The 72089-nt window shown below is 43.1% G+C and overlaps 2 protein-coding genes, 1 long non-coding RNA gene and 1 pseudogene across 11 annotated transcripts; 3 read left to right on the plus strand and 1 right to left on the minus strand.

Annotated features, from left to right (window-relative positions):
• The first annotated feature begins 16815 nt into the window (after positions 1-16815).
• On the plus strand, positions 16816-19771 carry LOC125545396 (uncharacterized). 3 transcript variants are annotated; one of them, XR_007300010.2, is made up of 5 exons: positions 16817-17332; positions 17555-17909; positions 17995-18732; positions 18979-19409; positions 19478-19771. It is a non-coding gene; the product is annotated as an uncharacterized LOC125545396 (long non-coding RNA). The 3 variants fall into 3 exon arrangements; XR_007300011.2 differs by having other exon boundaries at positions 17995-18182; positions 18632-19409; XR_007300009.2 differs by having other exon boundaries at positions 16816-17332; positions 17995-19409.
• A 1792-nt stretch (positions 19772-21563) lies between these two features.
• On the plus strand, positions 21564-22713 carry LOC125545397 (pectinesterase inhibitor 28-like). The gene has a single exon (XM_048709318.2). It carries the CDS (start codon positions 21696-21698, stop codon positions 22374-22376), a length of 681 nt encoding a protein of 226 aa, XP_048565275.1. The 5' UTR covers positions 21564-21695; the 3' UTR covers positions 22377-22713.
• A 16137-nt stretch (positions 22714-38850) lies between these two features.
• XRCC2 (homolog of X-ray repair cross complementing 2 (XRCC2)) lies at positions 38851-45744 on the plus strand. Of its 7 annotated transcripts, none has more exons than XM_087513574.1 (13): positions 38853-39263; positions 39776-39923; positions 40271-40413; positions 41046-41116; positions 41343-41399; positions 42255-42395; positions 43556-43661; positions 43859-43895; positions 44037-44146; positions 44244-44437; positions 44628-44723; positions 44845-44932; positions 45563-45744. In XM_087513574.1, exons 1-10 carry the CDS (start codon positions 39063-39065, stop codon positions 44265-44267), a joined length of 1038 nt encoding a protein of 345 aa, XP_087369700.1. In that variant the 5' UTR covers positions 38853-39062; the 3' UTR covers positions 44268-44437; positions 44628-44723; positions 44845-44932; positions 45563-45744. The 7 variants fall into 7 exon arrangements, with proteins under 7 accessions (XP_087369704.1, XP_087369705.1, XP_087369700.1 ...); XM_087513575.1 differs by having other exon boundaries at positions 45568-45744; XM_087513578.1 differs by lacking the exon at positions 45563-45744 and having other exon boundaries at positions 38851-39263; positions 39776-39920; positions 44845-45259.
• A 1215-nt stretch (positions 45745-46959) lies between these two features.
• On the minus strand, positions 46960-49063 carry LOC125548866 (ammonium transporter 3 member 1 pseudogene; annotated as a pseudogene).
• Positions 49064-72089: the final 23026 nt, after the last annotated feature.

Raw genomic sequence — 72089 nt, forward strand, 5'->3', positions numbered from 1 at the left:
TTGTTATTTGATTAACGGGATCACATCATTAGGAGAATGATGTGATTGACATGACCCATTCCATTAGCTTAGCACCCGATCGTTTAGTATGTTGCTATTGCTTTCTTCATGACTTATACATGTTCCTATGACTATGAGATTATGCAACTCCCGTTTGCCGGAGGAACACTTTGTGTGCTACCAAACGTCACAACGTAACTGGGTGATTATAAAGGAGCTCTACAGGTGTCTCCAATGGTAGATGTTGGGTTGGCGTATTTCGAGAATAGGATTTGTCACTCCGATTGTCGGAGAGGTATCTCTGGGCCCTCTCGGTAATGCACATCACATAAGCCTTGCAAGCATTGCAACTAATGAGTTAGTTGTGGGATGATGTATTACGGAACGAGTAAAGAGACTTGCCAGTAACGAGATTGAACTAGGTATTGGATACCGATGATCGAATCTCGGGCAAGTAACATACCGATGACAAAGGGAACAACGTATGTTGTTATGCGGTCTGACCGATAAAGATCTTCATAGAATATGTAGGAGCCAATATGGGCATCCAGGTCCCGCTATTGGTTATTGACCGGAGACGTGTCTCGGTCATGTCTACATTGTTCTCGAACCGTAGGGTCCGCACGCTTAACATTACGATGATAGTTATTATGAGTTTATGCATTTTGATGTACCGAAGATTGTTCGGAGTCCCGGATGTGATCATGGACATGACGAGGAGTCTCGAAATGGTCGAGACATAAAGATTGATATATTGGAAGCCTATGTTTGGATATCGGAAGTGTTCCGGGTGAAATTGGGATTTTACCGGAGTGCCGGGAGGTTACCGGAACCCCCCGGGAGCTCTATGGGCCTTAGTGGGCTTTAGTGGAAAGGAGAAAGGGGCAGCCCAAGGTGGGCCACGCGCCTCCCCCCTCCCCTAGTCCTATTAGGACAAGGAGAGGTGGCCAGCCCCCTCTCTCTCTTTCCCCCCTCAAGGAATCCTATTCCAACTAGGATTGGGGGGGGGAATCCTACTCCCGGAGGGAGTAGGACTCCCTTGGCGCGCCCTCCTTGGCCGGCCGCCCCCTCCCCCTTGGCTCCTTTATATACGGAGGCAGGGGGCACCCTAGGACACACAAGTTGATCCTTGAGATCGTTCCTTAGCCGTGTGCGGTGCCCCCTGCCACCATATTCCACCTCGATCATATTGTAGCGGTGCTTAGGCGAAGCCCTGCGACGGTAGAACATCAAGATCGTCACCACGCCGTCGTGCTGACGGAACTCCTCCCCGACACTTTGCTGGATCGGAGCCCGGGGATTGTCATCGAGCTGTACGTGTGCTAAGAACTCGGAGGTGCCGGAGTAACGGTGCTTGGATCGGTCGGATCGGGAAGACGTACGACTACTTCCTCTACGTTGTGTCAACGCTTCCGCAGTCGGTCTACGTGGGTACGTAGACAACACTCTCCCCTCTCGTTGCTGTGCATCATCATGATCTTGCGTGTGCGTAGGAATTTTTTTGAAATTACTACGAAACCCAACATATCACACAAATATCTCTCGTCTTTGTTTCAAGCTGTTTTTCTGACAGATCTAGGTTGTCATGTCATCTTCAAGTGCCCCCAAGGACAAGTTCTTTGAAAAGGTCATCAACCCCTACCTCGCGAAGGTGCTGCAACATCCTCAAACCATTGATATGCGTGAATGGTTGTTGCACATCCGCGATGTTGATGGACCAAGGAAGACTGGAAGCACGGAGGCAAAGCTCGAGGCATTGGAGCAACAAGTTTTCAAGTGTCAGGAGATGGTGGAGCGTGGACTCGACTCCAATCACATTATGATCACAGAGTTCACCAACAACCACAAGCTGGACGTCAAGGACATTGGGGTGGCCATCTTCAAGCTTCATGAGAAAATCGAGCACCTCCAAGCCCAGATCTATGACCTGCAAAATCAAAACTGTGAGTATGAATATGGATTCAAAAGGATGATTTTGGCTGCGGATTTGAGGACTCAGGAGACTCGATCATCCTTCTATGATGGTGAGCATATGCCTTGGAAGAGGGAGGACAAGCCTACATCATCAACAAATCCAACTCCTTCACCGGCAAAAGAGATATAATCACATGGGTATGGGCACTCCCGTTGGCAGGTGCCCCAGTATCGTATCACCATCACTTTTATCTTTACCATTTTTCTTAGTTCGATCCTTTTGATAATATTTTGATCTAGTAGAATAAGGTTTTTGGTATGATCTAAGTTTTGAGTTTTGCTTTATGATCCCTCTATGTAATCGAGTCCGTGAGCTATATAATAAAGAGTAGTGTTGAGTCAAGGGTTTGATTATTTTGCCATGATCTTGAGTGAACAAAAGAAAAGAGAAAGAATAAAAGAAATAAAAGAGAACATATGGATCTTATGGGGAGTAATGAGCTCACATATAAAGAGTATGATGATTAAAAGTTGTTGAGAGTTGACAAACATAGTTTTGGTCATCGTTGAAATTAATAGGAAGTAATAAAGAAAGAGAGGTCTTCACATATAAATACACTATCTTGGACATCTTTTATGATTGTGAGCACTCATTAAAATATGACATGCTAAAGAGTTGACGTTGGACAAGGAAGACAATGTAATGGGTTATGTTTTCTTACATCTGAGATAAATTATATTGTCATGGATCATCCAATATGATTGAGCTTGTCTTTCCCCTCATGCCAACCAAATTCTTTGCACCAAGTAGAGATACTACTTGTGCCTCCAAATACCCTTAAACCCAGTTTTACCATGAGAGTCCACCATATCTACCTATGGATTGAGTAAGATCCTTCAAGTAAGTTGTCATCAGTGCAAGCAATAAAAATTGCTCTCTAAATATGTATGACTGATTGGTGTGGAGGAAATAAGGTTTATACGATCTTGTGATGTGGAAGAAATAAAAGCGGCGGACTACATAATAAAGGTCTGATACGTCTCCAACGTATCTACAACTTTTGATTGCTCCATGCTATATTATCTACTGTTTTGGACATTATTGGGCTTTATTATCCACTTTATATTATTTTTGGGACTAACCTATTAACCGGAGGCCCAGCCTAGAATTGTTGTTGTTTGCCTGTTTTAGGGTTTCGAAGAAAAGGAATATCAAACGGAATCCAAACGGAATGAAACCTTCGGGAACGTGATTTTATCAACGAATAAGATCAGGGAGACTTGGACCCTACATCAAGAAATAAAACAGGAGGCCACGGGGTAGGGGGACACGCCCACCCCCACCAGGCACGCCCTCCACCCTCGTGGGGCCCATGTTGCTCCACCGACGTACTCCTTCCTCCTATATATATCCACGTACCCACAAACGATCAGAAACGGAGCCAAAACCATAATTCCACCGCTGTAACTTTTTGTATCCACGAGATCCCATCTTAGGGCCTGTTCCGTAGCTCCGCTGGAGGGGGCATCGATCACGGAGGGCTTCTACATCAACACCATAGCCCCTCCGATGAAGTGTGAGTAGTTCACCTCAGACCTACGGGTCCATATTAGTAGCTAGATGGCTTCTTCTCTCTTTTTGGATCTCAATACAATGTTCTCCCCCTCTCTTGTGGAGATCTATTCGATGTAATCTTCTTTTTACGGTGTGTTTGTTGAGACCGATGAATTGTGGGTTTATGATCAAGTCTATCTATGAATAATATTTGAATCTTCTCTGAATTCTTTTATGTATGATTGGTTATCTTTGCAAGTCTCTTCGAATTATCAGTTTGGTTTAGCCTACTAGATTGATCTTTCTTGCAATGGGAGAAGTGCTTAGCTTTGAGTTCAATCTTGCGGTGTCCTTTCCCGGTGACAGTAAGGGCAGCAAGGCACATATTGTATTGTTGCCATCGAGGATAACAAGATGGGGTTTTCTTCATATTGCACAAGTCTATCCCTCTACATCATGTCATCTTGCTTAAGGTGTTACTCTGTTTTTAACTTAATACTCTAGATGCATGCTGGATAGCAGTCGATGAGTGGAGTAATAGTAGTAGATGCAGGCAGGAGTCGGTCTACTTGTCTCGGACGTGATGCCTATATACATGATCATACCTAGATATTCTCACAACTATGCTCAATTCTATCAATTGCTCAAGAGTAATTTGTTCACCCACCGTATAATACTTTTGCTCTTGAGAGAAGCCACTAGTGAAACCTATGGCCCCCGGGTCTATCTTTATCATATTGATCTCCTACTACTTAGTTATTTCCTTTGCTATTTAATTTGCCTTTATTTTACTTTGCATCTTTTATCATAAAAATAGCAAATATATTATCTTATCATATCTATCAGATCTCACTCTCGTAAGTGGACCTATAGAGATTGACAACCCCTATTTGCATTGGTTGCGAGGATTTATTTGTTTTGTGTAGGTGCGAGGGACTCGCGCGTAGCCTCCTACTGGATTGATGCTTTGGTTCTCAAAAACTGAGGGAAATACTTATGCTACTTTGCTGCATCATCCCTTCCTCTTCGGGGAAAACCAACGCAGTGCTCAAGAAGTAGCAAGAAGGATTTCTAGCGCTGTTGCCGGGGAGGTCTACGCAAAAGTCATCATACCAGGTACCCATCACATACCCTTATGTCCCGCATTACATTATTTGCCATTTGCCTCTCGTTTTCCTCTCCCCCACTTCACCCTTGCCGTTTTATTCGCCCTCTATCTCTCTCTATCCTCCCTCTCTTTCTCTATTTGCCTCTTTTTGCCCGCTTGCTTTCTATTTGCTTGTGTGTTAGTCTGTTTGCTTGTCGTTATGGCTAGTTCCTTATCTTCTCCCTTGTCTCCCGAGAATGAAATTCTAAATTTTAAGCAAAGGGAGGGTGAAAATCTAAAAGATGCTTGGTATAGAATTTGCAATGCTCAAAATAAATCTACTAGGAAGCAATCTACTACCATTCTCCTTCGCAATTTTTATGTAGGCATTACTCCTTGGCACCGTTATGTTCTTGATACTATTACCGGAGGGAACTTTTTATTCTTATAATGCTATGTTAGATTTATTTGGCTCACCCCCTCTCTTGGTTAATGGAACTATATTAACTTTGGAGCATGTAATGCAAAGGCTTGAGATTATTGAAAATAAGGTTGCTACCGTAGAGTTAATAGAAAATTTGGATAAAAAGATCCACAGCCAAATCTCTCAATATGGATCTAAAGTAGGAGTTACTTTGAAAGATATTAAAGAAAAGGAACCCATAGTTAATGAGTGAATAAATCACGATTCCGTTAGGATCGATAAACTTGAGAATATTATTACCAACTTGGGAACCGCTTTTTCTTTCGTAAAGAATACTCCAAGTCCTTCCACTAAAGTTGCCAAGCGTATGTACGTTCCTAAAAATAAGGGTGAATCATCTAGTAAGGAAAATGCGGATCTCAAATCTATAAGTGTTCATCCCAATCTTTTTGCAATCATTAAGGAACCATTTGTTACAAATGAATTTTTCGATCTTGTGCCTAAAAGTTTGATAATTAATAAAAATAAAGAAATTCCTAAATATGTTAGATGCCTCATCGAAGAATTGCCTACCAAAGATGGCAATACCTAGATCTATTCTTGCTTGTTATGCCTAGCTAGGGGCGCGAAACGATAGCGCTTGTTGGGAGGCAACCTAATTTTATTTTTATTCCTTGCCTTTTGCTCCTGTTTATTAATAAATAATTTGTCTAGAATCTGTTTTGGTTGTGTTTAATTAGTGTTTATGCCAAGTAGAACCGTTGGGAAGACTTGGGGAAAGTCTTGTTGAACTTGCTGTAAAAAACAGAAACTTTAGTGCTCACAAGAACTGCTGTCATTTTTATTTGGAAAGTGATATTTAGTTAATTATTTTTGAAGATTATTAATAGATAAATTCCTCACGTCCAGAAATTTATTTTAGAATTTTTGGGGTTCCAGATCTTGCGCTAGCTACAGATTACTACAGACTGTTCTGTTTTTGACAGATTCTGTTTTTCGTGTGTTGTTTGGTTATTTTGATGAATCTATGGCTAGTAAAATAGTTTATGAACCATAGAGAAGTTGGAATACAGTAGGTATAACACCGATATAAATAAATAATGAGTTCATTACAGTACCTTGAAGTGATCTTTTGTTTTCTTTCGCTAACGCAGCTCACGAGATTTTCTACTTTAAGTTTTGTGTTGTGAAGTTTTCAAGTTTTGGGTAAAGATTTGATGGATTATGGAACAAGGAGTGGCAAGAGCCTAAGCTTGGGGATGCCCATGGCACCCCCAAGATAATCTAAGGATACCTAAAAGCCAAAGCTTGGGGATGCCCCGGAAGGCATCCCCTCTTTCGTCTACTTCATCGGTAACTTTACTTGGAGCTATATTTTTATTCGCCACATGATATGTGTTTTGCTTGGAGCGTCTTGTATTATTTGAGTCTTTGCTTTTTAGTCTACCACAATAATCCTTGCTGTACACACATTTTGAGAGAGCCATACATTATTTGGAATTTGTTAGAATGCTCTATGTGCTTCGCTTATATCTTTTGAGTTATATAATTTTGCTCTAGTACTTCACTTATATCTTTTAGAGTACGGTGGTGGATTTGTTTTATAGAAACTATTGATCTCTCATGCTTCACTTAGATTATTTTGAGAGTCTTAATAGCATGGTAATTTTCTTAAAATCCTAATATGCTAGGTATTCAAAGTTAGTAAAATTTTCTTAAGAGTGTTCTGAATACTAAGAGAAGTTTGATGCTTGATGATTGTTTTGAGATATGGAGGTAATAATATGAAAGTCGTGCTAGTTGAGTAGTTGTGAAATTGAGAAATACTTGTGTTGAAGTTTGCAAGTCCTGTAGCATGCACGTATGGTAAACGTTATGCAACAAATTTGAAACATGAGGTGTTATTTGATTGTCTTCCTTATGAGTGGCGGTCGGGGACGAGCGATGGTCTTTTCCTACCAATCTATCCCCCTAGGAGCATGCGCGTAGTACCGAGGTTTTTGATGACTTGTAGATTTTTGCAATAAGTATGTGAATTCTTTATGACTAATGTTGAGTCCATGGATTATACGCACTCTCACCCTTCCATCCTTGCTAGCCTCTTCGGTATCGTGCATTGCCCTTTCTCACATTGAGAGTTGGCGCAAACTTCGCCGGTGCATCCAAACCCCGTGATATGATACGCTCTTTCACACATAAACCTCCTTATATCTTCCTCAAAATAGCCACCATACCTACCTATTATGGCATTTCCATAGCCATTCCGAGATATATTGCCATGCAACTTTCCATCATTCCGTTCATCATGACACATTCATCATTGTCATATTGCTTAGCATCATCATGTAGTTGACATAGTATTTGTGGCAAAGCCACCGTTCATAATTCTTTCATACATGTCACTCTTGGTCCATTGCATATCTCGGTACACCGCCGGAGGCATTCATATAGAGTCATCTTTTGTTCTAGTATCAAGTTGTAATCATTGAGTTGTAAATAAATAGAAGTGTGATGATCATCATTTTCTAGAGCATTGTCCCAAGTGAGGAATAAAAAAGATAAAGGCCATAAAAAAAGGGAGAAGGCCCAAAAAAGAGAAAGGCCATAAAAAATAGAAAAGGCCCAAAAAAAGAAAAAAATGAGAGAAAAAGAGAAAAGGGACAATGTTACTATCCTTTGCCACACTTGTGCTTCAAAGTAGCACCTTGATCTTCATGTTAGAGAGTATCTTGTTTTGGCACTTTCATATACTAGTGGGAATTTTTTTTCATTATAGAACTTGGCTTGTATATTCCAACAATGGGCCTCCTCAAGTGCCCTAGGTCTTCGTGAGCAAGCAAGTTGGATGCACACCCACTAGTTTCTTTTGTTGAGCTTTCATACATTTATAGCTCTAGTGCATCCGTTGCATGGCAATCCCTACTCCTTGCATTAACATCAATCGGTGGGCATCTCCATAGCCCATTGATTAGCCTCGTTGATGTGAGACTTTCTCCTCTTTTGTCTTCTCCACATAACCCCCCTCATTATATTCTATTCCACCCATAGTGCTATGTCCATGGCTCGCGCTCATATATTGCGTGAAAGTTTATGGGTTTGAGATTACTAAAGTATGAAACAATTTCTTGGCTTGTCATCGGGGTTGTGCATGATGAGAGCATTCTTGTGTGACGAAATGAAACATGACTAAACCATATGATTTTGTAGGGATGAACTTTCTTTGGCCATGTTATTTTGAGAAGACATAATTGCTTAGTTAGTATGCTTGAAGCATTATTATTTTTATGTCAATATGAACTTTTGTCTTGAATCTTTCGGATCTGAATATTCATACCACAATTAAGAAGAATTACATTAAAATTATGCCAAGTAGCACTCCGCATCAAAAATTCTGTTTTTATCATTTACCTACTCGAGGACGAGCAGGAGTTAAGCTTGGGGATGATTGATACGTCTCCAACGTATCTATAACTTTTGATTGCTCCATGCTATATTATCTATTGTTTTGGACATTATTGGGCTTTATTATCCAATTTTATATTATTTTTGGGACTAACCTATTAACCGGAGGCCCAGCTCAGAATTGCTGTTGTTTGCCTGTTTTAGGGTTTCGAAGAAAAGGAATATCAAATGGAGTCCAAACGGAATGAAACATTCGGGAACGTGATTTTCTCAACGAATAAGATCAGGGAGACTTGGACCCTACGTCAAGAAATAAAACAGGAGGCCACGAGGTAGGGGGGCACGCCCACCCCCACCAGGCGCGCCCTCCACCCTCGTGGGCCCCCTGTTGCTCCACCGACATACTCCTTCCTCCTATATATATATCCATGTACCCCCAAACGATCATAAACGGAGCCAAAACCCTAATTCCACCGCCGTAACTTTCTGTATCCACGAGATCCCATCTTAGGGCCTGTTCCGGAGCTCCGCCAGAGGGGGCATCGATCACGGAGGGCTTCTACATCAACACCATAGCCCCTCCGATGAAGTGTGAGTAGTTCACCTCAGACCTACGGGTCCATAGTTAGTAGCTAGATGACTTCTTCTCTCTTTTTGGATCTCAATATAATGTTCTCCCTTGTGGAGATCTATTCAATGTAATCTTATTTTTGCGGCGTGTTTGTTGAGATCGATGAATTGTGGGTTTATGATCAAGTCTATCTATGAATAATATTTGAATCTTCTCTGAATTCTTTTATGTATGATTGGTTATCTTTGCAAGTCTCTTCGAATTATCAGTTTGGTTTGGCCTACTAGATTGATCTTTCTTGCAATGGGAGAAGTGCTTAGCTTTGGGTTCAATCTTGCGGTGTCCTTTCCCGGTGACAGTAAGGGCGGCAAGGCACGTATTGTATTGTTGCCATCGAGGATAACAAGATGGGGTTTTCTTCATATTGCATGAGTCTATCCCTCTACATCATGTCATCTTGCTTAAGGCATTACTCTGTTTTTAACTTAATACTCTAGATGCATGCTGGATAGCGGTCGATGAGTGGAGTAATAGTAGTAGATGCAGGCAGGAGTCGGTCTACTTTTCTCAGACGTGATGCCTATATAAATGATCATACCTAGATATTCTCATAACTATGCTCAATTCTGTCAATTGCTCAACAGTAATTTGTTCACCCACCGTAGAATACTTTTGCTCTTGAGAGAAGCCACTAGTGAAACCTATGGCCCCGGGGTCTATCTTTATCATATTGATCTCCTACTACTTAGTTATTTCCTTTACTATTTACTTTGCCTTTATTTTACTTTGCATCTTTTATCATAAAAATACCAAAAATATTATCTTATCATATCTATCAGATCTCACTCTCGTAAGTGGCCCTATAGGGATTGACAACCCCTATTTGCGTTGGTTGCGAGGATTTATTTGTTTTGTGCAGGTGCGAGGGACTCGCACTTAACCTCCTACTGGATTGATACCTTGGTTCTCAAAAACTGAGGGAAATACTTACGCTACTTTGCTGCATCATCCCTTCCTCTTCGGGGAAAACCAACGCAGTGCTCAAGAGGTAGCAAGGTCTATATCACAAGTGGCAATATAAAGTGATGTTCTTTCGCATTAAGATTTTGTGCATCCAACCATAAAAATGCAAGACAACCTCTGCTTCCCTCTACGAAGGGCCTATCTTTTACTTTTATCTCGTACCTTAGATAAGAGTCATGGTGATCTTCACCTTTCCTTTTTACATTTTATGTTTTGGCAAGCACAATATGTTGGAAAGATCCTAGTATATATGGCTAATTGGATGTGAGTTTTCATGAACTATTATTGTTGACATTACCCTTGAGGTAAAACGTTGGGAGGCAAAACTATAAGCCCCTATCTTTCTGTGTGTCCGATTAAAACTCCATACCCATAAGTATTGTGTGAGTGTTAGCAATTGTGAAAGGCTACATGATGGTTGAGTATGTGGACTTGCTGAAAAGCTCTTATATTGACTCTTTCCTATGTTATGATAAATTGCAATTGCTTCAATGACTGATATTATAGTTTGTTAGTTTTCAATGAAGTTTATGATTCATACTTGAAATTGTGATTGAATTGTTACTCTAGCATAAGAGATCATATGACAATAATTATATAAGTTGATGTTCTAAGAATGATCATGATGCCCTCATGTCCGTATTTTATTTTTATCGACACCTCTATCTCTAAACATGTGGACATATTTTTCGATTTCGGCTTTCGCTTGAGGTCAAGCGAGATCTAAGCTTGGGGGGGGGGTTATACGTCCATTTTGCATCATGCTTTTATATCGATATTTATTGCATTATGGGTTGTTATTACACATTATGTCACAATATGTATGCCTGTTCTCTCTTATTTTACAAGGTTTACATAAAGAGGGAGAATGCCGGCAGCTGGGATTCTGGGCTGGAAAAGGAGCAAATATTAGAGACCTATTCTGCACAGCTCCAAAAGTCCTGAAACTTCACGGAAGCTATTTTCAGAATATATAAAAAATACTGAGCGCAAGAAGTTCCATAGGGGGCCCACACCCAGGCCACGAGGGTGGGGTGCGCCCTACCCCCCTAGGCGTGCCCCCTGCCTCATGGGCCCCCTGGTGGCCCTCTGATGCCCATCTTCTGCTATATGGAGTCTTTCGTTGAGGAAAAAATCATAAGCAAGCTTTCGGGACGAGACTCCGCTGCCACGAGGCGGAACCTTGGCGGAACCAATCTAGGGCTCTGGCGGAGCTGTTCTGCCGGGGAAACTTCCCTCCGGGAGGGGAAAATCGTCACCATCGTCATCACCAATGATCCTCTCATCCGGAGGGGGTCAATATCCATCAACATCTTCACCAACACCATCTCCTCTCAAACCCTAGTTCATCTCTTGTATCCAATCTTTGTATCCAAACCTCAGATTGGTACCTGTGGGTTGCTAGTAGTGTTGATTACTCCTTGTAGTTAATGCTAGTTGGTTTACTTGGTGGAAGATCATATGTTCAGATCCATTATGCATATTAATACCCCTCTGATTATGAACATGAATATGCTTTGTGAGTAGTTACGTTTGTTCCTGAGGACATGGGAGAAGTCTTGCTATTAGTAGTCATGTGAATTTGGTATTCGTTCGATATTTTGATGAGATGTATGTTGTCTCTCCTCTAGTGGTGTTATGTGAACGTCGACTACATGACACTTCACCATTATTTGGGCCTAGAGGAAGGCATTGGGAAGTAATAAGTAGATGGTGGGTTGCTAGAGTGACAGAAGCTTAAACCCTAGTTTATGCGCTGTTTCGTAAGGGGCTGATTTGGATCCATATGTTTCATGCTATGGTTAGGTTTACCTTAATACTTTTGTTGTAGTTGCGGATGCTTGCAATGGGGGTTAATCATAAGTGGGATGCTTGTCCAAGTAAGGGCAGCACCCAATCACTGGTCCACCCACATATCAAATTATCAAAGTACCGAACGCGAATCATATGAACGTGATGAAAACTAGCTTGACGATATTCCCATGTGTCCTCGGGAGCACTTTCTTATATATAAGAGTTTGTCCAGGCTTGTCCTTTGCTACAAAAAGGATTGGGCCACCTTGCTGCACTTTATTTACTTTTGTTACTTGTTGCTCGTTACAAATTATCCTATCACAAAACTATCTGTTACCTATAATTTCAGTGCTTGCAGAGAATACCTTGCTGAAAACCGCTTATCATTTCCTTCTGCTCCTTGTTGGGTTCGACACTCTTACTTATCGAAAGGACTATGATAGATCCCCTATACTTGTGGGTCATCATGGCATAGATGACAATCCACTTCGTTTCACATAATAGGGGTTAGGGTAAGCATAAGAGTAAGCAGAGAAATTCTTCGAGGATTTATGAACATAATGATTTGAAGAATAATGCACATATCCACAATCCTTAGATCTTCCCTGCGAAACAGACGGGTTAGCACGATGATGCTCATATGAGGACTTTGATCCTTTTGAGGAATTTGATCCTCATGAGGAGTTTGGTCCGTATGAGGACTTGGATCCATATGAAGAATTTGATCTGGGGTTCTTATTCTTCACAGGTGGTGTCATGATGACATTCACCTAAAGATTTTCAAGGTACCTTTTGGAAACCCAGATTTTCTTCATAGGAGAACCGTTCCTACAGTTAGTGCCAACATATCTAGCAAATACTTCACCATTCTGATTTTTGAACAGTTTATAATTGGAGTCAAATGACTCATCAGACGAATATGAAGATTCACATGTAAAGCCAGATAATGTAGATGGATCCACTGAAGGTCCCTTTGTAGCAACCCATGAAGTTTTGGGATACTGCTCAGGTTTCCAGTAGGTCCCATCAGCATTAAGTTTCTTCTCAAAGGCAATACCCTCTTTCCTAGGGTTCCTGTTGAGGATCTGCCTTTTAAGCATGTCACAAAGAGCCTGATGCCCTTTGAGGCTTTTGTACATGCCTGTCATATACAATTCCTTCAGCCCTGCATCATCAGTGATACTAGAAATGTCCTTAGATGATGAATTAGTGATAGCAGATGCAGTTGAAGAATTTGCAGCAATGGAAGTATTTGAGCATTCAGGTGAAGAATTAACAGTTTCACGTTCAATGCACTTCAAACATGGAGGGACAAATTTATCCTGAGTAGCGCTGATTTGTTGAGCAAGTAATGAATCACGCTCCTTCTGAAGATCTTCATAACTCACTCTTAACTGCTCAAGGTTTTGCTTTCTTTGAAGAAATTCGTAAGAAAACTTCTCATGATCAGATAGGAGAGTGTTATGATGACCTTGAAGATTGTCAAACTTGGACTGAAGTCTCTGAAGATTTTCAGTCAAAATTTTAGTGTGATCCATTTCCTCGCCCAACATATCATTGCTTTTATCTAGCATATTTTGAACCTTTTCCAGAGCCTTTTGCAATTTTACAGCAATCTTAGCAAGTTTAGAATAGCTGGGTTTGAGGTTTTCATCAGATTCATCCTCACTAGATTCAGAGGAGGGATATTTGAGTACCTTTGAGCCTTTTGTCATGAAGCAATAGGTGGGAGTGTAGTCCTCATCGCCGTCATCAGTAGTGTTGGGGAGGTCCTTTTCCTCAAAGTTGAAGATGGACTTGCTGACGAACGCGGTAGCGAGGGCTAGGCTCGCCACACCAGAGTCTGACTCCTTAGATTCCTCCTCTTCCTCATTTTCCTCATATTCAGCCTCAGAGTCCATTTCCTTGCCAATGAATGTCCGAGCCTTCTTGGAGCTGCTCTTCTTGTGAGATGAGGACCTTGAAGGTTTTGATGAAGAGGACTTTGAAGATTTCTTCTTCTTTGAATCATCAGAACTGTAATCCTTATACTTCTTCTTCTTTGATTCCTTTTCCCATTGAGGACAGTCTTGAATGTAATGTCCGGGTTTCTTGCATTTGTGACAGAGTCTCTTCTTGTAATCATGGGATGAGGAATCTGATCTCAAGTCACCACTTCTTGAGGATTTTCCAAAGCGACCACGTCTTGAGAACTTCTGGAATTTCCTCGCGAGCATTGCTAGCTCCTAGCTCAGTTCTTCAGGGTCACCAAGGCTGCTACCAGAATCTTCACCTTCAGATTCAGACACTGCCTTGGCCTTCAGAGCCCATGATCTGCCATAACTTGGTCCATCAAGATCTCTCTTCTCAGCAAGATGGAACTCATGAGTGTTTAGTCTCTCGAGAATATCAGCGGGATCAAGTGACTTATAGTCTCCACGTTCTTGTATCATCAATGCCAAGGTATCAAATGAGGAATCAAGCGATCTCAGCAATTTATTCACCACCTCATGATCGGTGATATCAGTGGCACCAAGTGCTTGAAGCTCATTTGAGATGTCAGTGAGGCGATCGAAGGTTTGCTGAACATTTTCATTGTCGAGTCTTTTGAAGCGGTTGAAGAGATTGCAAAGAACGTCAACTCGAGAGTCACGCTGTGTTGAGACTCCCTCATTGACCTTGGACAGCCTGTCCTAGATAGGCTTTGCTGTCTCCAAAGCACTCACTCTGCCATACTGCCCTTTACTCAGATGGACACATATGATTTTCTTCGCTTGAGAGTCGAGTTGCTTGAATCTCTTCACATCAGCAGCGTTGATGGTGGGAGTGACAGAGGGAACACCATTCTCCACAACGCACCAGAGATCGTTATCAATTGCCTCAAGATGCATGCGCGTCTTGTTTTTCGAGTAGGGGTAGATCGTCCCATCGAAGGTAGGACACCTAGCAGAAACCTTAATCATACCTGCGGTCGACATAACTAAAACTCCAGGTGGTTAAACCAAAATCACACAGAATAAGGGAGTACCTTACTCTGATACCAATTGAAAGTGCGTTAAGTCGACTAGAGGGGGGTGAATAGGCGAATTTTATGAATTCTTCACTGAGGAATTTCAGGGTGAGGAAATTCCTGAGTGAAGAACTACTTGCAGCAGAATAAGTACTCAGATGTAAACATAACAGAACATAAGCATGGTCTTCATGATGAAATGAAAACAAGCACAGAGTACAGAAAGCGTAAACACAGGATAAATAGAATGAAGACGAACAAACTGAAGAAATTGAGCTGAGGAAATAGAGAAAGTTTTCAATCAAAGTCTTCAAACAGATATGAACAAGCACATAACACAGAAATGAGGAAATGGAAGGGATGAGGAAATGGAACCAGTTAGCTCGGTGAAGACAATGATTTGGTAGACCAGTTCCAACTGTTGTGACAATTGTACGTCTGGTTAGGGCGGCTAGGTATTTAAACCTGAGGACACACAGTCCCGGACACACAGTCCTGAACACGCAGCTCAGGACACTTAGTCCTCACTGTATTCCCTTGAGCTAAGGTCACACAGACCTCGCCCAATCACTCATGGTAAGTCTTCAGGTGACTTCCAAACCTTCACAGACTTGGTCACTCGGTGATCCACAATTTCCTCTTGGATGCTCTAGACTATGACGCCTAACCGTCTGGAAGATGCACGGTCTTCAAAGGTAACAAGCGTCGGATCCACGCAGGATCAATCTCTTCAGTGATGCTCAATCACTTTGGGTTTGTAAGTGTTTGGGTTTGGGTTTTCCTCACTTGATGATTTTCACTCAAAGTCCTCGGAGGATGGAATGCTCTCAAATGACAAATGTCAGTTTCTCTCGGAGCAGCCAGCCAGCTAGTGGTTGTAGGGGGCGGCTATTTATAGCCTAGGGAGCAGCCCGACATGATAAGACATAAATGCCCTTCAATGATATGACCGTTAGGTGGGTAGATATTTTGGAACAGCTGGCGCATAGCACAGCAACGGTCGGAATTTTGAGTATCAAATTCCTCAGTGTTATCATGTTCCTCACTGTGTAGGCAATCTGCACTGGCGAATTCCTAACTCCTCAGTCAGAACAAATGCCTCAGAGACCAGAAGAACTTCATCTCTGTCACTAAAGAAATTGACTGAGCTGTATGAGATTTCCAATGGCTTTACTCGAAGGAATTGATAGGTGTAGGATTTGAGTTGAGTATCACTTGAAAAATTTTCCTTAGTATTTCCTCGATCCCCTTTAACAGTACGGTGTTTCCTATGATTCAAGAAAGAGAAAATGAAACTACGAAAACAAAAGTATTCGCGCTTCATGTTCCTCGAATGAATATCAAGTCTTCAGGATCACATCAATTTCTTCACTTTTAAAGTCTTCAGAAAGTCTTTAAAAATACAAAGTATTCAGTCGAAGAACTTCATTTTTAGGGGTCGACTTTCTCTATAAATATCAAACTCCTCATAGACTTATAGACCTGTGTACACTCACAAACGCATCAGTCCCTTAACCTATAAGTCTCCAATACACTAAAATCATTAAGGTGCGCTAGATGCACTTACAACCTTGAGTTGCGACCTATACAAAAAAGACAAATTCATGGCCTGAGAAAATGAATAGTATCATGTGTTAAATAACCTCAGATTTGTCTTTTTTGCACAGCCCCCATTCCAATGTATTTTGAACTGAAAATTTATACACATGTGTGTTAACCTTCATGTATATCTATATTTTTCTTTAGAATTTTTTAAAATGTAAAAATATGAATTTTAATGAAATTGCAATTTTGAATTTGGAGGCCTCACTGGAGGCCGAGCTCCAAAAGGAATTTCCGCGTATGTAGTCCATATTAAAATCTCTAAAATGGATTATCTACTACTCCTATAAAAGGACGAGAGGGCGGAGAACCAAATCATCTCATCCGTCGAATCATAGAATCGGATGGACTAAACCACCCCAACAACATCAAACACGTTTTACACTTTAATTACCCACCCTGCCACTCCTAAACTCCTGCTTCCCTTTCTGAAAAACTGCTATCCCGATCTCACGCACGATTCTTATCCCCTGCCGCGCACAACTTCCCCTCCTCTCACGTTCGCACGCATAGGAGCTCTCCATCCCCAACCAACCTCCTCTCCCGCTTGGTGCCTCACCTCCCCGGTGCCCCACTGCCTCCTCCCCTCATCGTCGCCCTCCCTGGCGCCCACATCCCACCCCTGGCATGCCGTCCGCCCCACACGCCGCCCCTCACTGTTGGCCCCGACGTCCTATTGGAAACGAATGAGGAACCGCCACCGCAGCCCCGCCCCAGCCGCTGAGGCCTGAGGTTTGGCTCGTCCCCGCCCCGCCCCGCTGCCGGAGACGCATCCCTGGAGCACCGCCCGATAGCCAGAGCTCAGCTCGCGAGAGCCACAACACCCTGGCCGGCCAGGGACGCGCTTCCCCGCCCCAGTCGCCCCCGGAAACGGACGCCTCGGCCGGCCGCGGGCGCCCTAGATGGGCTGTGGGGTTGGTGCGGCGACCGCGTGGGAGGGGCCGTCGGGCCTATAAATACTCTACCGCCAGGTTCGATCCACTTAGCTCCTGCTCATGTCCATTCCATCAGATTGCACACTTGGCTTTTTAGTAGCTTCAACTATACTTCACTATTAATCTGAAATTAAGTGCAAAAAATATATTCTGATTCACCTTCATAACACGAAGCTAGAACCAACTGAACATTATGTGAGCCGATTTCATCATCATGACTACCTGTATAATCTTGTATGATCCTTCATCGCAAGCCAGGGATTCCTACTACAATGGCCAGCCTCTGATTGTTGGTGACATGGTTGAAAAAGTTAATCAGGGGAGCAGGAAATCTCCGTCCCCGCATATGAGCTACCGCCAGCATCCGCAACGCCTGGTCTGCCTAGCGACTCGCCGCCCCGCCCTGTCCGACCACGTCGTGCCTCTTGCCGTCGGTTGACACACCCTCGTTGTTACCTCCAGGTATTTTCCCACCTATATTACTTGCAACTTTAGGGACTGCTATAGGGATTGCTCAACTGGATCTGCACAATCCAACAAAAGAAATATGCAAAGTGTTTGCATCTGCACAATCCAACAAATAATATCTCAGGCTGCTCCGTTCAGATGACAGGTACAATGACAAGTACTTTTATCCACATAAAATTACTGACAATGATCGACTTTGTACCTAACATGTGGTGAATATTTGGTTTCAGATGAGCAGCACTGAATAGCATCAAAGCAACTAAATGCATCTTCTGAGAAGGAATGACTCTGTGATAGAGAATGATACTCAATGATGACAGCTGAACAAAGGGATGCGTACTTGCACAATAACCGTGAGTATAAGAAGTCCAAACACAAGGGCAGTGATCACTTTTAGCACTTGAGGGGTCCAGTAGAGGTATTTCTACTTTCTTGCCCTCAAAAGAAAACAATGGACAAGTATGCTGCTTATTCACGTTCTTTCTATAGGTTAACACATTTATAACAAATTAACAATATCACCAGGCTGAATATTTGTTAGTTCCAATATTTTAAATTCAGTTGACCTCATGAATTCAGATTCTTGAGGTTTGTCTCTTCAAGTTGTGATTGACTGGAAACAGGGTGTAACAAAGAAAAGGACTGCAATTGTGCTCCTATTGCTTAATATACCGAGTGAAAGTAAATACAATGACCTACAATATAGAGCTTATGTGCTTTGCATGAAACTGAATGCATGGCACTGAACATACCTCTAATCTCTTATGTTATATAAGTAAGCACATGATTGGGAGGATTGATATCCATCTTGGTTCAAAAATAAATAAATTTTGGCAACATAATTTGGGAGATGCCTATCTTTTGCAGCATGGAAGTCGGATAGTCAACATGTTCTAGATCAACAAGACCCTGAGCACGTCTTGACCCTAACAGAAAAATAGAGACATCCCAAGTGATAATAGGAAAAGGTAGACTCGGCTCCTCCACTCATGCTTCTTTGAATCTCTACAAGCTAAGTTCAGTGCATGGTTCTATGAACTACAACCTAAATTCGGTACATGCTTCTCTGAATGTTGGCCTGCCAATTGGTATTATATTGCAGACTTCAGAGGATTGTATGCAGGTCATTTATGCCAATGGTTTCCTGCCTTTTTATGTTTTTTTGGACTATTTGAATGTAAGGACTATACATAATATCTTTTTTACTGTTCTAGGTTGAAGTGTTGGCACGAAGAAACATAATAGGAATTTTATGAATACTGTGCCTTACTGTTAAGATGAATAACAGTCGACTCAGATAGTGTGTGATTATGTTTCTCCTAAAGCTAGCTGACCAACATCTGAACGACTCTGACTGCTGCGTACAAGTCCAGCTATAAGGATCTAAAACATTGTGTGGAATTCCGAAAGGTCTTTTCCTATACTGCAAGACCCTGTTTGGAACATGATGATTTCGTGAATCAACAACAACACTGTTTCCAGTGACTTTCAACAACTACATCGTTTCCAGTGAAATTCAGCAACAACTACATTGTTTCCTATCATCTAGGAATATAAAGGCTTTGATTTTTTTCCCCAGTATAGTTTAGATTTTTAGGGAACACTTCAACCAAGACATCGATGAAGCAAAGAACTTCATTACAAGGTACAATCGTGACTATCAATGCCTAGCTATTTTTCGGACTTGACTAACACAAAGGGTGCAATCTGTAGGTTCAGGGAGCTCCTATGCTTTTTCCGAGTAAAGATGACTTTCATGCTAGATTTTCTTTCAAGATAACAATAAAGCCTAGGAGCATCCCTGTCCATGGAACAATACTGGAGTGATATAGTGCAACGGTCTTGCATTTCTCAATGCCTCTATCTTTATTTTCATTGTTATCGTAATTCAGTGTGGTATTTAGAAATTTAGAATCCTTGTGCTATGATGTTGTGTATTTTGCAACCCAATATACTCTCCTGTTAACTGAATGTGATCGTAATAATTCATTTTTAATCGTTGGTTTATATGCTTGTGGATGTCTGATGTGAAGAAGCAGAGCTTGTTTTGTGGATGGATGCATTGGTTTATGTTACCAGCCTTTTTGATTTGTTCTTAGAATATGGAGTTGGTTATGATGAATGACGTGCTCCACTGGGAAAATGTATTCAGTGCTCTTTTTTGCCTGTCTATGTTCTTTCTTAGATATGTTTGTAATATTAGTCGAAACATGCATTTGCACATGCATACTTACTAGTATTTAGAAAGGGAGGGAGTACACACAATGCGTCATTTGTCACCATCGGTGGCGGATCTAGGCCCCAGGCCGGGGGGCAGGCCTGGGGCGTGAGGCCCATTTCCTTTGTGGGCTGTAGCGAAAATACCGAAATCACTAATTACGGAGTACTCGTTGCAAAGAACACTCCACTTTCCCAGGTCGCGACAAGTGGCGCACTTTTAAACAGTGCTTCAAATCTTGAACCGTTTTTATCATTGGATTTCTCGTATCGAGATCTTGAAAACTAGATCCATGTTGATAGGTTTTGACGAACTTTTTTCCATGAAAAAACCGAATGAAAAAAACCAGGCGAAAAAATCGAATCGGAAGCATGGTTTTTTTCTCTTTCCGAAAGAGGCACGACCGTGCCTCTCGCGAAATCACACCCGTGCCTCTCGTGGAAGCAAACCGTGACTCTCGTGGAAGGAAAAAACAGAAAACACGTTTTTTTTGTTTCCGAGAGGCACGGCCGTGGCTCTCGCGAAAGCACAACCGTGCCTCTCGCAGAAGCAAAACCGTGACTCTCGCGAAAGAAAAAACAGAAAATGCGTATTTTCCCCTTTCTGAAAGGCACGGCCGTGACCCTTGCAAAAGCACAACCGTGCCTCTCGCGGAAGCAAAACCGTGACTCTCGCGAAAGAAAAAAAAAACAGAAAACGCCTTTTGTTTTTCCCTTTCCGAGAGGCACGGCTGTGACTCCCGCAAAAGCACAACCGTGCCTCTCGCGGAAGCAAAATTGTGACTCTCATGAAAGAAAATTAAAACAGAAAACCTGTTTTTTTCGTTTCCGAAAGGCACGGCCGTGACTCTCGCTAAAGCACAACCGTGCCTCTCGCGAAAAAAAAACCGTGACTTTCGTGAAAAAAAAACATGTTTTTTTCGTGCAAAAAATATTATTTTTTTCAAAAAAAAATTTGATCAAAAAGCTAAGGAAGACCGAGGGAAAACCAAAACGTCGAAAAAACCCAGAGAAAAACCGTTTAAAAGCCAAAAACGCGTGCGGAAAAATAAAAAACAAAATCCGAAGGAAGCGTCCAGAGCGCGACACGTGATGAACGGCTGAGAGCGCGTCAAGTGACGCTGATCGTTACGAGCCTTCCGAAGGAGCGCTCGTTAACTAGTTGCAGTATACGAAGGGGGGCCGGGGCGCTGGGCTGGGCTGGATCCGCCCTTGACCATCACTAGAGAAAATGGAAGATCTTTGAAAGGTTCCTATTTCACGATACATATCATTCGCGGGATCCACCACCATTGCAGCCGACCGGCAAAACGACCGTCGAACCGGCCTTTGGGCTGGGCTGGGCTGGGCCAGGCTTTATGCGTATGTTGAGGTGCCTCCTTGTTTTCCAAAAAAAAAGAGCTGCCTCCTCCAATCGCCTCTCTCTTATTGTCCTTGGATGGACGATGAGATGTGCAAGATCACCGATTCACGTGAAGCGAGCTAAGCGACATCCAAAAGCAAGTGGCGCCCGTTCGTCCGTGAACCGATGCTCATCAAATTCGATCGCTCCAACAGCAAAAGATCGATCGAAGCAAGCATGCATGTCTCATCCCGGACCCGGAGCATCTGTATATATACATGCCAAATCTGGCTGAGTTACACCCATCCATTCATGTGTAAGCTCTTCACCACTGCACAGTGCACACACCACTGACAGTGACTGAGAGACAGTATGGCAACAATGGCGCCCTCATCTGCTCTGCTACCACTGCTCCTGCTCCTGCCCCTGCTTCTCCTCTCCGTCGCATGTACTGCAGGCGCAGCACCGGCAGCAACAGCAACGGTACCAACGATACCATCCCAGCCCGGCAAGCCGAACTCGAACAACAAGCAGAAGCAGGGGGGCGCGCCGCTGGGGCCGGCGGTGCGCGCGCTGGTGCAGTCCACCTGCAACGCCACCACCTACTACGACCTGTGCGTGGCCGCGCTCGTGGCGGACCCGGCCAGCTCCACCGCCGACCTCCGCGGCCTGTGCGCCATCGCCGTCTCCGCGGCGGCCGCCAACGCCTCCGCCACCGCGTCGGCGCTCGCCAACACCACCTGGGCCGCCTCGGGCGCCCCGGAGACGGGCAGCGACGGGCGCGCGCAGCAGGTGCCGGCGCTCCTGACGCGGACCTGCGCCGGCAAGTACGGCGAGGCGCGGGAGGCGCTGCTGGAGGCCCGGGAGTCGGTGGGCGAGGAGGCGTACGACTACGCGTTCGTGCACGTGGGCGCCGCCGCCGAGTACCCCGCGGTGTGCCGGACGCTGTTCCGGAGGAAGCGGGTGCCCTACCCCGTGGAGTTGGCCCGGCGGGAGCAGGCGCTGGAGCACCTCTGCACCGTCGTCATCGACATCATCACGCTCCTCGCCTAGCCTGCCACAGCCCCCTTGATCCCGCCTGAACCTATTCTGTTTATCGCACGCATCGTAATTTTAAATTTCCCGTCAGACGAATAATCGCGTGCGTTTTGGCATGCAGATTACGTACTCCTGTAGTAAACTGCTCCACTGTAATAGTATCATTATCGAGCGTAAACCGGAGTGTACTGGCACTACTGCTGTGTAACTTTGAGAGTGCATGTTGGCACACAGAATTTGAGTTGAGGGTTTCCGGCAAGAAACTAAAAAGATGGATCCAAGACTGAGATGTCGAGACAAGGCGGGCAGCGGCCATTAATGAAAAGGCCGATCACGTACTTTTCTTCTTTGACGCCATCCGCATACATATTGTCTCTACTGCTTGGAGAGGAATATGTCTGTCTCCATGGCGGCATCCCCACTCGTCTTGTTCAACGATTGCATGGGCTGTCTCCTGTGTGGATGAGGCCGTCCCCAGCGAACCAACCCATGGTGAACGAGTGCCTCCGCTCGACCATCGCATGTTCTCGATCTTGGCAACTGCGGCGAATAATGCACGTCTCGCAAGTTGCAACTGGGGCAGCTCTCCAGGAGGAGACATGAAGCCCGCCGGTGAGGAGGGTGTTTTGGTGACCCAGCTTCATGGTGGCCGATTTTAAAAAAAAAACATTTTGGTTTAAAAAAATTCTAAAAATGCATGTATGTAAGGATGAAATGTATGTGTGTAGAAATTCACGGCGAAATACCTTGAATTACGACCTTTACAAAAAAACAAAATAGTTAACTTTGGGGATGAACGGTATCATATGCTGAAAAACCATGGATTTTGTTATGGGTGCAAGTACGCGAGCAGTGGCGACTGCCTTGTCAGTTGGCGACGGGTGTGCCGGCCCGTCGTCCTTGGTGGCCTTGGCATCCCCGATCTCCGGCGTGTGGGCATCTCCCTCCATACCCGCTGGTTGTGGCTCCAGAGGACCGACCCTTCTCGCCAGTGGCGGAGACAAGCCTAGGGCAACTAGGGCTATAGCCCTAGGCTCAGTACCAAGATCCCTTGTAATTTCTTTCTACAAAGTACTCGAAATTTCAAGAATTTGTAGTTCAAACTTGCTCAGCCCTAGGCGTGACTGGCTGCTAGTTTCGCCACTGCTTCTCGCCCATGGCAGCACCTCCATATCCTACATTGCCCTTACGTCCAGGCCTTCTTTCTGGCCTCCACCTCTTGGTCACTCGGCGACGGGTGCACATGCAAATTCTGGAAGGACCATTGGCTCGATGGACAGTCCATTGTTGAGATCGCGTCCGTTGTCCATGCCAGGGCCCCAAGCGGCGGCGCAAGTCGCTATCTGTGTGCGACGACCTTCACAACCGCGCCTGGATCATGGACATCCAGGGCACGCTCGGACATCCGGCTCCTACACCGCGCGCTCAAGCTACCAATCCCTCTTCATTGGTTCCACAGAAGACCCCCACTGGCGCATCACCTAGCGATCTTGGGCGCCGCTGCACATCAAGTTCTTCATCTGGCTGGCCCTCCTCGGCCGATGTTGGATGGCCAACCGCCTCGCGCGACATGCTCTACTCCATGAGCCTACATGTCTCCTCTGCGACCAATAGCCCGAGACGATGCAACACCTCCTCGCAGGCTGTTCCTTCTCCCACCAAGTTTGGCATGAGGTGCTCCCTTGGTGCCACTCCACCGCCGCGCTCCCGGGCCAAAATGACGAGTTCATTGCCTGGCTCACCTCAGCCATCGCCGCCACACCGCGCTGTCTTCGGCGTAGGCTCACCTCCATCACCATCCTCACGGATTGGTGGCTTTGCAAGCACCGCAATGGTTGCATCTTCCACGGCGGCAACCCTTCTGTCAGCCGAGCTGTCAACGACATCCTGGAGGAGGCAAGACTATGGGACGCGTGGGTGCCACATGTCTCGCGCTTATCATGCCCGAGACGTAGCCTAGGGACTTTGTGGTCGGCGCACCCACTTCTCCATGTGCACCATGGCTGCCGCTGCATGCCATCCATGTGTACTAGCTAGGCAAACCTCCCCTCTCGTCTCAAACTTGTACTATAATTGATATCTCTACCTATCAATGCAATGATACGCAAGCCTTTTGCGTATTCGCGAAAAAAAGGCATGGTTTTTTTGCATAACCCTCGTTTCAACGTATTTTATTGTGAAAAATTACACATATGTACATTATGCCTCCATGTAGTATATCTATAGTTTTTTATAATTTTTAAACATAAAAAATGAATTTTGCATTTTTCATAAAACAACCTCCATGGAGCTCGACCTCCAAAAGCAATTTTCGCCGGCCGGTGTCCAAACAAGTCAAGCTCAACGCTTTTTCATGAACAAGGAGTTTGGTGCCTCACGTGACGTACTACAAGCATGTTTGGTTGTCTGCATCGTTTTTTGGCCACCCTGCACTATGGTTGAAAGGTAATGAGGGCAAAAAAAGCATGTTTTCACTTAGTTTGGTTGCATGCATCCTCCCCAACATGGCTGAGAAGAAACACACGCATGATGTTTGGTTGCAAATATTTGCTCCCCAGATGCACGTTATGTTGTTTGATTACGTGCGCACAGATGATTAATATCACCTCTTATTCACGTGATAAACTTACTTCACATGAGATCAGGTGTTGAAGGAAGAAGAGAAAGGTCGGCTCGAGGTAGAAGGTGTAACAACCCTCTTATGCGCATCTAACGGTCACAAAAGGTGACTAACACCTAGCTAGTCCCTTATAGCACAATACAATAGGTGAACACGTGTGTCGAAATAGAGAACTTACAACGCGGAATTCATGTGAAACGGCGAGATGAAGCCAATGGTTAAAGAGAATTTCAAACGGTCGACTGTGTGTGAAGAATCTACTGAAATTCGTCCAAAGAAACATGCACATATATGTACAGTCTAGTAGGGAGACATGGATCTACTCGTCTACAACCATCGAAACAAAAAGCATACAACACAAAAGTCGTGTGAAACAACGAGATGAACCTAGTGGTCAATGGAAATTTCAAGCGGTCACCTGTGTGCGAAGAATTTAACCGTTAGAGCATCAAGATCCCATGCTACAACATACAGGAGTAGAAAAGCACTACACAAGTCAGAATGTGCTTGTTGTTGTTGATTTCGATCTTAAGTTTACATACGTTTTACTTGGTTGGGAAGCATCGACTCATGATGTTAGCATTCTTGCTAACAACATGGATCGACCTGATGTGATCAATATCCCTCTATCTAGGAGATGTTGGATATACATGTTGGCATGGGGTTCTTCCACCCTTTAGGAAAACCAAGCACCATCTCAATGAGTTCTCTGCTAGGAACTATTCTAAGACTGTTGTCGAATTGTTTGGTCTCACATACTCCAGCCTTAGAGTTACGATTAAGAGGACATTTGGTGCTTTGAATAATAGATTTAAGCAACCGCAAAAAAAAAATTAAGATCCATGGTTAGAAGGCATTCCATCCCTTCCCCCATGCAGACTAAATTTTTTTTTCTTCATATTCTCCATAGTTGGATCTTAGACTAGGGTCTTGATGAGTATTGTGCCGGAAAAAGTGATGACTGATGATGTTGACTTCGTCCATAGCATGGAGACAATTGAAAATGAAGCTTTAAAGAGCAAAATATTAGAGTGGGTTCAGACAATATGGGTGTTGGAAATATGCCCTAGAGGCAATAATAAATTAGTTATTATTATTATATTTCCTTGTTCATGATAATCGTTTATTATCCATGCTATAAGTGTATTGATAGGAAACTCAGATACATGTGTGGATACATAGACAACACCATGTCCCTAGTAAGCCTCTAGTTGACTAGCTCGTTGATCAATAGATGGTTACGGTTTCCTGGCCATGGACATTGGATGTCGTTGATAACGGGATCACATCATTAGGAGAATGATGTGATGGACAAGACCCGATCCTAAGCCTAGCACAAGATCATGTAGTTCGTATGCTAAAGCTTTTCTAATGTCAAGTATCGTTTCCTTAGACCATGAGATTGTGCAACTCCCGGATACCGTAGGAGTGCTTTGGGTGTGCCAAACGTCACAACGTAACTGGGTGGCTATAAAGGTACACTACAGGTATCTCCGAAAGTGTCTGTTGGGTTGGCACGAATCGAGACTGGGATTTTTCACTCTGTGTAAACGGAGAGGTATCTCTGGGCCCACTCGGTAGGACATCATCATAATGTGCACAGTGTGATCAAGGAGTTGATCACGGGATGATGTGTTACGGAACGAGTAAAGAGACTTGCCGGTAACGAGATTGAACAAGGTATCGGATACCGACGATCGAATCTCGGGCAAGTACAATACCGCTAGACAAAGGGAATTGAATACGGGATTGATCGAATCCTCGACATCGTGGTTCATCCGATGAGATCATCGTGGAACATGTGGAAACCAACATGGGTATCCAGATCCCGCTGTTTGTTATTGACCGGAGAACGTCTCGGTCATGTCTGCATGGTTCCCGAACCCGTAGGGTCTACACACTTAAGGTTCGGTGATGCTAGGGTTATAGAGATATTAGTATGCGGTAACCCGAAAGTTGTTCGGAGTCCCGGATGAGATCCCGGACGTCACGAGGAGTTCCGGAATGGTCCGGAGGTAAAGATTTATATATAGGAAGTCTTGTTTTGGTCGCCGGAAAAGTTTCGCGCATTATCGGTATTGTACCGGGAGTGACGAAAGGGGTCCGGGGGTCCACCAAGGGGGTCCACCTGCCCCGGGGGCCACATGGGCTGTAGGGGTGTGCGCCTTGGCCTATATGGGCCAAGGACACCAGCCCCAAGAGGCCCATGCGCCAAGAGATAAGGGAAAGGAAGAGTCCTAAAGGGGGAAGGCACCTCCTAGGTGCCTTGGGGAGGATGGACTCCTCCCTGGCCGCACCCTTCCTTGGAGGAAGGGCCAAGGCTGCGCCCCCCCCCTCTCCCTTGGCCCTATATATAGTGGGGGGAAGGGAGGGCAGCCACACCTAAGCCCTGGCGCCTCCCTCTCCCTCCCATGACACATCTCCCTCCTCCCGCAGCGCTTGGCGAAGCCCTGTTGGAATCCCGCTACTTCCACCACCACGCCGTCGTGCTGCTGGATCTCCATCAACCTCTCCTTCCCCCTTGCTGGATCAACAAGGAGGAGACGTCGCTGCTCCGTACGTGTGTTGAACGCGGGGGTGCCGTCCGTTCGGCGCTAGGATCATCGGTGATTTGGATCACGACGAGTACGACTCCATCAACCCCGTTCTCTTGAACGCTTCCGCGCGCGATCTACAAGGGTATGTAGATCCACTCCTCCCTCGTTGCTAGATGACTCCATAGATAGATCTTGGTGACACATAGGAAAATTTTGAATTTATGCTACGTTCCCCAACAGTGGCATCATGAGCTAGGTCTATGCGTAGTTTCTATGCACGAGTAGAACACAAAGTAGTTGTGGGCGTTGATTTTGTTCAATATGCTTACCGTTACTAGTCCAATCTTGATTCAGTGGCATTGTGGGATGAAGCGGCCCGGACCGACCTTACACGTACTCTTACGTGAGACTGGTTCCACCGACTGACATGCACTAGTTGCATAAGGTGGCTAGCGGGTGTCTGTCTCTCCCACTTTAGTCGGATCGGATTCGATGAAAAGGGTCCTTATGAAGGGTAAATAGCAATTGGCATATCACGTTGTGGTTTTTGCGTAGGTAAGAGACGTTCTTGCTAGAAACCCATAGCAGCCACGTAAAACATGCAAACAACAATTAGAGGACGTCTAACTTGTTTTTGCAGGGTATGCTATGTGATGTGATATGGCCAAGAAGAATGTGATGAATGATATGTGATGTATGAGATTGATCATGTTCTTGTAATAGGAATCACGACTTGCATGTCGATGAGTATGACAACCGGCAGGAGCCATAGGAGTTGTCTTTATTTATTTATGACCTGCGTGTCAACATAAACGTCATGTAATTACTTTACTTTATTGCTAACCAGTAGCCATAGAAGTAGAAGTAATAGTTGGCGAGACAACTTCATGAAGACACGATGATGGAGATCATGATGATGGAGATCATGGTGTCATGCCGGTGACGATGATGATCATGGAGCCCCGAAGATGGAGATCAAAAGGAGCAATATGATATTGGCCATATCATGTCACTATTTGATTGCATATGATGTTCATCATGTTTATACATCTTATTTGCTTAGAACGACGGTAGTAAATAAGATGATCCCTCATTAAAATTTCAAGAAAGTGTTCCCCCTAACTGTGCACCGTTGCGAAAGTTCGTCGTTTCGAAGCACCACATGATGATCGGGTGTGATAGATTCTTACGTTCGAATACAACGGGTGTTGACGAGCCTAGCATGTACAGACATGGCCTCGGAACACATGCAAAACACTTAGGTTGACTTGACGAGTCTAGCATGTACAAACATGGCCTCGGAACACAAGAGACCGAAAGGTCGAGCATGAGTCGTATGGTAGATACGATCAACATGAAGATGTTCACCGATGATGACTAGTCCGTCTCACGTGATGATCAGACACGGCCTAGTTGACTCGGATCATGTAATCACTTAGATGACTAGAGGGATGTCTATCTGAGTGGGAGTTCATAAGATGAACTTAATTATCTTGAACATAGTCAGAAGGTCTTCGCAAATTATGTCGAAGCTCGCGCTTTAGTTCCACTGTTTAGATATGTTCCTAGAGAAAATTTAGTTGAGAGTTGGTAGTAGCAATTATGCGGACTAGGTCCGTAAACTGGGGATTGTCCTCATTGCTTCATAGAAGGCTTATGTCCTTAATGCACCGCTCAGTGTGCTGAACCTCGAACATCGTCTGTGGATGTTGCGAACATCTGACATACGCATTTTGATAACTACGTGATAGTTCAGTTAAACGGTTTAGAATTGAGGCACCGAAGACGGTTTTGAAACGTCGCGAAACATATGAGATGTTTCGAGGGCTGAAATTGGGATTTCAGGCTCGTGCCCACGTCAAGAGGTATAAGACCTCCAACGATTTTCTTAGCCTGCAAACTAAGGGAGAAAAGCTCAATTGTTGAGCTTGTGCTCAGATTGTCTGAGTACAACAATCATTTGAATCGAGTGGGAGTTGATCTTCCAGATGAGAAAGTGATGTTTCTCCGAAGTCATTACCACCAAGCTGCTAGAGCTTCGTGATGAACTATAATATATCAGGGACATATATGATGATCCTTGAGATATTCGCGATGTTTGACACCACAAAAGTAGTAATCAAGAAGGAGCATCAATTGTTGATGGTTGGTGAAACCACTAGTTTCAAGAAGGGCAAGGGCACGAAGGGATACTTCATGAAACGGCAATTCAGCTGCTGCTCTAGTGAAGAAACCCAATGTTGAACCCAAACCCGAGACTAAGTGCTTCTGTAATAAGGGGAACAGCCACTGGAGCAGAATTACCCTAGATACTTGGTAGATAAGAAGGTTGGCAAGGTCAATAGAAGTATATTGGATATATATTGTGTTGATGTGTACTTTACTAGTACTCCTAGTAGCACCAGGGTATTAGATACCGGTTCGGTTGCTAAGTGTTAGTAACTCGAAATAAAAGCTACGGAATAAACGGAGACTAGCTAAAGGTGAGCTGACGATATGTGTTGGAAGTGTTTCCAATGTTGATATGATCAAGCATCGCACGCTCCCTCTACCATCGAGATTGGTGTTTGCATTGAGCATAGACATGATTGGATTATGTCTATCGCAATACGATTATTCATTTAAGGAGAATAACGGTTACTCTGTTTATTTGAATAATACCTTCAATGGTCTTGCACCCAAAATGAATGGTTTATTGAATCTCGATCGTAGTGATACACATGTTCATGCCAAAAGATATAAGATAGTAATGATAGTACCACCTACTTGTGGCACTGCCACTTAAGTCATATCGGTATAAAACGCATGAAGAAGCTCCATGTTGATGGATCTTTGGACTCACTCATTTTTGAAAGGATTGAGACATGCGAACCATGTTTGTTGGTAGATATGCATGAAGAAACTCTATACAGATGGATCGTTTGGACTCACTTGATTTTGAATCACTTGAGACATGCAAATCATACCACATGGGCAAGATGACTGAAAGCCTCATTTTCAGTAAAATGGAACTAGAAAGCAACTTGTTGGAAGTAATACATTTTGATGTGTGCAGTCCAATGAGTGCTGAGGCATGTAGTGGATATCGTTATGTTCTTACTTCACAGATGATTTGAGTAGATGTTGAGTATATTTACTTGATGAATCACGAGTCTGAATTATTGAAAGGTTCAAGTAATTCAGGGTGAAGTTGAAAGATCGTCGTGACAAGAGGATAGAAGATCTATGATATGATCATAGAGATGAATATCTGAATTACGAGTTTGGCACAGAATTAAGACATTGTGGAAATTGTTTCACAACTAATACAGCCTGGAACACCATAGTGTGATGGTGTGTCCGAACATCATAACTGCACCCTATTGGATATGATGCATACCATGATGTCTCTTATCGAATTACCACGATAGTTTATGGGTTAGGCATTAGAGACAACCATATTTACTTTAAATAGGGCACCACGTAATTCCGATGAGATGACACCGTATGAACTATGGTTTAGAGAAACCTAAGCTGTCATTTCTTAAAAGTTTGGGGCTGCGACGCTTATGTGAAAAAAGTTTCAGGCTGATAAGCTCGAGCCCAAAGCGGATAAATGCATCTTCATAGGACACCCAAAACAGTTGGGTATACCTCCTGTCTCAGATCCGAAAGCAATAAGGGATTGTTTCTAGAATCGGGTCCTTTCTCGAGGAAAAGTTTCTCTCAAAAGAATTGAGTGGGAGGATGGGGAGACTTGATGAGGTTATTGAACCGTCACTTCAACTAGTGTATAGCAGGGCACAAAGAGTTGTTCCTGTGGCACCTACACCAATTGAAGTGGAAGCTTATGATATTGATCATGAGACTTCGGATCAAGTCACTCCCAAACCTCGTGGGATGACAAGGATGCGTACTACTTCAGAGTGGTACGTAATCCTGTCTTGGAAGTCATGTTGCTAGACAACAATGAACCTACGAGCCATGGAGAAGCGATGGTGGGCCCGGATTCCGATAAATGGCTCGAGGCCATAAAATCCGAGAGAGGATCCATGTATGAAAACATAGTGTAGACTTTGGCAGAACGGCTCGATGGTCGTAAGGCTGTTGAGTACAGATGGATTTTAAAAGGAAGACGGACAATGATGATAAGTATCACCATTAAGAAAGCTCGACTTGTCGTTAAGATTTTTTCGACAAGTTCAAGGAGTTGACTATGATGAGACTTTCTCACTCGTAGCGATGCTAAGAGTCTGTTGGAATTATATTAGCGATTACTGCATTATTTATGAAATCTTGCAGATAGGATGTCAAAACATTGTTTCCTCGACGATTTTCTTGAGGAAAGGTTGTATGTGATACAACCGGAAGGTTTTGTCAATCCTGAAAGATGCTAATAAGTATGCAAAGCTCCAGCAATCCTTCTAAGGACTGGAGTAAGCATCTCGGAGTTGGAATGTATGCTTTGATGAGATGATCAAAGATTTTGGGTTTATACAAAGTTTATGAGAAACTTGTATTTCCAAAGAAGTGAGTGGGGAGCACTATAGAATTTCTGATGAGTATATGTTGTTGACATATTATGGATCAGAAATGATGTAGAATTTCTGGAAAGCATATAGGGTTATTTGAAAGTGTTTTTCAATGGAAAGCCTGGATTAAGCTACTTGAACATTGAGCATCAAGATCTATAAGGATAGATCAAAACGCTTAATGGTACTTTCAAATGAGCACATACCTTGACATGATCTTGAAGGTGTTCGAGATGGATCAGTCAAAGAAGGAGTTCTTGCCTGAGTTGTAAGGTATGAAGTTAAGACTTAAAGCTCGACCGCGGCAGAAGAAAGAGAAAGGACGAATGTCGTCCCCTATGCTTTTGTCATAGGCTCTATACGGTATGCCATGCTGAGTACCGCACCTGATGTGTGCCTTGCCACATGTCTGGCAAGAGGGTACAAAGGTGATCCAGGAGTGGATCACTAGATAGCGGTCAAAATTATCCTTGGAGTAATAAGGACATGTTTCTCGATTATGGAGGTGATAAAGAGTTCGGCGTAAAAGGTTACATCGATGCAAGCTTTAACACTTATCCGAATGACTCTGAGTAGCAAACCGGATACGTATAGTGGAGCAACCATTTGGAATAGATCCAAGTGGAGCGTGGAAGCAGCATTTATAATATGACCTAGAGATTTGCAAAGTACATACGGATCTGATTGTTGCAGACCCGTTGACTAAAACCTCTCTCACAAGCAAAACATGATCAAACCCCAGAACTCATTGAGTCTTAATCACATGATGATGTGAACTAGTTTAGCGACACTAGTAAACTCTTTGGATGTTGGTCACATGGCCATGTGACCTGTGAGTGTTAATCACATGATGATATGAACTAGATTATTGACTCTAGTGCAAGTGGGAGACTGTTGGAAATATGCCCTAGAGGCAATAATAAATTAGTTATTATTATTATATTTCCTTGTTCATGATAATCGTTTATTATCCATGCTATAATTGTATTGATAGGAAACTCAGATACATGTGTGGATACATAGACAACACCATGTCCCTAGTAAGCCTCTAGTTGACTAGCTCGTTGATCAATAGATGGTTACGGTTTCCTGGCCATGGACATTGGATGTCGTTGATAACGGGATCACATCATTAGGAGAATGATGTGATGGACAAGACCCGATCCTAAGCCTAGCACAAGATCATGTAGTTCGTATGCTAAAGCTTTTCTAATGTCAAGTATCGTTTCCTTAGACCATGAGATTGTGCAACTCCCGGATACCGTAGGAGTGCTTTGGGTGTGCCAAACGTCACAACGTAACTGGGTGGCTATAAAGGTACACTACAGGTATCTCCGAAAGTGTCTGTTGGGTTGGCACGAATCGAGACTGGGATTTTTCACTCTGTGTAAACGGAGAGGTATCTCTGGGCCCACTCGGTAGGACATCATCATAATGTGCACAGTGTGATCAAGGAGTTGATCACGGGATGATGTGTTACGGAACGAGTAAAGAGACTTGCCGGTAACGAGATTGAACAAGGTATCGGATACCGACGATTGAATCTCAGGCAAGTACAATACCGCTAGACAAAGGGAATTGAATACGGGATTGATCGAATCCTCGACATCATGGTTCATTCGATGAGATCATCGTGGAACATGTGGAAACCAACATGGGTATCCAGATCCCGCTGTTTGTTATTGACCGGAGAACGTCTCGGTCATGTCTGCATGGTTCCCGAACCCGTAGGGTCTACACACTTAAGGTTCGGTGGCGCTAGGGTTATAGAGATATTAGTATGCGGTAACCCGAAAGTTGTTCAGAGTCCCGAATGAGATCCCGGACATCACGAGGAGTTCCGAAATGGTTCGGAGGTAAAGATTTATATATAGGAAGTCTTGTTTTGGTCGCGGGAAAAGTTTCGCGCATTATCGGTATTGTACCGGGAGTGCCGAAAGGGGTCCGGGGGTCCACCAAGGGGGTCCTGTTGGGGAACGTAGTAATTTCAAAAAATTTCCTACGCACATGCAAGATCATGTGATGCATAGCAACGAGAGGGGGAGTGTAATCTACATACCTAGTAGATCGACAACGGAAGCGTTTGGTTGATGTAGTCGTACGTCTTCACGGCCCGACCGATCAAGCACCGAAACTACGGCACCTCCGAGTTTTAGCACACGTTCAGCTCGATGACGATCCCCGGACTCCGATCCAGCAAAGTGTCGGGGAAGAGTTCCGTCAGCACGACGGCGTGGTGACGATCTTGATGTACTACTGCAGCAGGGCTTCGCCTAAACTCCGCTACAATATTATCGATGACTATGGTGGCTGGGGCGCCGCACACGGCTAAGGAAAAGATCACGTGGATCAACTTGTGTGTTTCTGGGGTGCCCCTGCCTCCGTATATAAAGGACTAAAGGGGGGAAGGCTGGCCGGCCAAGGAGGGCGTGCCAGGAGAGTCCTACTCCCTCTGGGAGTAGGATTCCCCCCCCCCCCAATCCTAGTTGGAATAGGATTCGCGGAGGGGGGAAAAGAGAGAGAGGGGCCGGCCCCCTCTCCTTGTCCTATTCGGACCAACGGAGGGGAGGGGCGCGCGGCCCATGAGGGGCTGCCTCTTCTCTTTTCCACTAAGGCCCATCATGGCCCATATAGCTCCCGGGGGGTTCCGGTAACCTCCCGGTACTCCGGTAAAATCCCGATTTCACCCGGAACACTTCCGATATCCAAACATAGGCTTCCAATATATCAATCTTTATGTCTCGACCATTTCGAGACTCCTCGTCATGTCCGTGATCACATCCGGGACTCCGAACAACCTTCGGTACATCAAAATGCATAAACTCATAATATAACTGTCATCGTAACCTTAAGCGTGCGGACCCTACGGGTTCGAGAACAATGTAGACATGACCGAGACACGTCTCCGGTCAATAACCAATAGCGGGACCTGGATGCCCATATTGGCTCCTACATATTCTACGAAGATCTTTATCGGTCAGACCGCATAACAACATACGTCGTTCCCTTTGTCATCGGTATGTTACTTGCCCGAGATTCGATCGTTGGTATTCCAATACCTAGTTCAATCTCGTTGCCAGCAAGTCTCTTTACTCGTTTTGTAATACATCATCTCGCAACTAACTTATTAGTTGCAATGCTTGCAAGGCTTAAGTGATGTGCATTACCGAGAGGGCCCAGAGATACCTCTCCGACAATCGGAGTGACAAAACCTAATCTCGAAATACGCCAACCCAACATGTACCTTTGGAGACACCTGTAGTACTCCTTTATAATCACCCAATTACGTTGTGATGTTTGGTAGCACCCAAAGTGTTCCTCCGGTAAACGGGAGTTGCATAATCTCATAGTTATGGGAATATGTATAAGTCATGAAGAAAGCAATAGCAACATACTAAACGATCGGGTGCTAAGCTAATGGAATGGGTCATGTCAATCACATCATTCTCCTAATGATGTGATCCCGTTAATCAAATAACAACTCTTTTGTTTATGGTTAGGAAACATAACCATCTTCGATTAACGAGCTAGTCAAGTAGAGGCATACTAGTGACACTTTGTTTGTCTATGTATTCACACAAGTATTATGTTTCCGGTTAATACAATTCTAGCATGAATAATAAACATTTATCATGATATAAGGAAATAAATAATAACTTTATTATTGCCTCTAGGGCATATTTCCTTCAGGTCCACCTGCCCCGGGGGCCACATGGGCTATAGGGGTGTGCGCCTTGGCCTATATGGGCCAAGGACACCAGCCCAAGAGGCCCATGCGCCAAGAGATAAGGGAAAGGAAGAGTCCTAAAGGGGGAAGGCACCTCCTAGGTGCCTTGGGGAGGATGGACTCCTCCCTGGCCGCACCCTTCCTTGGAGGAAGGGCCAAGGCTGCGCCCCCCTCTCCCTTGGCCCTATATATAGTGGGGGGAAGGGAGGGCAGCCACACCTAAGCCCTGGCGCCTCCCTCTCCCTCTCATGACACATCTCCCTCCTCCCGCAGCGCTTGGCGAAGCCCTGTTGGAATCCCGCTACTTCCACCACCACGCCGTCGTGCTGCTGGATCTCCATCAACCTCTCCTTCCCCCTTGCTGGATCAAGAAGGAGGAGACATCGCTGCTCCGTACGTGTGTTGAACGCGGAGGTGCCGTCCGTTCGGCGCTAGGATCATCGGTGATTTGGATCACGACGAGTACGACTCCATCAACCCCGTTCTCTTGAACGCTTCCGCGCGCAATCTACAAGGGTATGTAGATCCACTCCTCCCTCGTTGCTAGATGACTCCATAGATAGATCTTGGTGACACGTAGGAAAATTTTGAATTTATGCTACGTTCCCCAACAATGGGCTAACAGAGGATACACAAGGTTCTGAAGAAAAAGAGGAAGAGGAAGATGATGAAGAAGAAACATGAGAATGTGAAGAAGAAGATAAGATGGGGATGGTGAACTCCCCCTTTTATCGCAGTGATGAACTTCGCCCCCCTCTATCTATAAGACCTTTAATTTGGTACCGCCGTTTATGAGTAGCTAGGGCGAATTGCCATTTGTTTACTAGCTAGGACAAAAATGATGTATTTCATACTACTCGTGTATTGTGCTTTGTGGTAAGGTCACCACTACCAATAAGAAGGGTGACCGCAACATTAGGCCGGGAGCAACCAACCATCATGTAATTGCATCTTCATAGCCACAACCTTCACAAGTGCTATCAACCAAGCAACATGTAGCAGACGATCCAATGGTGCAATGCAGGCAACCAAATAAAAAGTGCACAACATGACGAGAAGATGTTCGTCCTAGCTACTAACAAAAAGCATGGAAAAGCCATTTGGTGCGCGGGTTACAACCAACTCTTTTTGTCTAAAAAAAGTTAAAACATATTTTCGGCGAAAATACAAAAGTAAATATGGTTCCACGCTACCCATGTGAATAGTGAATCTAAACAACACACTAGAAAAAAATCAAATAAATATGATAAGTTGGGGTATCAAACTTAGTCGCCATTCTAGTCATGTGTAGAGTTACATATTCTGTGATGTCCAACTTCAAGAGGATACTGAATACGATATCACTTGGAAGCACGCGACCAGTGGCCACTATTCATCAGCCTCCGACGATAGGATGACATCGATGGTGACATCATTTGGAAGCACACGACTAGCGGCCACTACTCGGCGGCCTCCGCCAATAAGGCGCAATTCTTGGGTGCAACCCGCACCTCCACAGAAAGGTCAGTTTGGAAAGCTCAGGCACTCGAGGAGGTTAAATTTTTGTTTAGTTGGCCATCCAAAATAGGATTTGGACCACAGATAGGTTGGCTAAGCACAGTTGACCAAATTGCAGGCAATGCCCTTTTTGCAAAAAAGAGCAAAAAATCACTTCACACTTCACAAATATCAGTACAACCTGAGGCCATGGGGTTGGTGAGGGAGTGGCTCCAACTTGGAGCGATCTACTGAAGAGTGGTGGATCAACATGCCTGAAAGCAACATCCTGAATAGGAGCGCGATGGCCTCCCTCGCCATGTTTCTAATTTGGACCTTTTGAAATAAAAGAAATGCTAGGGTCTTTCGCTACAAGTCCGCACCGATGGCAATCCTCCTTCAGGGTATCAAGAAAGATACAAACGCTTTGGTTCATCAAAGATACAATCCTCCTTGAGGATATTTATCCTAGTGCCCAGGCCTAGCGCCCGGCGTTGTAGATGCCCTGACCGCAACATTAGTCCGGGAGCAACCAACCATCATGTAATTGCATCTTCATAGCCACAACCTTCACAAAGGGTATCAAGAAAGATACAAACGCTTTGGTTCATCGCGGGTGCGGACATTTGGGACTAATAATGCATGGGAGAGTAGTGATCTTTATCTTTTGTTGTTGGATACTTGAGCGTTGTATTTGTAAACGAAACACTCTATTTCTCGGAATTAATGGACGAGGGAAAGCATTTGCATCCATTTTTAAAAAGTTTCATGAAAGAATGACACTAGTGGTATTTCTTAATAAATGAAACACAAGCCGACCTTGTTATTCCGTCAAAGAGTGTTTTTGAATACACTTTTCAATTTTGTCATTTAGCTTAGAATACCAAGGATGTCATTTTTTTGTGAAACTTCATATGCCAGTCAACCATGTATGTCACACAAAAACTAACTAGTTTTCCTAGTATTTGTTTCTTGAATTAACTATTCATAATGGGTGTGTGGGACCATGTTTCACATTTTCGTGTTCACCTTTTTAGACCCTAAAATTTGTGAAAAATCATGTATGTACACATATATGTCTAGTATATTGCATACAAATTTCCATCTACATATTTTTAATACATGTTTCATATAAAAATACCTAGATTAAAGTGGGATTACTTAGTTTTGGCCACAGATATGTCGTTTTAATGTAGCCTACAAGTCATCATATATTCCCACCACAACGATCATCATATATCATATAACACTCCTATTCATATATCGATTATAATAACTATAAGACCGTGGGGGGGGGGGGGGCGTATGTATCATCTAACAACATTTTACAAATGACCCCTAATTTTTTTTTCCAGATGGATAGAAAACATACCTATAGTTTTTGGACCCTTTTATCTTGCTGACATTTGCGGCATTTTAATGGCAGTTTTAGCTGGTGACCAACATATGACATTTTCTGAAAAGAAGGCTCAAAATTGTCATCCTTCCAGAAAATGCAATGTTGCTCTGAAGAAACTGCCACCCCCGACATAACTATTACTATGAGGAAAAACATTCAAAATGCCTTGCTCTCCCAGCAAATGCCATCCAGATAAGATTTCCGTAGTTTTTTTTAACTTGTAGAAATCAGTTTTGTTTTTGAAATTTCGGGATCCAAAATGATGCTCTACCGGCGAGGCACGCGCCCTCCGCCGGTCTCCCGTACGATCCCCCACATCGGCTAGCTCGCGCAAACACAAAACTCACAGAGCCACGGGCGCCAAACTCGATCCAGCCGAGCGCCCAAAAATCCGGTGGAAAGGAGGGGAGGAGAGCTCCAGAACCCTAGCCATGGCCGGGGGGGCAGGAGGGGGGCCGCCCCGCGACTGGCTCTCCGTAGACGAGACGGCGGCGGCCTTCCTCTCCCGCTCCCTCTCCACGCGGCCCCCCATCCTCCTCCCGCCGCCGCTCCACCGCGCGCCGCTCCGCCCGGGAAACGTTGTTGAGATCGCCGGCCCGTCTGGCTCCGGCAAGTCCCAGCTGCTCCTCATGGTAAGCGAAACTCCAGCGCTCACACACCTTTTCCCCCCAAAGAAATGTTTGCATTTAGCGCCACAGGGTAGTACACCGCGCACTTGCAGCTCACATCCATAGCCGGAAACACTGTAGCAGTTCACTGCAAGCTTTGGTTGATAGGAGTGTTTATGAAGTCGCATGAACACAGGGGCAATCTGCATCTATAATATCAGTTCAGACTTCAGAATGTAGCCTTTACTGTAAAGTAAGTGTGATATATATGCAGCACCAGGGCAATTTGTATAGAGTAAACAAGTTCATGGCATTGCTGAAACATATTGGCGGTGTGCAGAAAAGGAAGAAACAGTACCTTCAGTGCTTCATACGCTTGGAACTAGCACACCTGCAATCTTTCAGTGTTTGTTACATGCAAATGTGGATTAAATCAATGCTGTTTTAACACCTGATTTTTTTTCATATGAAATGATGCAAAATGCTGTGATCAGCAAGGAATATCTCAGCTCAGTGTGTGATTGCTGGTATGTTAGTCTGCAGTGCAGTGCATACTACCAAAGGAGTGGGAAGGTGTCTATTTCGGCGGCCTGGGGAAAGCAGTCATGTACATTGACTTGGACTGCCGATTTGATGTGCTGCGGCTGGCTCAGATCCTCAGGAAGCGCATTGCGGCGGGTTGTGGTACACTGTACTTAAATTATTAAATTTGCATTACAAATTTGTCAATCTGACTTATCCAATTTAGTTCAAGCTAAAATATAGAATTCTTTCCTCACCAAAAAAATAATCCGTATAGTGCCTATAATAGTGTGCACTGTGATTTTTTTTTGCCCATAGGGTTGGAGTAGAACTGGATTAATGGGCACTGTTTCTCTGTTGTATTACCAGTGGTTTGGTTGTTGCCTAGTTGGATTTTGCGGCATTGATTTTAGCCTCTCTGCGCTCATAATCTACACTACATACTGTCCAGTTTTCATGGAGCAGAGATGTGCCTATAATAATGTCTTCATTTTTCTCATACTTTGCAGGTTCAGTGCATCATGAAGAATTTGAAACTGATGGTTCAAAAGATAAATTCCGTTTGTTTGAAAGTACACTGTTTTCTGATTGCATGAAGCGTTTCCTGTATGTCCGTTGTTACAATAGTTCCGAACTTATAGCTGCTTTGAAGGCAAGTCCTATATGTTTGTGACATACACCTGAGCATGTTACTACTCTTGTGATGTGTTCATATTTTTGTTATCTGTTCCTTGGTTTACTTGATTTAGAAATTAATTGAAACATATAAATAAGCTATGGCCATGTTGCATTATTGCTATGTGGCCAAAGGTTCTATTTCTAGCTAGAGAAAACTATGTAGATTTTCTCATTTCCATTGGCTGCCCATTCATGCAACTTTCATGTTATTTTGTTTTTTGGTACCCTTTTAGTCAATTGGATGTTGGCTGAAAAGGTGATAATGATAGAACTTGGGCATGTAGCAGCGCACACATTTGGGAGTAAGCATACATCATTATCATCTGATAAATACTATATGTGTGGTGTGTACAGCATGTCAACACAGCATATTTAGGATCATCATGTAGGTGTTTGATGCTTGGAGCTTGATTGTTCGAAAATAAGATACTTGTAAGAGTGAACAAAACACAGAGAAAGTTATTGGGTGCTATGTGTGGGATGAGTTACGAACAAGACACTTATGCCTGTCTCTTGCAACAGTCTAGGGGGTATACCATAATAAGCTATATCTTCATGTTTATGTAAGATGGATGTATTTCTTATATCTGGTTGGTGACTTCACAGAGTCTAAAATCTCAATCTGAAGCCAGGAACGAAATTTTTGATATTGGTGTATATTTCCTTATGTTAGACAGGTACGTTGCTGGCTTCCTAGAATTTATTCGGTTTTGTTTAACTGGTCAATTGAAGTTATAGCTACTGTATCAAAGTGATGCTTCTCCTTTTATACTTGAAATTGTTATCACCAAATTATGCTCCATTCCCGTGGAATCATAGTGTTTGCTTATCCACTTCTTTTCTGTATTTTTCAATCACGTTGCTGGCTAACTGTTTTCTACTGTAACATATCCCCTTTTACAGCATTGGCGCATTCTACTGGATAGATCGTGCTCTTCAACCTACTAGAGAGAGTAAAGGGTGATCACAACAAACATTACATGCAATACTAGTTTGATAGCCTCCTGATCTTATTATGCACATATCTTCAGTAACAGTTGGTTTGGCATGCATGCTTTATTTGGTTATTGCTTCATGTATTATGTGGAAGTCACTGTATACATGTGACTATTGGAAAAAGCTTTATCTCTACTTTGGTATAAGGAATTATCTCAAATATATGCTACTGAAGAGTAGTATGTCACATGAAAATAGTCAGTCATACTGTGCGTCATATAGGAACTAAACATAAAATCAACAGTTACAGTATGGTATAAACACACCAACAAGTTAGAACCTAACAGTTAAGCTGTAATAGTTAAAATAAAACAATATTTTTAACTAATATCAGAAGCATCATCAATGCAGAAAGTAAGCATCATGATAAGTACAAAATACAATGTACGTTTGATTTTCACTTCGACGACCAACTAGGCAACTAGTGGAACAATGCAAACAATGTAGATTGCCAGAATATAGATATATAGTAATCATGATGCTTATGAGTTATGAACCAAGTCAAAAACATGTCGGTGCTGGAAACATCCCCAATTTTTTCAAATCCAGAAATTTCCAGCATATTTACACTTATCTTAGAAGTGCATTATGGGTGTAAAAAACAGGACAGTAGCTGGTTCAATTAATTACAGATATGCAGTTTGCGAGCGCAATGGGGCCTCGGTGCTTTATGCATTTTTCAGGAATCATGTCTCTGCAGGAAAAAACACCAAATTCCGTTTTTTACTGAATAATCCCTTTTCTCGTTTCCATGCTTGAGCACTCCCTTAGTAACACCCCTCTGCTTCTTGGCCAAACTTTTCACACCTGTCTTTGCAGGAAAACTCTATCATTTCAGAGTATCACCGAAACTGTTGTCCAGGAGATACACAAGTTTTTGCAACTTCAACCTATTTTGGTGTTGGTCACAAAGGCACCTATTTATGGTGAAGGAATCACGACATCAAACGACTTCCAAAGGTAATCCATAATCTATTATCACTAAACACTGTTGCGACTTGAGACCTAAGAATGTGCACTCTATTTCTGCTGCTGTTGTGTAAATGTATATGTTGGATGCTAGGACTGACCGAATCAGCTTGAATCTCGCTGATCATTCGTGGAGGTCGAACTTCTTAGATAACTTGAGATTATAGAATGTTAAGATTATGTTTTCTTGTACTGAACAGTCAAAACCTTTTCTATAGATTTATGAATGTATGCAGTACAAGAGTACTGTTTCCTGTAAAGAAAATCCTTTTCTGTAGTGTTTAGACCTTGGAATGCAGTAATCAGGTATGGTAAAGTTGATTCATTTAGTAAACCATTGCTGTGGTTTGAATATGGAAAAACGGAGCAAAATAGGCACTCTTCACTGGCAGGTGGTGATACCCTGATTGTGGTTTCAGTTTGTTCACCTTAACTTCATTTTATCTAATTCAACATGTTGCAGTATATAACCAAAAAATCATACTCCATCCACGATCAGTATATCACCAACATGTTGAATTAGGTATTTCAACGTACTGCACAGTGTCGAGTAGTGCCTTAATATAAAACTTCTCTTTTGAGTAGTTCCTTATCAGTATCAAACCATTTAAGCAAAATAATTGTTTCCAGGACAACTTTAGCGCCTTTTCGTCTTTTCAGAATCTATAGTTTGAGCTACCCCATCCACACATTCAACAATTTTTTGAGTTATGACTATCTCTTGGCTTACGACCCCTTCCATGTCTGCACTCCGCAATAATAGGAGAATGTGCTTTTGTTGTTGTGCTTTCTTAATTGCGAGATGCCAGGACCTAATGAATTGCGAAGCTGAAATTTGCAAATAGTGATTGATTTTTTTCTATATTTTTCCTATATTTCTTATGTAATCAAATTCGCAATATGTAAATTTATTCCAACCATAGAACGCTAAAACAGTACTATCTGGGCATGTGTGTTTCTACCAAGACATTAAATCTTTCCATTTTAGTTGTGACCACTGTTTCGACCAGCAGAGTTTATTTCACGTGATGACCCGTGTTAAATGTTTTGTTTGCTAGGTACTATGAATTTCTTTTTTTAAAATCAACATGTTTCTCTGCCTTGTTTTCCTAGGAAGCCTGAAATAGATTGTCCTTTTTAATGGTATTTAGGGGTTCTTCAAAGTACATGTCAGAGGATTCAACACCTTTGGGATATCCGAAACGGGAAGAAGAAAGAAATGGTTCATGTCGCGAATACATGCCATCTGCATGGCAGGTCCGTGCCATCCTTTCCTCACCAAAAAGCTAGTTTGATGTCATATGATAAATTCTTCAACAAATTACCAGTTAGCTTCAGTTACTTTTCATTCGTTGCTGTGCACACATCTTTATGTTGCTAGGTGATCTCTACTAATATCTGAATAATGATAAATACATAGTGGTCTAAAAGCTTTCTAAATTTGTGTTTTACAGACATTTGTTACACACAGGATAAAGTTGCAAGATTTAGGTTGGTAAATGCACTTCTCTACGGTTCAACCCTCACGACCTCTTTAAGGACAAGCTGGGGGAGGAGGGTTTCCCCCCCTCCAATGTCACTTATATTATAAATTATCTAATTACTGCAAACTTACTGGATTGTCCTTTACAGCACAAGAACCAGGGTTTTTCTCTGAGCAGGAAAATGCAATCCTTTCTGTGCATACTTGTGAGTGGGTGCAGCCTTCCCTGAACTCAAAAGAGAAGTTCTATATCAAGGATGTAAGCTTCTGGGTCTTATTTTCTTTCTAGTTTCCCTTACCAGTTTGGCCAACTTCCATGTTTGTTTTAACTTAGATGATTCCTTTCCAATGATCAGGACGGTGTTGGCCTTATACAGTGAAGCCTATCAGTTTCTGTGCTGGCAGATAGCATGACTTGTCCGACCTCCTGACAGAACTGTTGTGATCTGTGATAAACGTATGTATGGGAATGCTTAAGTAATATCTCTATCTTGGTCCTCGGGTATTATATGGCACAGAACCCAAAAGCAACAGGGATATTCTTTTGAAGGTTGCCGTTTTCCTCTGACTGATTTCACAATTGGCATGACTTAATCATACACTCATATTTTGTTGGTTGTTGCAAGAGACTACTTTTCACACTAAAACCCAAATGTAGACTAACTGAACATCATTTTGCACTATTAACAGAAGAAGTAGCATTTTTAAATACGGATGAATGTGATAATTTTTTTGTTCAGGTAACCGTTTGTGCTGTCTTCTGATATTTGGCATGGCATGATCACATGATGGGACCTGACATTATAATTTACAATTTTACATTGCTCCAGGGAAAAGTAAGTCTGGCTTCTTTATATTCTCTGAACTGCTAATGGCTGTTTAGTACTGTTGTCATTCAAATGTCTGTTCGATTTTTTCCCCCAAATTCATGACGTTTCATTTTTCTATGGTCATTAGGCAGTACACTTGCTGTTTAACTTAACATCAGAAGGTGAGATGGAGAAACCAAGGTGATATGCTCAAAGAGGCACCAGTGATTCAGCTGGTATGACCTTCCTAGTCATGTAGTAGCCCATATTCGAGCAACCCTGATGATGCCATCATAGATGTCGCTTCCTCTGTTCCTAGGGGTTTTACAGATTCACGTAGTTTAGGACTCGTCTGAGCCCCAGAAACTGGGGGGCTTAAGTTTATAGGGTATGGGGATAGGTACGGTCTGCGTTGGACATAAATAGGGTCTAAATTTAACTTGTTGATTTGTTCAAGGCCAACTGTTTGGCTAGTTGTCGTGGAATCATTCACCAAGTTTTCAGCCTAGGTCTAAACTATTATTTATGTACTAATATATCACCAGCCCATTGTCTTTTGTTCATCACGCCGCCCAGCACTATGAGAAACCTTGTTGCCAAAAACATCTCATTTGATGCTGTGATCTTCGCATGTTTCCCACATAAATTTTGTCTGCGAGTTCTCTACCCAAGCTTCTAGCTGTCTGATTAATCGTACCTATTCTCTTTGGATTCCGTTGCAGATTCTTGTGCCCCCAGCTGGTGTTTCTTGTTCATTCCTAGGAAGATACACACCCTGTCTTGGTCTTAGTTGTCGGAATGTGGCTTGTCATTTCTCAGCCGCTCTAGCATTTCGCCTTTTTTTTAATAAACTGTTGTTATTCTAGTGCAGCATAGCATCACATGATGTAGTACTACTACTAGAATTGTAGTACAATCAACCGGCGAAAGGGAAATGCAAGCCGCTGCCAGTGGCAATGGTCTATTTCTGCCGGCCTTGCAACTGACATCAGATGTCGCTCTCTGTTTTTCTGTAACCATGCACGCAACTGCTGAGTTGAGATGGTGAGGTTGACTTGCTGTAACAATCATACGAAAGCATCGGCCGCAGCAAATGGGATGCATTGTTTTTCAACGAACCGCATGGGCTCTGAAGTCATCAAGATTATCAGGTTGCCCGGTCTCGTGCCATGTGTTACTACCCGTAGGCTGTCTTCATCACAATTTCTGATGTGTATCATTTTTCAAGGGGCTTGCACTAGAGCAGTTTGCGTGCCACTCTGATGCTGCTACGCCAGTTGTGCGAGGTAGATCGTCTGCCTTTGTGTTGCTGCAGAATTGAAGATATGATAGTTCACTCTGACTTGCGCACTACAAAAAGGCAGCCAAAGATCGATCTTCGGACGCTTCTGTTTATAACTTCAAAAGTTGAAGTGCTTGGTGCAACGAACGCTGTGCTTTGGTGTGTCCCACTCAACTAGTGCTTGACTTGACTTTCCCTGTGCCCTATCCAATGAATAAGGAGAAGGCCGGTCTATCTATGACCTAGCAAGTTCGATCTCCTTTATAGTTGCCGCAAACAATGTACGAAGTTGAGGTGTTGGTAAGAAATGCGTGAGTCTCGAGGCCAATTGGCCAAATTATATCAAATAAATTTAATCCTTAATATTTAAATTGTGTGAGGAGCTTGTACAAAGAAAACAAAATCTTAAACATAAAAAGCAAAACGTGCCAGGGGTAAATACGATGCAATTAAAAACCCACTCTGCATTAATGCATGTTGTATGGTAGTCCGTAGAGACATTCTTATGTGGATCAGGCAACTATTGGTGGACCAAGCTAGCAAATCCAATTATTATAACACTTTCGGTGATGTGGTTTATTGTGATGGTAGAAAAATAGCTATAATACTTTCCGACTGTCTGCTACAACGAGTTTTGCCAGGCTTCGGCGAGGGATGGGTGATGACGGCGGCGCGCCTTCAGCTCGCTTTAGTGCTTATAGTCGTTGCTAGGTGGTCTATAAATTTAGATGTCATTTTTATTATTTCTGGCGTTCATTGTACTGCTGTGATTGAAGATAAATACTTCATCCGTTCCATAATATAAGACATTTTTAACTCTATTATACTGTTTTACGTTTTACATTATGAGACAAAGGGAGTAGATCGAAAGTTTTCCTGCAAAAGAAAAAGAAAAATAGCTATAATATTTTTTTGGTGGCGATAGCTGTTAATACTTTGGCAGTGGGGTTTGTATATAGATATCGTATGGCAAGAGAAAACTACAGTTCCCTGAAAATCGTTTTTTCCCACACCCGAATTTTCAATGCAAAATCCAAATGGCGAGTTTATAGCATATAGGCACAGAAGAGAGTGGGACCAAAGCACAGTTTCATGGCAATCTGACAATATGGTGAAAATAACTTTGCCAAATGTCACAGGATCTAATGTCTGTGTACTGGATCTTCCAGGACCTGGAGTAGATACAAACTTGGAAGATTCTAATGCGGATGACAAAAGTTGAGGGTCGGGAGATTCAGCTATCTCAAAAACAATGAACAATAATTAAAAACAAACTGACGTCTCAAAAACAGCAAAATGAATAGCTTATTCCACAACACCCGGTGTGCACGTTGTAACAAACAAAAAACGTACGACCAACTCCAGCCACAGCCAGGAAGGGAAGCGGCCGGCGACCTAGACGTCCTGGGTGACGCCGCTGGGCGCCCTGTTGCGCGGCTGGTTGGTCTCGTTGTCGGAGTACCACCCGTGCTTGGACGAGTCGTACTTCTCGCCGTCGCCCCAGAGCGCGTAGGCCTCCTCGCCGTGCACCGCGTCGTCGCCGATCACGAGCTCCTCCTCCGGCATCCGCAGCGGCACGATGAGCCGGACGACGAGGCAGATGATGCTGGTGACCACCACGTTCCATCCGACGATGAAGAGCGCGCCCACCACCTGCTTCAGGAGCTGCATGCCGCCGCTGCTGCCGCCGTAGAAGGCGCCGCGCGAGTTGGTCACCGGCACGAACATGCTGCACAGCGTCGGCTCCGCGAAGAGCCCCGTGGTCACGCCGCCGAGGAACCCCGCCACGGCGTGGGTGTGGAACACGCCCAGCGTGTCGTCCACGCGCTGCAGCAGCTTGGACCGCTTGTGCACGACCATCATGGTGAACCACGGGATGCTGCCGGAGAGGACCCCCATCACGATCGCCGCCCACCCCTGGACCAGACCCGCGCCGGGCGTGATGCAGACGAGGCCGGTGATCATGCCCTGGACGGCGCCGATGACGGAGGGCTTCTTGAAGAAGATGACGTCCAGGGAGGTCCAGACGAGGAGGCTGGTCGCGGCGCAGATGTTGGTGTTGAGCACTGCGATGGAGGAGTCGAGGTTGGCGGCGTAAGGGTCACCGCCGTTGAACCCGGCCCACCCCATCCAGAGGATGCCGGCGCCGGCGAGCATGAGGAGCACGTTGTTGGGCGGGAACCTCTCCCTGTCCTTGGTGGACCTGGGCCCGACCCAGTACGCGGCGGTGAATCCGGCGATCCCGGAGGAGAGGTGGATGACGTAGCCGCCGGAGTAGTCCATGACGCCCCACTGGAAGAGGAAGCCTCCGCCCCAGAGCGAGAAGGCGCCGATGGTGTAGGAGAAGGTGAGCCAGAGCGGGACGAAGATCATCCAGGCCCTGATGTTCATGCGGCCCAGCAGCGAGCCGGCGAGGAGGATGAGCGTGATGGCGGCGAAGACGCACTGGAAGTAGACCATGGTGGCCATGGGGTAATTCGGATTGATCCAGGCCGTCTCTTGGCTGCCGTCCTTGAAGAAGTGGGTGGACTCCGGCAGCACGGCCTGCATGAGGAGGAACTTCTGCCCGAGCGCCGGCCGGGCCTTGCCCCAGAAGGGGAGCAGCTGGTGGCCGAAGGACATGTTGTAGCCCCAGGTGACCCAGCATAGCCACACGGCGGCGAAGGCGTAGAGCGCCATGAAGGCCGAGTTCACGGCCCACTTCTTCTTCACGATGCTGCCGTAGAGGATCACCAGGCCGGGCATGCTCTGCAATCCCACCAGCGTCGCAGCGATCATCTGCCACGCGTTGTCGCCCTTGTTCAGCCATGGCGGCACCACTATGCCGTTGGGCGAGTACCCAACGGACATGTTGTAATCCGCGGCCGTCGACATCTTGCTACTTCGACCGGCAGGCCCGCCCCGAGCTCGCCTGCAGCTAGAGGTACTGTCCGCTATCGGCTAGCCGGAGATGGTAGTGGTGGGTGGTGAGTGGTGGTGACGACTGAAGCTAAGCGACGCTCCCGGTTCTATATATAGGTCGACCGTTTTCGGTCCCAGCTGGCGTAGGACAGCTGACCCATGGCTGACATGTGGGCAAACGAATGGCGGGCGTGCCTAGAAAGAGATGAACTGGCCGGTGGGTGACATGAGGAGCTGGATCCTATGCCAAAGATGAAACATGTATTGAACAGCTGGGACTTAGGGAGGTAGGGAAGGAAGAGATCATCCAGTCTCTCTCCCGGAGGATAAATGGCTAGGCAACACCATTCTCCCGGAACATTATCCGACCTTATACCGCGTTATACGTCCTAAAAATGATACACTTGAGCATGTGCGTGATCTCTATATAAAATTAAGGTACACCATTGACGTACTCACAAAAAAAACATGTGCTTTGATCATCTCCGTCGGATATTTCTTTCGGAGAGGATTCCGTTGGCCCTCGTTTGACAAAATCTTCTGTCCATATTATATTTGATTAATCTGATACAAAGACTGGATGTTTTTCGTTGAAATCTTACTACTTCGGGGTCATTCACAATCGACTTTATATACGTGCTCTTACAAGAGCACATTTTGAGATCCCAGTGCAAAGATAATAAGAAAATTTGGAATAGAAAATTTCACTAAAAGTCAAGATTTTTATGATGTATATTTGCAGAGGAGCCGTGCTAACCAAAGACAACCTTGCTCACCGCAACTGGCAATCAAGTAAGAAGTGTAGCTTTGTACTCACCATGACATAATCAAACACCTCTTTTTCCGGTGCAAGTTTGCGCGCATGTGGCCAGATATCCAAATAGCGTCCAATTTATATCTTACACAAGTGTTGCCAATATTTATGGTCACTAATTGGATGAATTCCAAATAGGTTTAGTACGTAATAAGGGTGAGAGCCTCAGCCTTATGATCGCTATGGCCATGTAGAAATGATTTGATTTTCAACTGCAAAAGCTCTACTCCTTTGCAGGTAATTTTTCACTGTATGCACCGGCTTCATATGTGGTCTATACTACACCGAACGGAGTACCAACCGCTGTTCAAGGTTGTGTGTATGCGATTGGAGCAGATGTCCAAGGAGGGTTTTTACCCAAGATGGGTGGCAGCATAATATCTGGATTGGTTCACCACTCCCTTAGATTTTTTTTGGAAAAGAAGGATATACCCCCGCCTCTTCATCTGGACGATGCATGCAGCCATTTTATTAATTATTCATAAAGACCTAACAAATTAATATATCAGTACACCTCAAGCCACCACTCCCTTAGACATAGGCATAGTGTCAGTCTTTTACGACTTTACCGGTGCTAATATGTCGGCTTTTATTTTTTCTCTTGTTAGGCCATCCATTTTTGACTGTGTGCATCATATCTATGCAGAAGCCGGGTATTATTGATTATGCTTTGTATCCGCTTCATGCTATATTTTCAGTTAATAAAAGTGTTCTTTATCAAAAAGGGGAAAAAGAGATGGATCCAAGTACATGGCTTTGGAATAGCGAGGGGCTAGCTGACTTCACCATCCTCTTAAGGTTAGTATCAACATAGTAAATTGTAGCTATTCTCTACTGTTTTCGCCTTGCCAAAGAGACCCCCCCCCCAAACGCTCTCTTTTCGTCCTCGAGGCACTTGAGCCCCCCTCGCCCCTCTATCCCCACCCTGTCGCCACCCCAGGAACTCGCCAATGCAATGTGTGGCCTCCAGGGTGAAGGCAAGCCCTGCTGCAATGTTCCTCCCCTCTATAGGGGCCTTAGAAAACCGGAGCGACGACCCCGGGTTGAGTTGGCAGCGTCGATCTCTTCCGATGGATGGCACTTCAGGTATTGGTCAGCCCTATTGGCCTTGTGAGCGGCGTTAGGGAGGTGGAGGTTCGTCGTTGTTGCGGGCTACTGTGTCGCTCTCTCTCCCAAGGGTCTGTCAAGATGGAGATAAAGGTTAGAGACAGGTTACAAGTGAAGGAAATATGCCCTAGAGGCAATAATAAAGTTGTTATTTATATTTCCTTATATCATGATAAATGTTTATTATTCATGCTAGAATTGTATTAACCAGAAACTTGGTACATGTGTGAATACATAGACAAAACAAAGTGTCCCTGGTATGCCTCTACTTGACTAGCTCGTTAATCAAAGATGGTTAAGTTTCCTAACCATAGACATGTGTTGTCATTTGATGAACGAGATCACATCATTAGGAGAATGATGTGATGGACAAGACCCATCCGTTAGCTTAGCATAATGATCGTTAAGTTTTACTGTTATTGCTTTCTTCATGACTTATACATATTCCTTTGACTATGAGATTATGCAACTCCCGAATACCGGAGGAACACCTTGTGTGCTATCAAACGTCACAACATAATTGAGTGATTATAAAGATGCTCTACAGGTGTCTCCGAAGGTGTTTGTTGGGTTGGCATAGATTGAGATTATGATTTGTCACTCCGAGTATCGGAGAGGTATCTCTGGCCCCTCTCGGTAATGCACATCATGATAAGCCTTGCAAGCAATGTGACTAATGATTTAGTTGCGGGATGATGCATTACGGAACGAGTAAAGAGACTTGCCGGTAACGAGATTGAACTAGGTATGAGGATACCGACGATCGAATCTCGGGCAAGTAACATACCGATGACAAAGGAAATAACGTATGCTGTCATTGCGGTTTGACCGATAAAGATATTTGTAGAATATGTAGGAACCAGTATGAGCATCCAGGTTCCGTTGTTGGTTATTGACCAGAGATATGTCTCGGTCATGTCTACATAGTTCTCGAACCTGTAGGGTCCGCACGCTTAACATTCGATGACGATTTGTATTATGAGTTATGTGTTTTGGTGACCGAATATTGTTCGGAGTCCCGGTTGAGATCACGGACATGACGAGGAGTCTCGAAATGGTCGAGAGGTAAAGATTGATATATTGGACGATAGTATTCGGACACTGGAACGGTTTCAAATCATTTCGGGTATTTTTCGGAGTACCGGGAGGTTACCGGAACACCATGGGGAAAGTAATGGGCCACTATGGGCGATAGGGGAGATAGGAGGCAGCCCACAAGGGGTGGTCGCGCCCCTCCCATGGGAATCCAAATTGGACTAGGGGAGGGGGCGGCGCCCTCCTTTCCTTCTCCTCCTCCCTCTCCATCCCACTTTCTCCCCTCCATGAGAAGGAATAAGAGGAGGGGGGGGCTAAATCCTACCAGGACTGGGAGTCCTAGTAGGACTCCCCCACTTGGCGCGCTCCTTAGGGCCGCCCTCCTCCCTATCCCTCCTTTATATACGTGGGCAGGGCACCCGGAGACACGCCAATTGTTCCAAGCCATGTGCGGCGTCTCCGTCCACGGTTTACTCCTCCGGTCATATTCACGTAGTGCTTAGGCGAAGCCCTGCGCGGATCACATCACCATCACCGTCACCACGCCGTCTGATACGTCTCCAACGTATCTATAATTTTTGATTGTTCCATGCTGTTATATTATCAATCTTGGATATTTTATAATCATTTTATAGTCATTTTATATCATTTTTTGGTACTAACCTATTGACATAGTGCCAAGTGCCGGTTGCTGTTTTCTGCATCTTTTTTACATCACAGGAAATCAATACCAAACGAAGTCCAAATGCAACAAAACTTTATAGAGATTTTTTATGGACCAGAAGACACCTAATGGGCCAAGGCAGCGCCCGGGGGGTGCTCCGAGGGGAGCACAACCCACCAGGGCACGCCAGGAGGCCCAGGCGCGCCCTGGTGGGTTGTGCCCACCTCAGGTGCCCCCCGGACCGCCTCTTTGCTTTATAAATACGCCAATATTCCAGAAACCCTAGGGGAGTCGACGAAAAACAATTCCAGCCGCCACAGAGTCTAGAATCACCAGATCCAATCTAGACACCATCATGGAGGGGTTCACCACTTCCATTGGTGCCTCTCCGATGATGCGTGAGTAGTTCTTTGTAGACCTTCGGGTCCGTAGTTGGTAGCTAGATGGCTTCCTCTCTCTCATTTGATTCTCAATACAATGGTCTCTTGGAGATCCATATGATGCAACTCTTTTTGCGTTGTGTTTGTTGGAATCGGGTGAACTTTGAGTTTATGATCAGATCTATCTTTTTATATGCATGAAAGTTATTTGAGTTTCTTTGATCTCTCATATGCACGATTGCTTATAGCCTCATATTTCTTCTTCGATATTTTGTTTTTTTGGCCAACTTGATATATTTATCTTGCAATGCGAAGAGGTGCTTTGTAGTGGGTTCGATCTTAGGGTGCTTGATCCCAGTGACAGAAGGGGAACCGACATGTATGTATCGTTGCTACTAAGGATAAAATGATGGGGTCTATCTCTACATAGATAGATCTTGTCTACATCATGTCATCGTTCTTATTGCATTACTCCATTTCTCCATGAACTTAATACACTAGATGCATGCTGGATAGCGGTCGATGTGTGGAGTAATAGTAGTAGATGCAGGCAGGAGTCAGTCTACTAATCTTGGACGTGATGCCTATATAATGATCATTGCCTGGATATCGTCATGATTATTTGAAGCTCTATCAATTGCCCAACAATAATTTGTTTACCCACCGTTTGCTATTTTTCTCGAGAGAAGCCACTAGTGAAACCTACGACCCCCGGGTCTCTTTCTCATATCATTTGCTTTTGGGATCTATTTTATTTGCCTTTTATTTTCAGATCTACTAAACCAAAAACAGAAAATACCTTGCTGCAATTTATCCTTATTTATTTTATTTGGCGTTTGATCTATCGATATTTACAACTTTCTTCCATCCACGTGCCAATTTCTGGCGCCGCTACCCGAAAGGGATTAACAACCCCTTTTACACGTCGGGTTGCGAGTAGTTGTTATTTGTGTGCAGGTGTTGTTTACGTTGTGTTGCTTGGTTCTCCTACTGGTTCGATAACCTTGGTTTCATATCTGAGGGAAATATGTACCGCCGCTGTGCTGCATCATCTCTTCCTCTTTGGGGAAATACCGACGTAGCTTCAAGCGACATCAAAAGGAATTTCTGGCGCCGTTGCCGGGGAGGATCTTCAACATATACCAGGTTCCTAATCACAAATCTCATTTCCTCGCAATTTAAATTATTTGCCATTTGCCTCTCGTTTTCCTCTCCCCCACTTCATAAAAAATTGTCGTTTTATTCGCGCTCTTTTTCATAAGCCGTTTTCTCGTTGGATCTATCCTTTGCTTGCAACCATGAGTGGTTTTGGTATGGCACCAACAGACGATGGCCTAACTCCTAAGATTGGATGTACGGGCAATCTTGATGCCAAAACTTTTATCTTCGGGCAAGGGAATGTTACGGGAAAGGAACGTATCCAAGAATTTTCCAATTGTGTGGGAAATATAAGTCTTTATGATGCTCCTATACTTAGAACTACTAGATCTTATGCGGATGCTATTTCAGCGCTAGTTCTGAAACTTGAAAGCAAATTTATCCGTACTCACTCTACTTTGCAAAGATTGTTTTTTGAGCTCCCCGTTATAAAGAATCCTAAGGCTAAAAAGTTAGCCACTCTCGTTCTTATGAATGAGTTTGACTATATCATACGGGAAGCTAGGGAAATCTTTGATTTTTATGGTATGAATCGTGAAAAGCCTGTGATAGATGTAATTCTTTACAATAGCGATTGTGCTTTAAGACATTTACTTGGGGATAATAAAATCTTTGATGAAAATCTTAAAAAAGAAGTCCCTATCTTAGATATAATCCAACATGTTTTCAATAATGTCAATCAACACTACTCTTGGATACTTGCCGAAAATCAACGTGGTTATGATAATGGGCAACTTAATAATGCTAAGGTTTCTATGGTTAATATTTTTTATGTTTTTTACAAAACCCCATGAAGAAACCACCTCTAAGGGAATTAAGAAGAGGGATGACAAAACTTAGATCCTTGCTTTATGCCTAGCTAAGGGTGTAAAACTATAGCGCTTGTTGGAAGGCAACCCAATGAATAAAATTTATTTTTACTTTTTTCTTTCTGTTCTTGAGTGTTTACACAATTATGCTACTGTTATGATTGTGTTTTTTGTGTTTTAATTAGTGTTTGTGCCAAGTAAAGCCTTTAGGATCTTCTTGGGTGATAGTTGTTGGATCTTGCTGAAAAAAACAGAAACTTTTGCGCTCGCGAAAATAATTTTTATTTTTAACCAGAGAGCGATAAAATACCAATTCCTTTTGCAGTAGATTAATATACAAATTTCTCAGGCCTTCCTATTTTTCAGAGTTTTTGGAGTTACATAAGTATTCGAAAAACCCAGATTTCTACAGACTGTTCTGTTTTTGACAGATTCTGTTTTCTTTGCGTTGTGTGCTTGTTTTGATGGCTCTATGGTTTTATTTGATGAGTTTTTGCCATAGAAAAGTTGGAATACAGTAGATATAATGCAACAACAAAATATGAATGGGTTTACTACAACACTTATAGTAGTGATTTGTTTTCTTATACTAACGGATCTCACGAAGGTTTTTGTTGAGTTTTGTGTGATTGAAGTTTTCAAGTTTTGGGTTATGTTACGATGGATGAAGGGATAAGGAGTAAGAAGAGCCTAAGCTTGGGGACGCCCCAGCATCCAAAGCTATTATCCAAAAGAGAGCAAGCAACTAAGCTTGGGAATGCCACGAGTGGAATCCCCTCTTTCTTCTAACGACCATCGATATTTTACTCGAAGCTATATTTTTATTCGTCACATACTATGTGTTTTGCTTGGAGCGTCTTGTATGATATGAGTCTTTGCTTGTTTTATTTTGTGTTTTAAGTATTGATTCCTTGCTAGGCACACCTATTTGAGAGAGCCAAAATTATGTCATGACTTGTTAGAATTGCTCTCTATGCTTCACTTGATTTTTTATGAGCTATGGACTTGCTCTAGTGCTTCACTTATATCTTTTTGAGCATGTTGTGCTTTGGTATTTTTGAAGAAATTCTCTCTTGCTTCACTTAGATTTATTTGAACATTAGTAATTTTTTTTGAAGAAATTCTCTCTTGCTTCACTTAAATTAATTTGAGAGAAAGAAATGTTATGCTCATGATCTTCACTTATATTTGTTTGAGCTTGTCAAAAGCAACACATGAAAATTAGTCCCAAAGTGATAGATATCCAAGAAGGATATAATAAAAACTTTCATGAAGATTACTGGACAAAATAAACTTGATTCTTGGTAATAGTTTTGAGACATGATGATGTGATATGTGAGTCATGTTGATGAGTAATTATGCTTTAGTAAGAATATTGGTGTTAAGGTTTGTGATTCCCTATGCAAGCACGAAAGTCAATAGTTATGCAATGAAATTATATCCTACTTGTGGTGCATTATTTGGTGTTAATTATGTTTAATGATCGCTTATGAGATTATTCGTTTCTTGGTTGGTCGCTTCTCAATCTTTTTGCTAGCCTTCATTTTGCACTAAGTATGATCACTACTTGTGCATCCAAAAACCTTTGAACCAATTTTGCCACATGAGTCCACTATATCTACCTATATGCGGTATTCTTTTGCCGTTCTAAGCAAATTTGTATGTGCCATCTCTAATTTTCAAAATAAACTTCTATTTTGTGTGTTCGTACCGCTCGCGGAGCAGTGAGGGGTGGCTAATATTTTCCATGCTAGATGTGTTATTCTCACGATGAGTGTTTATTCACTTGTCATTGCACGAGAGTAACGCAAAGGTATTAGGGATGCCCAATCCCCAAATGAAAAATGAATTTACTTTATTTTGTAAAATAATAAATTCCTTGGAAAGTGTTGGTATGGAAGGCACCCGTGGATACGTTAGCCATGGAAAGTGAAAGTATGGTGGAAAAAGGAATAAACTTTATTTTCTGTTTGGGAACCACCTATGATATATCTAGCATGGAAAGTGTTAGGAACTCTAAGTCATTTTCGTTGGTGGGAAGGACACACCTCCCAAAATGTTTTTATCTCTAAGTTTTTCACTTTGAGCTCTGGCACCTCTACAAATCCCTACTTCCCTCTGCGAAGGGCCTTTCTTTTACTTTATGCAATTTTTATTTTGAATTTGAGTCTCCATCTTCTCTTATAAAAGCACCAACTAGGAGGCACTATGATCGTACTTGAGCATTGGGTGTAGTTAATATACGAGTGTGTTTGATGAATGGATCAATGATTGAGCATGATGGGCTAGGGATAGCTTATTTTAGCGTTGATAGTTTGAAAGACATGGTTGCTTGTTGATATGCTTGAGTATTTAAGTTATCATGTCAAAACTAGACTATTGCTTTGAACAACATAAAAGTCCAAATGTCCATTCTATAAAGAAAGAATATGATATGGCATGTTAGCCAGCATTCCACATCAAAAGTTCTGTTTTTATCACTTACCTGCTCGAGGACGAGCAGGAGTTAAGCTTGGGGATGCTGATATGTCTCCAACGTATCTATAATTTTTTATTGTTCCATGATGTTATATTATCAATCTTGGATGTTTTATAATCATTTTACATCATTTTTTGGCACTAACCTATTGACATAGTGCCAAGTGCCGGCTGCTGTTTTCTGCATGTTTTTTACATCGTAGAAAATCAATACCAAACGGAGTCCAAATGCAACAAACTTTACGGAGATTTTTTATGGACCAAAAGACACCTAATGGACCAAGGCAGCGCCTAGGGGGTGTTCCAAGGGGAGCACAACCTACCATGGCACGCCAGGAGGCTCATGCGCGCCCTGGTGGGTTGTGCCCACCTCGGGTGCCCCCCAGACCGCCTCTTTGCTCTATAAATACCCCGATATTCCAGAAACCCTAGGGGAGTCGACAAAAATCAATTCCAGCCGCCGCAGAGTCCAAAACCACCAGATCCAATCTTGACACCATCACAGAGGGGTTCACCACTTCCATTGGTGCCTCTCCAATGATGCATGAGTAGTTCTTTGTAGACCTTCGGGTCCGTAGTTAGTAGCTAGATGGATTCCTCTCTCTCGTTTGATTCTCAATATAATGGTCTCTTGGAGATCCATATGATGTAACTCTTTTTGCGGTGTGTTTGTTGGGATCGGATGAACTTTGAGTTTATGATCAGATCTATCTTTTTATATCCATGAAAGTTATTTGAGTTTCTTTGATCTCTTATATGCATGATTTCTTATAGCCTTGTATTTCTTCTCTGATATTTGGGTTTTTCTGGCCAACTTGATCTATTTATCTTGCAATGGGAAGAGGTGCTTTGTAGTGGGTTCGATCTTACGGTGCTTGATCCCAGTGACAAAAGGGGAACCGACATGTATGTATCGTTGCTACTAAGGATAAAACGATGGGGTCTATCTCTACATAGATAGATCTTGTCTACATCATGTCATCATTCTTATTGCATTACTCCGTTTCTCCATGAACTTAATACACTAGATGCATGCTGGATAGCGGTCAATGTGTGGAGTAATAGTAGTAGATGCAGGCAGGAGTCGGTCTACTAATCTTGGACGTGATGCCTATATAATTATCATTGCCTGGATATCATCATGATTATTTGAAGTTCTATCAATTGCCCAACAGTAATTTCTTTACCCACCATTTGTTATTTTTCTCGAGAGAAGCCACTAGTGAAACCTACGACCCCCGGGTCTCTTTCTCATATCATTTGCCTTTGCGATCTATTTTATTTGCCTTTTATTTTTAGATGTACTAAACCAAAAACACAAAAATACCTTGCTGCAGTTTATTCTTATTTATTTTATTTGGCATTCGATCTATCAATATTTACAACTTTCTTCCGTCCACGTGCCAATTTCTGGCGCCGCTACCCGAAAGGGACTGACAACCCCTTTTACACATCGGGTTGTGCTACGTCTCGAGCTAGCGTTGGTTTTCCCCGAAGAGGAGGGGGTGATGCAGCACAGTAGCGTAAGTATTTCCCTCAGTTTTTGAGAACCAAGGTATCAATCCAGTAGGAGGTCACGCGCAAGTCCCTCGTACCTGCACAAAACGGTAGCAACTCGCAACCAAACCTTAGGGGTTGTCAATCCCTTCACGGTCACTTACGAGAGTGAGATCTGATAGAGATAATATTTTTGGTATTTTTGGTATAAAGATGCAAAGTGAAAAGTAAAAGCAAAACAAGTAAAATAAAGTAATGGAGATTGATATGATGAGAATAGACCCGGGGGCCATAGGTTTCACTAGTGGCTTCTCTCAAGAGCATAGATATTCTACGGTGGGTGAACAAATTACTATTGAGCAATTGATAGAATTGAGCATAGTTATGAGGTTATCTAGGTATGATCATGTATATAGGCATCACGTCCGTGACAAGTAGACCGACTCCTGCCTGCATCTACTACTATTACTCCACTCATCGACCGCTATCCAGCATGCATCTAGAGTATTAAGTTAAAAACAGAGTAACGCCTTAAGCAAGATGACATGATGTAGAGGAATAAATTCATGCAATATGATAAATACCCCATCTTGTTATCCTCGATGGCAACAATACAATACGTGCCTTGCAACTCTTTCTGTCACTGAGTAAGGACACTGCAAGATTAAACCAAAGCTAAGCACTTCTCCCATTGCAAGAACTACCAATCTAGTTGGCCAAACCAAACGGATAATTCAAAGAGACTTGCAAAGATAACTCAATCATACATAAAAGAATTCAGAGAAGATTCAAATATTATTCATAGATAAGTTAGATCATAAACCCACAATTCATCGGTCTCAACAAACACACCGCAAAAATAAGATTACATCGAATAGATCTCCACGAGAGAGGGGGAGAACATTGTATTGAGATCCAAAAAGAGAGAAGAAGCCATCTAGCTACTAGCTATGGACCCGAAGGTCTGAAGTAAACTACTCACACTTCATCGGAAGGGCTATGGTGGTGATGTAGAAGCCCTCCGTGATGGATGCCCTCTCCGGCGGAGCTCCGGAACAGGCCCCAAGATGGGATCTCGTGGATACAGGAAGTTGCGGCGGTGGAATTAGGTTTTTGGCTCCCTCTTTGGTCTAATGGGGGTACGTAGGTATATATAGGAGGAAGGAGCACGTCGGTGGAGCTCCGAGGGGCCCACGAGGCAGGGGGCGTGCCCAGGGGGGGGGGGCGCCCTCCACCCTCGTGACCTCCCCGGAAACTTCTTGGAGTAGGGTCCAAGTCTCCTGGATCACGTTCGGTGAGAAGATCACGTTCCCGAAGGTTTCATTCCGTTTGGACTCCATTTGATATTCTGTTTCCTCGAAATACTGAAATAGGCAAAACACAACAATTCTGGGCTGGGCCTCCGGTTAATAGGTTAGTCCCAAAAATAATATAAAAGTGGAAAATAAAGCCCAATATAGTCCAAAACAGTAGATAAAGTAGCATGGAGCAATCAAAAATTATATATACGTTGGAGACGTATCAGGCATCCCCAAGCTTAATTCCTGCTCGTCCTCGAGTAGGTAAATGATAAAAAGATAATTTTTGATGTGGAGTGATACTTTGGCATAATTTCAATGTAAATCTTCTTAATCATGGTATGAATATTCAGATCCGAAAGGTTCAAGACAAAAGTTCATATTGACACAAAAAATGATAATACTTCAAGCATACTAATCAAACAATTATGTGATCTCAAAATAACATGGCCAAAGGAAGTTCATCCCTACAAAATCATATAGTTAGGCTATGCTTCATTTTCGTCACACAAAGATGTTCCCAACTTCTATACCCCCGATGACAAGCCAAGCAATTGTTTCATACTCAAATAATCTCAAACTTTTTCAACCTTCACGCAATGAGCTATGGAGATGCCCATCAATTGATGTTAATGCAAGGAGTAGGGATTGCCATGCAACGGATGCACTAGAGCTAAGAATGCTCAACAAAAAAAAACTAGTGGGTGTGCATCCAACTTGCTTGCTCATGAAGACCTAGGGCATTTTGAGGAAGCCTATCGTTGGAATATACAAGCCAAGTTCTATAATGAAAAATTCCCACTAGTATGAACAAGACAACTTATGAGACTCACTATATGAAATCATGGTGCTACTTTGAAGCACAATATATGAGACTCACTACATGAAGAACAAGGTGCTACTTTGAAGCACAAGTGTGGAAAAAGAGATAGTAGCATTGCCCTTTTTATTTTCTCTTTTTTTTGGGCCTTTCTTTTTTTCTTTTTGGCCTTTCTCTTTTTTTTGATTGGGCAATGCTCTAATAATGATGATCATCACACTTCTATTGATTACAACATAATGATTACAACTCGATACTAGAACAAGATATGACTCTATATGAATGCCTCCGGCAGTGTACCGGGATGGTGCAATGAATCAAGAGTGACATGTATGAAAAATAATGCATGGTGGCTTTGCCACAAATACGATGTCAACTACAAGATCATGCAATGGCAATATGACAAAAGTAAAGCATGTCATGATGATGATGATGATGATGGAAGTTGCATGGCAATATATCTCGGAATGGCTATGGAAATGCCATGATAGGTAGGTATGGTGGCTGTTTTGAGGAAGATATAGGGAGATTTATGTGTGAAAGAGCGTATCATATCACGGGGTTTGGATGCACCGGCGAAGTTTGCACCAACTCTCAATGTGAGAAAGGGCAATGCACGGTACCGAAGAGGCTAGCAAATGGCGGAAAGGTAAAAGTGCGTATAATCCATGGACTCAACATTAGTCAAAAGAACTCATATACTTATTGCAAAAATTTAGAAGTCATCAAAAATCAAGTACTACGCGCATGCTCCTAGGGGGATAGATTGGTAGGAAAAGACCATCGCTCGTCCCCGACCGCCACTCATAAGGATGCACAAGCCAGGTACACTTCATGCTTCAAATTTGTTACACAAGTTTAGCCATACGTGCATGCTACGGGACTTGCTAACTTCAACACAAGTATTTCTCAAATTCACAACTACTCAACTAGCACGACTATGATATTATCACCTCTATATCTCAAAACAATTATCAAGCATCAAACTTATCTTAGTATTCAACCCACTAAAAAGAAAGTTTCACATATCTTGAATACCAAGTATATTAACATTAAGCAAATTACCATGCTATTAACGACTCTCAAAATAATCTAAGTGAAGCATGAGAGATCAAGTTTCTTTAAAACAAACCACCATCGTGCTCTAAAATATCTAAGTGAAGCACTAGAGTAAAAATTATCACGCTCAAAAAGATATAAGTGAAGCACATAGAGTAAACTGTCAAGCTCAAAAGATATAAGTGAAGCACATAGAGTATTCTAACAAATTTCACTTCATACATGGCTCTATCAAAAGGTGTGTACAGCAAGGATGATTGTGGTATACTAACAAGCAAAGACACAAATAATACAAGACGCTCTAAGCAAAACACATATCATGTGGTGAATAAAAATATAGCTCAAGTAAATTACCGATGGAAGTGGACGAAAGAGGGGATGCCTTCCGGGGCATCCCCAAGCTTTGACTTTTTGGTGTCCTTGGATTATCTTGGGGGTGCCATGGGCATCCCCAAGCTTAGGCTCTTGCCACTCCTTGTTCCATAATCCATCAAAAGAATTCACCCAAAACTTGAAAACTTCACAACACAAAACTCAATAGAAATATCGTGAGCTCCGTTAGAGAAAGAAAACAAAAGACTACTTTAAGGTACTGTAGTGAACTTGTTCTTTATTAGTATTGGTGTTAAACATACTGTATTCCAACTTCTCTATGGTTTATAAACTATTTTACTATCCATAGATTCATCAAAATAAGCAAACAACACACGCAAAACAGAATCTGTCAAAAAACAGAACAGTCTGTAGTAATCTGTTACTAACGCAAACTTCTGGAACCCAAAAAATTCTACCAAAATTAGAAGACCTGGGAAATTTGTTTATTGATCAGCAGAAATTGGAATCACTATTTTATCACGTTCTGGTGATTTTTTACAATTCGGGCACTGAGCGCAAAGATTCTGGAAATTACAGCAAGATCAAATAACTATCTTCCAAGAAGATCTAATAGGTTTAACTTGGCACAAACACTAATTAAAAGATAAAACCACATCTAAACCGAATCTAGATGGATTATTTATTCCTAAACAGAACCAAAAACAAAAAACACAAAATAAAATTGGGTTGCCTCGCAACAAGCGCTATCGTTTAACGCCCCTAGCTAGGCATAAAAGCAAGGATAGACCTATGTATTGCCATCTTTGGTAGGCAATCCATAAGTGGCTCTCATGATAGATTCATAAGGTAATTTTATTTTCTTTCTAGGAAAGTGTTCCATGCCCTTCTTTAAGGGAAATTGGAATTTAATATTCCATTCCTTCATATCAATAATTGCACCAATCGTTCTAAGGAAAGGTCTACCAAGAATAATAGGACATGAAGGATTGCAATCTATATCAAGAACGATAAAATATACGGGCACATAATTCCTATTTGCAACAATAAGAATATCATTAATTCTTCCCATAGGCTTTTTAATAGTGGAATCCGCAAGATGCAAGCTTAGAGAGCAATCATCAAAGTCACGGAAATCTAGCAAATCACACAAAGCTTTGGGGATAGTAGAGACACTAGCACCCAAATCACACAAAGCATGAAACTCATAATTTTTAATTTTAATCTTAATTGTAGGTTCCCACTCATCATGGAGTTTTCTAGGGATAGAAACTTTCAACTCAAGCTTTTCTTCATAAGATTGCATTAAGGCGTCAACAATGTGTTCAGTAAAGACCTTATTTCGACTATAAGCATGAGGAGAATTTAACACGGATTGCAACAAGGAAATACAATCAATTAAAGAGCAATTTTCATAGTTAAATTCCTTGAGATCCAAAATAGTGGGTTTAGCAATATCTAGATTTTTATTTTTTTCAATCCCTTTTTTATCAATTTCATCATCAGGATCTAAAGACTCAGAATTCTTAGAACGCCTTCTAGGTAAGGGAAGATCATAATCAGATTCATCAAGATTCATATTGCAAAACAAAGATTTAATAGGGGACACATCAATAACTTTCAGATCTTCATCTTGATTCTCATAGTTATTCGGTTTAGCGGCCATCTTATTGACTAAGGTGGCTTGCATATCCGAAATTTCAGCGGTCATTTTTTCAAGATGAGCAATTTGGGCTCTTACACCATCAAATTCTTTGGACATATCATCGAGCTCTTTATTCATATAACTCATAAAACTCTTTTGTTCCTTAAGCTCGTTTCTAAAGAAATTATTATGCTCAAATTGCAAGACAATAAACTTCCTGACATTGTTTTCGATATCTTCTAGCCTTTTAAGGTGAAGATCACCAAAATTAGGTAAGGGCATCGTGACGAACAAGCAAGCAAACTAACACACGAGCAAACAAAAGGCAAAGGGAAAGAGAGGGCGAATAAAACGGCAAGGGTGAAGTGGGGGAGAGGAAAACGAGAGGCAAATGGCAAATAATGTAATGCGAGAGATAGAGATTGTGATGGGTACTTGGTATGTTGACTTTTGCGTAGGCTTCCCCGGCAACGGCGCCAGAAATGGCTCGTTGACGGGAGAGTAAATCTTGACTTGACTTGGCGTAGGCCTCCCCGGCAACGGCGCCAGAAATCCTTCTTGTTACGTCTCGAGCTAGCGTTGGTTTTCCCCGAAGAGGAGGGGGTGATGAAGCACAGTAGCGTAAGTATTTCCCTCAGTTTTTGAGAACCAAGGTCTCAATCCAGTAGGAGGTCACGCGCAAGTCCCTCGTACCTGCACAAAACGGTAGCAACTCGCAACCAACGCTTAGGGGTTGTCAATCCCTTCACGGTCACTTACGAGAGTGAGATATGATAGAGATAATATTTTTGGTATTTTTGGTATAAAGATGCAAAGTGAAAAGTAAAAGCAAAACAAGTAAAATAAAGTAATGGAGATTGATATGATGAGAATAGACCCGGGGGCCATAGGTTTCACTAGTGGCTTCTCTCAAGAGCATAGATATTCTACGATGGGTGAACAAATTACTATTGAGCAATTGATAGAATTGAGCATAGTTATGAGGTTATCTAGGTATGATCATGTATATAGGCATCACGTCCGTGACAAGTAGACCGACTCCTGCCTGCATCTACTACTATTACTCCACTCATCGACCGCTATCCAGCATGCATCTAGAGTATTAAGTTAAAAACAGAGTAACGCCTTAAGCAAGATGACATGATGTAGAGGAATAAATTCATGCAATATGATAAATACCCCATCTTGTTATCCTCGATGGCAACAATACAATACGTGCCTTGCAACTCTTTCTGTCACTGAGTAAGGACACTGCAAGATTAAACCAAAGCTAAGCACTTCTCCCATTGCAAGAACTACCAATCTAGTTGGCCAAACCAAACGGATAATTCAAAGAGACTTGCAAAGATAACTCAATCATACATAAAAGAATTCAGAGAAGATTCAAATATTATTCATAGATAAGTTGGATCATAAACCCACAATTCATCGGTCTCAACAAACACACCGCAAAAACAAGATTACATCGAATAGATCTCCACGAGAGAGGGGGAGAACATTGTATTGAGATCCAAAAAGAGAGAAGAAGCCATCTAGCTACTAGCTATGGACCCGAAGGTCTGAAGTAAACTACTCACACTTCATCGGAAGGGCTATGGTGTTGATGTAGAAGCCCTCCGTGATGGATGCCCTCTCTGGCGGAGCTCCGGAACAGGCCCCAAGATGGAATCTCGTGGATATAGGAAGTTGCGGCGGTGGAATTAGGTTTTTGGCTCCCTCTTTGGTCTAATGGGGGTACGTAGGTATATATAGGAGGAAGGAGCACGTCGGTGGAGCTCTGAGGGGCCCACGAGGCAGGGGGCGCGCCCAGGGGGGGGGCGCCCTCCTCCCTCGTGACCTCCCCGGAAACTTCTTGGAGTAGGGTCCAAGTCTCCTGGATCACGTTCGGTGAGAAGATCACGTTCCCGAAGGTTTCATTCCGTTTGGACTCCGTTTGATATTCTGTTTCCTTGAAATACTGAAATAGGCAAAAAACAGTAATTCTGGGCTGGGCCTCCGGTTAACAGGTTAGTCCCAAAAATAATATAAAAGTGGAAAATAAAGCCCAATATAGTCCAAAACAGTAGATAAAGTAGCATGGAGCAATCAAAAACTATAGATACGTTGGAGACGTATCAGGTTGCGAGTAGTTGTTATTTGTGTGCAGGTGCTGCTTACGTTGTGTTGCTTGGTTCTCCTACTGGTTCGATAACCTTGGTTTCATATCTGAGGGAAATACCTACCGCCGCTATGCTGCATCATCCCTTCCTCTTTGGGGAAATACCGACATAGCTTCAAGCGACATCACCGTCGTGCTGACGAAACTCTCCCTCGACACTTTACTGGATCAAGAGTTCGAGGGACGTCATCGAGCTGAATGTGTGCTGAACTCGGAGGTGTTGTATGTTCGGTACTTGATCGGTTGGATTGCGAAGACGTTCAACTACATCAACCGCGTTAACCTAATACTTTCGCTTCCGGTCTATGAGGGTACGTGGACGCACTCTCCCCCTCTCGTTGCTATGCATCTCCTAGATAGATCTTGCGTGATCGTAGGATTTTTTTTGAAATTACATGCTACATTCCCCAAGAGTGGCATCCGAGCCAGGTCTATGCGTAGATGATATGCACGAGTAGAACATAAAGAGTTGTGGGCGATCATAGTCATACTGCTTACCACCAACGTCTTATTAATTTTGATTCGGCAGTATTGTTGGATGAAGCGGCCCGGACCAACCTTACATGACCACGTTCATGACACCGGTTCCACCGACAGACATGCAACTTGTTTTGCATAAAGGTGGTTGGCGGGTGTCTGTTTCTCCAACTTTAGTTGAATCGAATTTGACTACGGTCGGTCCTTGTTGAAGGTTAAAACAACACACTTGACGAAAAATCGTTGTGGTTTTGATGCGTAGGTAAGAACAGTTCTTGCTAGAAGCCCATAACAGCCACGTAAAACTTGCAACAACAAAGTAGAGGACGTCTAACTTGTTTTTACAGGGCATGTTGTGATGTGATATGGTCAATACATGATGTGATATAAGTTACTGTATGAGATGATCATGTTTTGTAAAAGTTATCGGCAACTGACAGGAGCCTTATGGTTGTCACTTTCTTGTATGAAATGCAATCGCCATGTAATTGCTTTACTTTATCACTATGCGGTAGCGATAGTCATAGAAGCAATAGTTGGCGAGACGACAACGATGCTACAATGGAGATCAAGGTGTCAAGCCGGTGATGATGGAAATCATGATGGTGCTTTGGAGATGGAGATCAAAGGCACAAGATGATGATGGCCATATCATGTCACATATTTTGATTGCATGTGATGTTTATCTTTTATGCTTCTTATTTTGCTTAGTACGACGATAGCATTATAAGATGACCCCTCACTAAATTTCAAGGTATAAGTGTTCTCCCTGAGTATGCACCATTGCGACAGTTTGTCGTGCCGAGACACCACGTGATGATCGGGTGTGATAAGCTCTACGTTCGCATACAACGGGTGCAAGACAGTTTTGCACATGCAGAATACTCGGGTTAAACTTGACGAGCCTAGCATGTACAAACATGGCCTCAGAACACTGAGACCGAAAGGTCGAACGTGAATCATATAGTAGATATGATCAACATAGAGATGTTCACCATTGAAAACTACTCCATCTCACGTGATGATCGGACATGGTTTAGTTGATATGGATCACATGATCATTTAGATGACTAGAGGGATGTCTATCTAAGTGGGAGTTCTTAAGTAATATGATTAATCGAACTTGAATTTATCATGAACTTAGTCCTGATAGTTTTTGCATATCTATGTTGTAGATCAATGGCCCGTGCTACCGTTCCCTTGAATTTTAATGCGTTCCTAGAGAAAGCTAAGTTGAAAGATGATGGTAGCAACTACATGGACCGGGTCCGTAACTTGAGGATTATCCTCATTATTGCATAGAAGAATTACGTCCTAGAAGCACCACTAGGTGCAAGACCCGCTGTAGGAGCAACTCCGGATGTTATGAACGTCTGACAGAGCAAAGATGATGACTACTTGATAGTTCAGTGTGCCATGCTTTACGGCTTTGAATCGGGACTTCAAAGACATTTTGAACGTCATGGAGAATATGAGATGTTCCAGGAGTTGAAGTTAATATTTCAAGCAAATGCCTAAGTTGAGAGATATGAAGTCTCCAACAAGTTCTATAGCTGCAAGATGGAGGAGAACAGTTGTGTCAGTGAACACATACTCAAAATGTCTGGGTACCATAACCACTTGAGTCTGTTGGGAGTTAATCTTCCAGATGATAGTGTTATTGACAAAGTTCTTTAATCACTGCCACCAAGCTACAAAGGCTTCGTGATGAACTATAATATGCAAGGGATGGAAAAGACTATTCCCGAGCTCTTTGCAATGCTCAAGGCTGCGGAGGTAGAAATCAAGAAGGAGCATCAAGTGTTGATGGTTAACAAGACCACTAGTTTCAAGAAAAAGGGCAAAGGAAAGAAGGGGAACTTCAAGAAGAATAGCAAGCAAGTTGCTGCTCCCGGGAAGAAGCCCAAGTCTGGACCTAATCCTGAAACTGAGTGCTTCTACTGCAAAGGGACTGGTCACTGGAAGCGGAACTTCCCCAAGTAATTGGCAGATAAGAAGGATGGCAAAGTGAAAGGTATATTTGATATACATATTATTGATGTGTACCTTACTAATGCTCGTAGTAGCACCTGGGTATTTGATACTGGTTCTTGATACATCCATTTTGCATCATGTTTTCTTACTGTTATTTATGATGTTTTATCCATAATAATGCTTTTTGGAGTAATTCTAATGCCTTTTCTCTCATAATATGCAAGGTATACACAAAAAGGGAGAATTCCAGCAGCTGGAAATCTGGACCTTGAAAAGCTACGTCAGGCTACCTATTCTGCACAACTCCAAATAAGCTGAAACTTCACGGATAATTTTTATGGAATATTTGAGGAATATTGGAGCAAATAACTACCAGAGGGGGCCCACCAGGTGGGCACAACCCACCTGGGCGCGCCAGGGAGCCTAGGCGCGCCCTGGTGGGTTATGCTCACCCAGGCCCACCTCTGGTGCCCATCTTCTGGTATATAAGTCATTTTGACCTAGAAAAAAAAATAAAGAGAGGACTTTCGGGACGGAGCTCCGCCGTCTCGAGACGGAACTTGGGCAGGAGCACTTTTGTCCTCTGGCAGAGCGATTTCGCCGGGGGAACTTCCCTCCCGGAGGGGGAAATCATCGTCATCATCATCACCAACAACTCTCCCATCTTGGGGAGGGCAATCTCCATCAACATGTTCAACATGACCATCTCCTCTCAAACCCTAGTTCATCTCTTGTGTTCAATCTTGTTACCGGAACTATAGATTGGTGCTTGTGGGTGACTAGTAGTGTTGATTACATCTTGTAGTTGATTTATATGGTTTATTTGGTGGAAGATTATATGTTCAGATCCAATATGCTATTTAATACCCATCTGATCTTGAGCATGATTATCATTTGTGAGTAGTTACTTTTGTTCTTGAGGTCACGGGAGAAATCATGTTCAAGTAATCATGTGAACTTGATATGTTTTCGATATTTTGATAGTATGTGTGTTGTGATTCCCTTAGTGGTGTCATGTGAATGTCGACTACATGACACTTCACTATATTTGGGCCTAAGGGGATGCATTGCGGAGTAGCAATTAGATGATGGGTTGCGAGAGTGACAAAATCTTAAACCCCAGTTTATGCGCTATTCCGTAAGGGACCGATTGGATCCAAGAGTTTAATACTATGGTTAGAATTTATTCTTAATACTTTACTCGTAGTTGCGGATGCTTTCGGGAGGGTTAATCATAAGTAGGAGGTTTGTTCAAGTAAGAACAACACCTAAGCACCGGTCCACCCACATATCAAATTATCAAAGTACCGAACACGAATTAAGCCAACATGATGAAAGTGACTAGATGAAATTCCCGTGTACCCTCAAGAACGCTTTTCTCATTATAAGAGACCGTTTTGGCCTGTCCCTTGCCTCAAAAGGATTGGGATACCTTGATGCACTTTTATTACTACTATCGTTACTTGCTCGTTACAAATTACCTTGCTATCAAACTACTCTGCTACTTACAATTTCAGCACTTGCAGACATGACCTTACTGAAAACCACTTGTCATTTCCTTCTGCTCCTCGTTGGGTTCGACACGCTTACTTATCGAAAATAGATAAAATTGATCCCCTATACTTGTGGGTCATCAAGGCAATTTTTCGGCGTCGTTTCCGGGGAGTGAAGCGCCTTTGGTAAGAATTTGGTGAGGAAACATTTATATTGTGTGCTGAAATTTATTGTCACTTGTTACTATGGAAAACAATCCTTTGAAGGGTTTCTTCGGGGTATCTTCACCTCCACCAGAACCACAATTAGCTACCCCTTGATGACCCACAAGTGTAGGGATCTATTGTAGCCTTTTTGATAAGTAAGAGTGTCGAACCCAACGAGGAGCAGAAGGAAATGATAAGCAGTTTTCAGTAAGGTATTCTCTGCAAGCACTAAAATTATCGGTAACAGATAGTTTTGTGATAAGGTAATTTCTAACGAGTAGCAAGTAATAAAAGTAAATAAGGTGCAGCAAGATGGCCCAATCCTTTTTGTAGCAAACGACAAGCCTGGACAAATTCTTATATGAAGGAAAGCGCTCCCGAGGACACATGGGAATTATCGTCAAGCTAGTTTTCATCACGTTCATATGATTCACGTTTGGTACTTTGATAATTTGATATGTGGGTGGACCGGTGCTTGGGTACTGTCCTTACTTGGACAATCATCCCACTTATGATTAACCCCCATTGCAAGCATCCGCAACTACAATAGAAGTATTAAGGTAAACCTAACCATAACATGAAACATATGGATCCAAATCAGCCCCTTACGAAGCAACGCATAAACTAGGGTTTAACCTTCTGTCACTCTAGCAACCCATCATCTACTTATTACTTCCCAATGCCTCCCTCTAGGCCCAAACAATGGTGAAGTGTCATGTAGTCGATGTTCACATGACACCACTAGAGGGATGACAACATACATCTCATCAAAATATCGAACGAATACCAAATTCACATGACTACTTATAGCAAGACTTGTCCCATGTCCTCAGGAACAAACATAACTACTCACAAGGCATATTCATGTTCATAATCAGAGGGGTATTAATAGGCATAATGTATCTGAACATATGATCTTCCACCAAGTAAACCAACTAGCATCAACTACAAGGAGTAATCAACACTACTAGCAACCCACGGGTACCAATCTGAGGTTTCGATACAAAGATCAGATACAAGAGATGAACTAGGGTTTGAGATGAGATGGTGCTAGTGAATATGTTGTTGGAGATTGAACCCCTCCTGATGAGAGGATCGTTGGTGATGATTTCCCCCTCCCGGAGGGAAGTTTCCCTGGCAGAATAGCTCTGCCGGAGCCCTAGATTGGTTCCGCCAAGGTTCCGCCTCGTGGTGGCAGAGTTTCTTCCGAAAGCTTGCTTATGCTTTTTTCCTCGATGAAAGACTCCATATAGCCAAAGATGGGCATCAGAGGGCCACCAGGGGGCCCACGAGGTAGGGGGCGCGCCCCCACCCTCGTGGATGGTGGGTGGCCCCCCTCTGGTACTTTCTTCACTCAGTATTTTTTATATATTCTGAAAATAACTCCCGTGGAGTTTCAGGACTTTTGGAGATGTGCAGAATAGGTCTCTAATATTTTCTCCTTTTCCAGCCCAGAATTCCAGCTGCCGGCATTCCCCCTCTTCATGTAAACCTTGAAAATAAGAGAGAATAGGCATAAGTATTGTGACATAATGTGTAATAACAGCCCATAATGCGATAATTATCCATATAAAAACATGATGCAAAATGGAAGTATCAACTCCCCCAAGCTTAGACCTCGCTTGTCCTCAAGCGAAAGCCGAAATCAAAAAATATGTCCACATGTTTAGAGATAGAGGTGTCGATAAAATAAAATACGGACATGAGGGCATCATGATCATTCTTAGAACAACAACATATATATGTATATATATATTGTCATATGATCTGTTATGCTAAAGTAACAATTCATTCACATACTGAA

The sequence above is a fragment of the Triticum urartu genome, chromosome 3A, assembly GCF_056163025.1.
Source record: "Triticum urartu cultivar PI428250 chromosome 3A, HENAU_Tu73, whole genome shotgun sequence".
Lineage (NCBI taxonomy): Eukaryota > Viridiplantae > Streptophyta > Magnoliopsida > Poales > Poaceae > Triticum > Triticum urartu.

Bases quoted from the DNA above. Each gene is read 5' to 3' on its own strand.
- LOC125545397 (XM_048709318.2), top strand. From the start codon at position 21,696: ATGGCAACAATGGCGCCCTCATCTGCTCTGCTACCACTGCTCCTGCTC.
- XRCC2 (XM_087513574.1), top strand. From the start codon at position 39,063: ATGGCCGGGGGGGCAGGAGGGGGGCCGCCCCGCGACTGGCTCTCCGTA. The intron at 39,264-39,775 runs GTAAGCGAAACT...CTGGTATGTTAG, and splicing joins AGTCCCAGCTGCTCCTCATG to TCTGCAGTGCAGTGCATACT. The intron at 41,400-42,254 runs GTGATCACAACA...CTGTCTTTGCAG, and splicing joins CCTACTAGAGAGAGTAAAGG to GAAAACTCTATCATTTCAGA.